General features: G+C 44.6%; 1 pseudogene across 1 annotated transcript; it reads left to right on the forward strand.

Annotated features, from left to right (window-relative positions):
- Positions 1-28,967: 28,967 nt before the first annotated feature.
- LOC308258626 (E3 ubiquitin-protein ligase RNF13-like) lies at positions 28,968-29,773 on the forward strand (annotated as a pseudogene). The gene has a single exon. The product of its transcript is annotated as an E3 ubiquitin-protein ligase RNF13-like (transcript).
- The last annotated feature ends 42,316 nt before the right edge of the window (positions 29,774-72,089 follow it).

Consider the following 72,089-nt stretch of genomic DNA (forward strand, 5'->3'; position numbering starts at 1 on the left):
TTGCTCTTCTCTTACCACAGGAAGCATCTCCAGCAGGTCCTCCTGTGACGGGAACTCCAGAATTCTTACCTTTGGGTTTGCTCCCCGCTCTTTCAGCTGATTTCTCAGGGTTTCTATTAGATTTCACTGCCCCCAAAGAACACCATTGACCAGCCTTGGCTTGAGACAAGGCCAGAAAGCCGGTGACTCTCGGTTGTCCTGGGTTATCACTGGCCCGTTATTCACATTGGCCTGACCCTCTCTGCCTTTCCCACCGAAGATTCCACCCAAGGCCTCTTCCACGCCTTCATCTTCTTTTATTTATGTAATTGGTCTAGGGATCCTACAGCAGAATTTGCATTTACTAGATTTATTAGTAGCCTATTGTATGGTGTTCAACTTGACGTATAGTCCCAGTTTGCTGAGTTATTTTCAGATTTTAATTCTATTTTCCAAGGCATAGGTTATGACTTCCAGAATGACCCTGTCTGTGAATATGGCAAATGTATGTTCTTTGTTAACTTCACATAGCTCCTCAGTAAGGTTTTTTTTTTTTTTACAGTACTGGGGATGGAATGTAGGGGCATTCTACCTCTGAGCTATACCCCCCCCCAACCCTACTTTTTATTCTTGATTTTGAAACAAGGTCTCGTTAAGTCGGGGAGGGCCTCATTAAGTAGCTGAGGCTGCATGTGATCCCCCTGCCTCAGTTTCCCAAGTACTGGGATTACAAAGTGCTAGGATTACAAGTATGTGCCAAAACACCGGTTTAAGTTTGTTAGTTTTTTTTTGTTTTTTTTTTTTTTCCCAGCCAGAAAGTTAGGATTGATCCTTTCAGTCTGTCCCTGGTGACAGCTTTTTAAAGTGAAGCCAAGGGCTGGGGATGGGGGTGCAGGCCTGTAATCCCAGTACATGGAAGGCTGAGACGGGAGGATTTGCAGATTCAAGGACAGCCTCAGCAATGTAGTGAGCCTCTGTGCAACCTAGCAAAATCCTGTGTCTCGATTTAAAAAAAAAAAGGAAGGATAGCTTGGAGGTAGAGTATTCCTGGGTTCAATCCCCAGTACCACCAAATAAATAATTAATTAATCAAATAAAATTAAACCAAGCCGGATGTGGTGCCATGTACCTGTAATCCCAGGCTGAGATGGGAAGATTGTAGATTCAAAGCCAGTCTCAGCAGCTGACAGTGAGGTTGTCAGCAGCCTAGTGAGACGCTATTTCAAAACAAAACATACAAAAAAGGCTGGGGGTGTAGCTCAGAGGTAGAATGGCCCTGGGTTCAATGCCTAGCAACACACACACACACACACACACACACACACACACACACACACACACACATCACTTAGGGTTCCTTCAATACCTGACTGAAGCACCCCATGGTCTTTTAGCCCCCTCTTCTTCTTTTGTTCTAAGGACATTCTGACATTCTCTTCCAACGACTTCTCAAAAATTCAGATCAAGCCAGCCATGGTGCTGCACACTATAATCCTAGTACTTGGGAGGCGGAGACAGGAGGATCACAGGTTCGAAGACAGCCTCAGCAAATTATTAGGCTCTCAGCAACCTAGTGAGACCCTGTTTCCAAATGAGAAATAAAATAGGTCTGGAGGTATAGCTCAGAGGCAGAATGCCTCTGGGTTCAATTGCCAGTAAAACACACACACACACACACACACACACACACACACACACACACACTTTCAGAGCAAGAAAAGCAGCCTCCTGATCAAACGCTTTAGAAACCTAGTGAACTTTATGTGAGGATACTCCCTCCCTTTCAATGAATTCACACTAGCTCCTAGACGGCACTAATTCCCCTTCTGGGTTCTTCCAGTTAGCCCTCACATGGTCTCATCTTGGACTGCATGCAATCACGTTGCCTTTCTATTATTGGATACTGGAAATGCAGTAGAATATTTGAAGCTGAATCATAGAAACTTATGAAACTGCACATTTGCGAGGTCTTCGCACAAAAGCAAAATCCGTGTGCAGTTGAAGTGACCCTTGAAAACCCCTTAAACGACTCAAAAACCACAGTGTGCACGATGCGCTGTGTAGAATCTTACACAGTAAGCCTTCTCCATGTCAGAGCTGGTAACCACCAAGCAGGACTAAGGAAGGATAGAAAAAGAAGTAGGCCACTAAACATTTAGAACATTTTTGCTGGACGTGGCGGCGCACACTTGTAATCCCAGTTCTTGGGAGGTTGAGACAGGAGGATCAACAGCTTTGTGGTCAGTCTCAGAGACTTAGTGAGGCCCTCCACAACTTAGTAAGATCCTGTTTCAAAATAAAGAATAAAAATAGCCGGGCGTGGTGGCGCACGCTTGTAATCCCCGCGCTTGGGAGGCGGAGACAGGAGGATCGCGCAGGTCCGAAGCCAGCAGCGCTGGTGTAAGAGACCCTGTTTCCAAATAAAAATATAAAAAATAGGTCTGGGAGTGTAGCCCGGAGGTAGAAGGGCTTCCAGGAACCCCAGTACCACACACACAAAAATAAATAAATAAAAAATAAAGAATAAAAACAGGGCTAGGAGGCTCAGAGATAGAATGTCCCTGGGTTCAATTCCCAGTACTGCAAAATAATAATAATAAACAACTTTATCAAATCCATCTCTAGAAGTGAATGAGGTAAGGATGAAGAGTTCCAAAGTATTCTTGCTGTCAATAAGGTATAACTTATATTGTCTTAATATGAGCGCATTATAATCCTAATGCATACCAGGAGATTTCTTGCTGTTGTTAGTATGGAATTGAAAATTATTATCTATGAAAGTACCCAGAATAGGCTCTGATACCTAGTAGTCATCACTGGATTTGAAGTTAAATCTTTCTGGATCAAATAGATAAATATAGACATCTATACAGATACATAGATGATATCCAATTCTTTGAAAAATGGAAGAAAATATTTTTCTAAAGCAATCTCTTCTCTTTCATAACCTTGAAACTTGGTCTTATGATGATCCCTGGAATAGTCTTTGTAATTAATTCTTATAATAATGGAATTGTCATAGTGGAAAGACTCTGTGTATGTGTGTGTGTGTGTGTGTTATGTGTTGTGTGTTACAGATTGAACTCAGGGTCATTCTACCCCTGAGCTACACCTCCAGCCCTATTTTATTTATTTTGAAACAGGGTCTCATAAGTTGCGGAGGGCCTCAGTAAATAGCTGAGGCTGGCCCCAAACCTCTGATCCTCCTGTCTCAGCCTCCCAAGTACTGAGATTACAGGCCCGTGCCACCACACTCAGTTTGGACTTTGTTTTAAGATGGCAATTAGTTCTATGGCTGACCTCACTCTTTGTCAGTTATGTGAGCTGGGGCAACTTATCATACCATTTTTGAAATTATCTCTTCATCTGCAGGAAAGGATATTTGTAACTACTTCAACAATTGAAGTCACACATGTAAAGTGCCCAGCCCAAAGGAGATCGAGGTCTCCCTGTTATCCACAAAGCCACTGTTCAGGAAAAGACAATTTATCCCGAAATGAGTTATAAATGGAAATTATTTCCATAAGAATTAAGATGAAAAGTTCATCTGGATAACTGGAAACCCAACATTCTGCTCTTTTTATCCATTAATATCTCCTCAAACCACATTAAATAGCAGTTTAAAAATTACATAATAAAAATTAATTACATAATCCCAGTACCTGGGAGGCTAATAAGGAAGATCACAGGTTCTAGGACAGCCTCAGTAAGTAGTGAGATTCTCATCAATCTAGTGAGATGCTGTTTCTAAATAAAAATAAAATAGGGCTGGAGCTGAAGCTCTAAGATAGAATTCCCCTGGGTTCAATCCCCAATACCACACACATAAACAAGTGAATTACATATATGATAACAAAATGCTATACATACATATACATATATACATATATATACATGGCATATTAGTAGTCCATAAAGTAAGTGTCCTAGGGCTACTGTAACAAAGCATCAAAACTTGGGTAGCTTTAAACAACAGGAATTTGTCATCTCACCTACTGGTGGCCAGAAGTCTGAAACCAAGGTGTTGGAAGGGCCAGGATCTCTGTCTGTCTGTCTGTCTCTCTCTCTCTCTCAATCTCTGATGGCTCAGGGGTGAATCTTTCTTTGCCTCTTCTATTTTCTTACGTTTCCCTCGTCCTTCCTTGGGTTTTAGATGAGTTGCTCCAACCACAAAGCCATTATGTCTCTCTGTCTCTGTCTCTCTTTCCATCTTCCTGTATGTTGTTTTTTCAGTCTAGGGACTGAACCTATGGCCTCAGATATGTTAGGCAGGCGCTCTACCACTGAGCCACTAGCTCTGTGTGTCTTCCTATCTTTATCTTCCCGCTGTGTGTACATGCCCTTGTATTCAATTTTTTCCTTTTTATAAATATACCAGTTATATTGGATTAGGATTCAGCTCTAATGACTTCACTTTAAGTTGAGTACCTCTGCAAAGCCCCTACTTTAAAATAAGGTCACATTCTTAGGTACTGTCAACATATATTATTTTAAGGAGGGACAGACTTCAGCCAGTCACACTGAGCTTAAGAAAGGAGTTGGGGGGCCATGCTAAGCCTTTGGAGCCAAAGAATGGCCACAGAAGCCATCCTTGGCATGGGGTCAGGCTCAAGCCAAAGTGAAGGGTGGCGGGAAAGAATTTCCATGTTCTTGTCTATTAACACTAGACACGTGGAGAATGAGAAGTGACACTTGCTTAGGGCCTTAACATCTCACCGTTCTTGTTGCTGTGGTCTTGGGGCTTGAACCCAGGGGCATGCTACCTCCGAGCTACACCCCCAGGGCCCTATCTTTTTATTTTTTGTTTTGAAACAGGGTTTCCCTCATTTGCACAGAGTCTGAGTTCTAGACGCTGTCCTTGAAGTAGTCCTTTTAAGCTGGTATTTTGGGGGGTGGAACTAAGTGTGGGAAGGCGGATTCTCTCCCCCGGAAGCTGTAGTGTCACGATGTTTGGAGTCTCGAGGCACCTGGACTCGCGATATTTCCAGCTCCGGGGTTCTGCCTCCTGTCCCCACTGCAAGATCACTTGGGGGAGACAGGGACCCGACTTACCATAGAGCAGCTACACCGACCTTCGGTTCTAGTGTTTTCCTCCTCTATGTTGACTCTCAACTCTCCAAAGCTAATTCTACTATACTCGTGACAACCACAAAGAGGAAACCAACCTGACATGACTCATCATGTCTCCAAAGGAGGAGGTCAAGGAAGACCGTTTACCGGAGCAAGGGTCAGGCTTGAGTGGCAGGAGTTTGATTTTTCAATTTGGAAAACCCGTTGATAGCAGCCGGCTTTCTGACGTAACACGGAACGGCTGGTGGGCACTGCCAGCTGTTGTCTGATGGGCAGGCTCTTTTCTCAGGCCAGCAACCCACTTCCTGATAAGTGAGCTGCTTTCCCACCTGAGCAAATTTTTCTTGGAAAATTAGTTTACAGGAAGCTCCTAGAACAAATATTTATATAATTCACTGGTCTTCACATAATTCCTTGCCATCAATTTCCAGAACATCTTCAGTGTCATTTGTTTTTATCTCTCTTGTATTCTTGGACACAATCTGAAATGTTTCTATTTAAGGAATCCAAGTTCAGGTTTTTGTTTGTTTTATGTTAGAGATTGAACTCAGAGGCATTCTACCTCTGAGCTACACTCCCAGCCATTTTTTTTTGGGGGGGGTGTTTTTTGTTTTTGTTTTTGTTTTTGATTTTTGATACTGGGAAGAGAATCCAGGGGCATAGCTACACCCCCAGCTCTATGTTATTTTTTATTTGGAAATAGGTCTTGCTAAATTGTTGAGAACCTCACTAAATTGCAGAGGCTGGCTTTGAAACTTTGATCCTCCTATCTCTACCTCCCAAGTATTTGGATTACAATATTTACACCATGCCTAGCCATTTTTTATTTTTTAAGACAAGATCTAGCCGGGTATGATGGAGCACGCTTGTAATCCCAGTACTTGGGAAGCTGAGACAGAAGGATTACAGGTTTGCAGCCAGCCTCAGCTACTTAGTGACGCCCTCTGCAACTTAATGAGACCTGTTTCAAAATTAAAAAAAAAAAAATAGGGCTAGGAGTAGAGCTCAGAGGTAGAGTGCCCCTGGGTTCTATCCCCGGTAGCAAAAAAAAAAAAAAAAAAAAAAAAAAAAAAAAAAAAAAAAATTTAAAGAAAGGATTAAAAAAAATAGGGCTGGGGGTATAGCTTGGAGGTAGAATGCCCCTGGTTTCAATCCCCAGTACTGTGAATAATAATAATAAATAATAACAATAAAAACAAGGTCTCTAGGTTGCTGAGAATCTCGCTACACCGTCATTGCTGAGGCTGACCTTCAACCTGTGACCCTCCTTTTTCAGCATCCAAGTACCAGCCACCATACCCAGCTGTTATCTTTTTTTTTAAGACACTGAGAATTGTTGCCTTTTTTTTTTTTTTTGATACAGGGGAATTGAAACTAGAGGCCTTATACCTCCAAGCTACACTCCCAGCTCTTTCTAAAAATTTGTTATTTTGAAACAGGGTCTCGTTAAGTTGCTGACACCGGCCTTGAAACTTCAATCCTCCTGTTTCAGCTTCCAAAGTACTGGGATTCCAGGTGTGCAGTACCATGACCAAGTTCAGTCATCTCTAAGGAGTAAAATGATTTGTACTCTTGGGAGAACCATTTTCTTCAAATAAAGGCATCTGCCTCCTTCTGTCCTAGGAAGACCACAGGCCTACCCTGAGAGTCCCGTTATAACAGGCACCTGTGAACCTGGGTGCTAATCACACCCTGGTCACAGGTTTGGTTTCTGAAGCCAGAGAACCCGTTGCAGTTTATGAGCCTGATTATACCAATAGCTTCAATTTCCCATTATGAGTACCATCAATCACCAGAGAAGTCTCATGTGAGACACTTTGAATGGATGACTCATTGAACGAGGAAAATCTGTCTCCATAGCCATAACAGAACTCAAAGCACATAACCTTCAAGGAACGTTTCTTACAAAGCTCAGCATTTATGATCAGAAAACCCATATATTTCCCACCTCCTGTCAAGGTTTACTGTCCAGGTGTAAGTTAACTGAATTAGAAACTATGAATATGATAGCACGAAAGGAAATCTCCTCTCTCAGTGCTGGATGTCAAAACCGAAGGCTGCGGGAGGGAGGCAGGGTTCACGGACAGGTGTAAAGTTGCCAACCTAGGAGATTTCTCTCCGAATAAAATGGACGATATGAAAATAGCAACTTCGCCTGAGGGAGCAGATCAGCATCTCTTCAAATCAGGCCGTCATGTCTTCTGCGCCAGCGGTCACGGCTTTGATGATGCCAGCATCCTTTCTGGTTCCCATTTTGAGACGAGTTACATTTCGCTGGCAATTTTCAAGCACGAGGGTGTATTTTGGTCTGACATTCTGTTGCCAGTAATACCAAGAATAAAGTCCAAAGAAAACGAAAGATACTCCTGAGAGACTCCAAACAGCATTGCTTAAGGCTTTGCAAAACTCTCTTAAGAAACAGCCTAACTAGGTGAATATCATCACTGTAACCTTGATGGTTGTTAGCCAGAGACAATAAAGAATCATATGTACAACATAAGAAGCATAGGGTTGTCCTCGTACATAAAACTAAAACGGATAGTCTGAGAGTTGGTAGAAGGTTAAATAATAATAATAATAATAATAATAATAATAATAATAATAACTATTCGAGGATCACAGAATCTGTACTTACTTTTTTTTGCGGCACTGAGGATTGAACCCAGGGGCATTCGACCTCTAAACTATACCACCCCCCCCCAGTCCTATTTTTTTAATTCTTTATTTTGAAACAGGGTCTCACTAAGTTGCGGTGGGCCTCACTAAGTAGCTGAGGCTGGTCACAAACCTGCGATCCTCCTGTCTCAGCCTCCCAAGTACTGGAATTACAAGCATGTGCCACCCCGCCCGGCTTGAACTTATGTAGAGACAGGTTCCTAATTCACCAGCTGTCTCTGGTCTGCTCTCTGACCACCTGCGTGGCATCACAGTTGGCATTTCTCAGTTCACCTGGCTGATCGCACATTTGCGGCTCTTCGATGCTCTTCTGTAAGTCAGGATGTCACAGGAAGGTGGTGGAAGCCAAGTGTGGTGGCACATGCCTGCAATCCCAGTACTTGGGAGGCTGAGACAGGAGTATTGCAAGTTTGAGGCCAGCCTTAGCCCCTTAATAAGGTCATGTTTCAAAATTTTTAATAAAATAATAAAATAAAAAGGTCTGGGAGTGTTGTAGCTCAGAGGTAAAACACTCCTGGGTTCAATCTACAATACAAAAAAAATAAATAAAGAAAGAAGAAGAAGTTGATGGGGATGGACTTGAGCTTCCCTGATCCCACCTCCTATGCTGGTTTTAAGCTTTGATTCACCTGCAATGTCTCTGGCTTTTTTTCTACTACTTACACATTCATTCGTTCACTCAACAACATTTAAGAACTTTAAATATTAGCTGGGCGTGGTGGCACACGCTTGTAATTCCAGCACTTGGGAGGCTGAGACAGGAGGATAGCACAGGTTCAAAGCCAGCCTCAGCAACTTAGTGAGACCCTTGTTTCCAAATAAAATATAAAATAAGTCTGAGAGTATAATCCAGAGGTAGAAAGCCCCTGGGTTCCACCCCCAGTACCACACATACACACACAAAAAAAACTTTGAATATTCATGTATCAAAACAGAACAGCCAGACACGGTGGCACATGCCTGTGCTCCCAGGACTTGGGAGGATGAGCTTGCAGGAGGACTGCAGGTTCAAGGCCAGCCTCCGCACCTTTGCAAGAGTCCTCAACAACTTAGTGAAACCCTGTTTCAGAATGAAAAATAAAAGGAACTCAGAGGTAGGACAACTCTGGGCTCAATCTCTAGTACCCCTGCCCCCCCAAACATAAAACAGACGGAACAATTGAAATAGGTAATTTAAGGAGTGTTTAGTAAACACAATTCAAAATAAAAGGTTCAGGTAAGGTGTAGAAAAACCCAAGAAACAATGTCAGTCACGCTGTTGACAGTCCTCAGGCTGAAGGAGGAAACAGCTAGAGAACCCGGGCAGGGAGAGGCCTGTGACCTTGGCTGAAGGGCCTAGCCAGTCTGCAGCAGCCCTGCCCGGGAGGAGCCAGGGGAATAAACGCTCCTCCCTCTCTGATCCCCGCCAGCGGATTTGCCGGGAAGCACAGGACTGGCACCCTGTAACACCTCACCTTTCTACAGCCACTCTTGGCCTCGTAGCCTTCACGTGGTCATGTGATGCTTAGATTCCCCAGATCTAAGAGGTCAGAACTGCAGTTGGTTGATTCAGCTGTCTCTTCAGATGGCACTTCCCCTCCATCAACTTCTTCCGTATCCCGTGTCACTGAAAATGATCTGGGGCGAGCAAGGGCTCCAGCTGAGCGGGGCTGAGCTGGAGACGCACCTGCCCTGTGTTTAGTGAGAAGATATATGCCGTCCAGCCACCTCTGCACCCTTCCTTCCCAGCCCGGGAATTTGCAGGAATGCTCGCACCGCCCTCCTGCTGATCCACCGAGGCTTACCACAGAAGAGCTGGGCCTGCTGTGATATGGATGCGCCCTGAGGTGTGCAGGTGGGTGGTGGAGATGAGGAGATGGAGTGGGAGAAATCCCGTTTGCCAGCCATCTGTTCCTGTGGCAGAACACCCGAGGTGAGTCAACTTAAAGGAGGCAGGTTTGCTTTCAGAGGTCAGTCCATGGTCTCCGGGCCCAGGGGCTTGGGGGTGCTTCCATTACAGTGGAAACACAGGGTGGAAGGAAGAGTTCACCTCAGGGTGATGGGAAGACAAAGACCAAGTGAGATTAAGGGGCGGGGAAATATCCCCTCCAAGGACACGCCCCCAGGGGCCCACTTTCTCTACCTAGGCCCCATGTCCTAACGTTTCCACTGTCACCCTGTAGCCCACAAGACGTGAATCCCTGTGTGGGTCATATCCATGCACGGTCAGAGCCCCCATGAGCCAGCCACCCTCCAGAGGCCCCAGCTCTGAGCGCTGCCTCGCTGGGGACCAAGCCTTCAACACGTCAGCTTTGGAGACATTCAAGACCCAAACCAGACAGGCACGGTGACACATGCTTCTAATCCCAGTACTTGGAAGGCTGAGACAGGAGGATCGCAGGTCTGAGACTCGAAATTTACCGAGACCCTCAGAAACTTAGCAAGACTCTCCTTCAAAATATATATAAAAAAAAGAACTGGAGATGTAATTGAGAGGTAGAATATGCCTGGGTTCAATCCTGAGTAACACACAGAGAGAGAGAGAGAGAGAGAGAGAGAGAGAGAGAGAGAGAGAGAGAGAGAGAGAAGGGAAGGGAAGGGAAGGGAAGGGAAGGGAAGGGAAGGGAAGGGAAGGGAAGGGAAGGGAAGAGAAGGGAAGAGAAGGGAAGAGAAGGGAAGAGGGGAGAGGGGAGAGAAGGGAGAGAAGGGAGGGAGAGAGAGAGAAGAAGGAGGAGGAGGAGGAGGAGGAGGAGGAGGAGGAGGAGGAGGAGAAGGAGAAGGAGAAGGAGGAGAAGAAGAAAAAAAAAAGAAAGAAAGAAAGAAGGAAGGAAAAGAAAAAACCATAATACAACCAGGAGCTAGTTTGTGTGAAATTTCTTCAAATCTTACAGCTCATTTAAGGGAAAAACAAAACACTTCTACAATGTATTCTCCAAATTTGACAAATATACTAGAAATAAAATGTTGTTGCCAGTAATAGGTTACATATGTTTTCTGTAATGTGCTCAAGCTAGGGAGTATTGGGGATGCCAGAGGGACTCCAGATAATGGAGGGAAACCTCAGCCAAGCTGGAAAGGAAGGGGAGGGGAGGAAGAAAGCTGAGGTTGATTAATGGAGGAGCTGCATCCGAATATGTGTACACATGTGAATATCACATTGTTAACCTGGACACTCAGTATTGGGAAGGAGGGAAAAGGGGAATCAGGGGTGGGGAGAAACCAAGTACTGTGTGAAAAGATGCCATTGTCAACATGACCCACGTTTTGTTTTGTTTTGTTTTCTATGGTACTAGGGATGGAACCGTGGACCGCGATCCTCTGATCTCAGCCTCCCAAATGCTGGGATTACATTTGCCACCACCTTTTGATGTGAGACTATAGTGCATCAATAAAAAAGTTTTTAAATAAAATGCATGTGCAAACGCTTTAAAAATTAATTTCAAGCCCCAACAAGACCTCCTGCACCCCTCAGCCAAATTCACCTAGAAGCCTGTGGAGAGGCCCTGTGGTCCAGCTCCCTGGCTTTGGAGCGGAGGGGAGCAGGGGGCAGGTGCACACAGCTCTCCCAACACCAGGCACCGCCTCAGGCTCTGAGTTCAGAATGGTAAACAAGGTGGCCATGGCTCCTGCCCTGGAGAAGCACATGGTGTGGTGAGAGAGAAGCTGTCCTGCAGGAATTACGATGCAGAGTGGCCCGAACTGGGCTATGGACCACAGGGTGCTGTGGGAGGCAGGCTCAAGGCTGCCTAGCAGAAGCCACTGGTCTGGAAGATTGGGGTGTGTGAGTTATTGGAACAAGAGAGGTCCCAGAGGGAAGGTAACTGAGGGAGGGGTGGGATGGAATAGAGTGAACTTTTCAAAAGGGCTGGGCCATGAAGGATGCTCGCAGGTGTATCGTAAAACTACACTGTCACTGCGGTGAGCTCATTATAGATAGCAGACCTGGGATACCCAGTCTTTTCATCTACTGGTTATCAGATCTAAACACATGTAGCAATTTCTGATGTCCCTTTTATCCTTGAGTATTTTTTAAAATATTTTTTCAGAACTGAGGATTGAAACCAGGGGCATTCCACCTTTGAGCTACACCCCCAGCCCTATTTTTATTTTATTCTTTATTTTGAAACAGGGTCTCACTAAGTTGCAGAGGACCTCACTAAACAGTTGAGGCTGGCCTCGAACCTGCGATCCTCCTGTCTCAGCCTTTCAGATTCTGGGATGACAAGCGTGCGCTACCATGCGTGGCTTAAAAATTTTAATAACATTTCCCTTTTAGTCAAAGCAATGCATATAGGAATTGTAGACTATTTAAAAAACACAGATGACATAATTTTGTTCTCCCCTTATGTACATGATGTACATTCACAGACATATTAAAGTCAATCACTAGACCAAACGGGAAAGAGAAGAACGGGGGAGGAAATGGGGTGGAAACTGGAGTATAATATACCCCAATATAATCTCCAAGAATGAGCCCCCAGGGATCACCTTCTGTAGCCACTCTCTGCTGGCCTCATAGGTACCACCCAGCTAAATCTATTACAGTACTTACCCGCTTCTGAGATTACAACTCTCACATCTCAACTATACCAACCTTGACTATAAATATTCCTTAAAGGATATTTTATATCTAACCACAGCAGTGGAAGAGGAGGAGCTGTGTGCCAGAGATCGGGGTGAGTGGAGGGGTGCGATTTATAGCTGTGTCTACTGGGGCTCTCTGCTGTGATAGCATGGACAAAACAGGACAGAAGTTTTCCATGTGAGAGCTGAGAGGAAATGGCTTCAAGCCTACAGAAAGACTCTGTCTAATCAGCATCTAAAGGACTCCATCAGGCCTGAAATCTAAATGTGACCCAGTAGAGTCCAGATCCCATGTGGCTCCTCTCACAGCAGGGCTGCCTTGAAAGCAGCCCATACCAGCTACCAATGTCATTTCAAAAACCTCAAGCTCCGGGTCTTTGTCAAGTGTATTACTCAAGGGACGTATATAGCGCGGAGTGGATCTTCTTTAAAACGTTCTCTCCTCTCCCAAAAAGCTCATTTAAACAAGGCAGATATCTCTGCGTCATTCCTCAAATATCTGGGGAAAAACACACACACCCCCAAAGGAAAAAAACCAGCACAAAATACACTCAGCCCCGCCTTTGTGCTTCCTCGGCTCTTTTCTCTACTTCTTCCAAATCTACACCCCCCAAATACCAAAGGGGGCCAGTCCTACAAGGAAGGGCCCTCATTGTGGGGCTGGGGGAGAAAAGATGGGCAAGCAAAGCCAGGCTTCTGTGCAGCCTGAGGGGAGGGGGGTTCAGTCTTTTTTTTTCCAAGGCCATAACTGAAAGCCACAGACTGGGTGAACTGTGAAGAGGAGAGGTTTATTTAGTCCCTGATTCTGGAGGCTGGGAATCCTAAGGGCGAGGTGCCAACATGTGGTGAGGGTCTCCTTGCTGCATCATAATAAGACGGAGCCCACAGGTGCCTGCACCTGCTCAGGGCTCCCTGCCTCTGTGTGTGTGTGTGTGTGTGTGTGTGTGTGTGTGTGTGTGTGCGTGTGTGTGTATGTTAATGGAAATTGAAACCAGGGCCATTCTACCTCCAAGCTTCACCTCCCACCCTCAGCCTTTTTCATTTTTTTTGTTTTGAAACAGTCTTGCTAGGTTGCTGGGAATCTTGCTAAGGCTGAACCTATAATCCTATTATACATGGTTCCTCCCCGCCCCCGTGCTCTCTCTCTTGCTCCCAGCCTCCATGATGTGAGGAGTGCAGCCCATGTGTTTCCCTCTCTCTGCCTCTTGCCACCATGTTCTGAGATCCTTATTCCCGGTCCTCGCATGGACTGAATCCTAAACTGTAAGAAAATAAATCTTCCTTTAACTCACACAGTCAAGTCTTTATATTATGGCTGTGAGAATGCTGACAAGAACATGGGGTAAGATGTTCTGGGGGAAGGGGGGTCTCAAAAAGGAATGTCAGAGAAGCCAGGCTCCATCGGAGCCTGGTCTGCATAGCAGGCAGCAGATCCAGACCTCTTTATGATCCCCTCGCCTCTCTCCCCTCACATATATTCACTGCATCCAGCCCTTCTGCCCTCACCTTTGCTCTCAGGTCTCCTCCAGACTCTCTGCCACGACCTGGTCCTGCCCGTCACCTCCACTCAGCTAGACCATCCCTCTCATCCTCACTGGGAATTCCTCTGCTCTTGCCCTGCTCAGTCCAGTCTGCATGGACAGGCTCTGGTGGAGAGGGAGGCCGGCATCTTGACCAGTGACTGTGGTATGACAAAGCCAAGCAGACTCGTCCCAGAACAAGCCACACAGCGGCACGTCCAAAATGAGTCACTAAAACTAGAAGCACCCAAGCTAAGAGTCGAGGAGGAAGAAGACTCAGAGCTAAGCAGAGGCCAGAGGCCAGGAGAAGGTATCTTAGATGTGCTGGGTTAGAAAGTAAGAACTTGCCCGTGGTCTGAATACTTTCCTATCCCTTGGGACAGCACCCAAGATGAAGTTGTACATATCTCTGGGGACTGTTTATATAGAGATGTGCCAGTTAAGAATTTCCTCAGACCCATACTTATGGTTATCTGAGTGACTTCCTGGAGTCCACGTCTGTGTACTTGAGGTCTGCTTTAAGTGAAGTGTTAATCTTTTAGATGCTCTTTATTCTCCATAGGATAATGTTCAGATTATTTTTCATGACAGGTGAGACCCCCCATCCCTCCCCATCCACCTCTTTCTCCCCTTACCTTGTGGGTAGACATACAGGAAAACTGATCACAAATGCCCTTGCTGACCTTGATGCCTTCACATACACTATTCTCTGCCTGGAATCCTGCTTGTGTGCTGGGCCACTGCTATTCCTCCTCCTCCTCAGTGCAGCTTTGCCTTACACCTTTGTTTCCTTCTTCTACAGGAGGAGGAGGAGGAGGGGGAGGAGGAGGAGGAGGTTTTCCTCCCAAAGTTTCATGTCCTGGAGGCTTACCCCAATGCCAGGGTGTGGAGAGGAGGTGGGCCCTTAAGAGGTGGGGTCTGCTTGGAGGTGATGGAGTCACTAGTCACTGTCCTCACAAATGTCGCAAGGTGAATCTCGATTCCACCAGACTAAATTAGCATTTTTCAAGGGTGGGCTGCTATAAGTGAGCCTGACACCTCCCCTGAATCCTGAATCCCTCTTCAACAGGCTCTACTGGATATTTGCCCATGATGCCTCTAGGACACCATCTTCCCTACTCTGATACAGCCAGAAGCTGAGCAGATAGCATCACCTGATCTTACATTTCTTCCCTCCAAAGCTAAGCAGAATAAACTTCTTTTCTTTATAAAATCCCTAGTCTCAGGTACTTTGTTACAGCAACACAAAACAGACGAAGATACCTTCCAAAGCCCAATCCACTCAAAGCTAATCACTCTCTTCTCTCTTAACCATTTATTTTTCCACATTCTCTCATCCTGTCACATCTCACACCACATTAAGATAATAGCTCTTTTATGCCCAGGTCTTGTATGGCCATGCCCAGGTCAGTTAGGTAACAGAGCTTGGACTGTTTATTGGTTTAAGGCTGTTTGAAACAGATATGAAGATGGAGTTAAAGTCTACTGTAGCATGCACAGGTTGCCATAACAGAATTCCACAGGCTGGGATATTTAAACAACAGGAACTTGTTTTCTCTTAGCTGTAGCAGCTGGAAGTTCAACCTGGAGTGTAGCAACCTGGGGTGTTGGCAGGGCTGTCTTCTCCTGAGAGCCTCTCCCACCTTGCAGGCAGCTGCCTTGGTCCTCACTGGGCCTTCACTCCTTGTGCTTGTGTCCCTTGTGTCCCTTCTCAGATCGCCCAGGGTGGAGGAGCCCCACCCTACTGACCTCCTTCAGGCTTAAATACTTCTTTAAACATCTTATCTTCAAACACTGGGACATCCTTAGATACTCAGAACCTCAACCTATAAAGTTAGAAGGGACACAGTTTAGCCCATAACAGAGGCCAAGACAAGATGCTATCACAGGAAGCCAACTCACACATTAAACCTGGGAAAAGAGTAAAAGCCCAAACTGAGGCGGGGCATTAAGGCTGGTGGCTCGAAGAACTGAAGAGGCTCGAGCAAGGTCTAGGGCAGGAAGAGGCAGCGGAATTCTTAGTCTGGCTGCTCACAGAGAGCGAGCGCCAGGATTGGATTTAGAGATCAGGCCTAAAATGTGCACTCAAGGCGACCTTGGGGCCTGGGGAACTGCATCCACCAAGAAGTTCTCATGTCCGTCTCTCTCTGGAACCAAGGACTAATCCATCCATCTTGGCCTCTCCAGCCTCCAGAGGCCTGGACCTGTGAAAGGACACAACAAGGTTTGCGAATGGAATTAATGAGGCTACTGTTGAGACTAGGAATGAATGAATGCCGTGTTTCCTTTCTTTCTTTCTTTCTTTCTTTCTTTCTTTCTTTCTTTCTTTCTTTCTTTCCTTCTTTTTTGTGGTACTGGGGTTCCTGGAAGCCCTTCTACCTCTGGGATACACTCCCAGACCTATTTTTACATTTTTATTTGGAAACAGGGTCTCCTAAGCCAGCGCGCGCGACTGGCTTCGAACCTGCGCGATCCTCCTGTCTCGGCCTCCCAAGCGCGGGGATTACAAGCGTGCGCCACCACGCCCAACTGAATGCCGTGTTTTCAAGCCACCTGTGAGCTGGGTCAGGGTGGATGTGGGCGATCTCATTGGTCTATGTTCAGTGTGTGTGTGTGTGTGTGTGTGTGTGTGTGTGTGTGTGTGTCACTGGATTGAGCCCAGGGGCATTCTACCTCCAAGCTACACCTCCAGCCCTATTTTATTTTTATTTGGAAACAGAGTCTCGCTAGGTTGATGAGAATCTCACTACTTGCTAATGCTGTCTTTGACCCTGTGATCCTCCTACCCAGCCTCCCAAGCACTAGGATTACAAGCGTGTACCCCCATCCTATGTTCATTTTTAGCTTGTCCTCAAACTCTTGATTCCTGTCCCCTGCCTCCCAGCACATCCATACCACACACACACACACACACACACACACACACACACACACACACATCCTCTAAATGGGACATCAGAGGATGGTGGAATTTCTACAAAGGAAGTACACACCTGTGTTGTCCAAAGGTATGTTAAATCAAATCTTCACTGGCTTGCGGGTTGCTTGTTAGAGGCATTAGTCCCAGTGGGTTAGACTTCAGCCCAAACAACAGAGTGCTTATTCTGCTCTTCCCTCCAACCTCCCTTAGCTGCGCCTTCCACCGCAACCTTCATCAGAGTGGAAAGGTGACAGGAAGTGGCCGTCTCAGTTACGCTCAGATCTGATCTGTGCGTATGTCATTGCTGAGCTATCCTGGCACCGCTCCCAGCCTCGCTGCTTAGCTATGCTAATGACACAGCTGAAGTTTTCAACCCAGCAGAGTCCCTTCCATGACCCCAGGTGAATAAACGGTGCAGCCAAAACACTGTCAAAAGCCCTTGGCTAGAATACAAAGACAATTTTTTTTGGATGCGTGTGTGGTGCTGGAGATTGGACCCAGGGGCATTCTACCTCTGAACTACTCTCCCGGCCCTTTTATTTTGAAACAGGGTCTCACTAAGTTGCGGAGGATCTTGCTACATTGTTGAGACTGGACTCGACCCTGTGATCCTCCTGTCTCAGCCTCCCAAGGACTGGGATTATAAGCATGTGCCACATGCCTGGCTAGAGACAAACTTTTATTTTTATTTATTTATTTATTTGGTACTAAGGATGGAACACAGGGGTATTCTACTCCAAGCTACACACTCAGCCCTATTTTTTATTCTTTATTTTGAAACAGGGTCTCACTGAGTTGCAAAGGGCCTCACCAAGTAGCTGAGGCTGTCCACCAACCCTGATCCTCTGGTCTCAGCCTCCCAAATGTACGGAGTACAAGCATGCGCCACCATGCCCGGCAGAGACAGACTTTCAAATCCTCCTTTCTGGGGTAATAAAGTGACCTGGGAGAAACTGCTATGACCAAATGATGTACGCACAAGGCAGAAAAGCTGTATGGTTGTGTGTACTGGGCCATGGGTTCCCTTTCAGGTCTGCAAAAGGCAGGCTGACACCTCACGTAGATACAATGGAAGCAAATTATTGCTTATAAAGGCCTCTCATTACAAAGGAAAGGTAGACGGTATTTCCCAATGAAGTATAATAATCTCTGCCGAGGCTGGGGATGTAGCTCAGTGTCTAGCATAGCCTTCCTATGCATTTATAACTCCTGTGCCCACAAACATATCCCTCTTGCTTTCCCTTCCCCGCCAGGCCAGCCACCTAATGGCCTTGCTGAGGTCTTCTCGCTCATGTTACATTAAGTAAGGAGGAGGCCATTGAGGCTGTCTCTGAATTTTGAGTTCCCAGGTAACAAAAACCACAACCTAATTTAAGACTACAGTTTTGTAACCAGCAGCTGAGCTCCAGCCAACGCAGGTAGCCAAATCATCACACCTTGCCCCGCGTTCCAGAAAAAAACCACAGAGAACAGTGCAAGGAGTTTGAGAACTGCCCGCTGGAGGCAGAAGGTGCCGTGAGATCAAAGTAAGAAGCCGAAGTTGCACAAGAAGTGTCTCTCGGGTTGCAACAAAACGGGAAAATCCTTGCGCCACAAGGGAAACAAAGGTGGGTCTCAGCCAATTTCTCAAAAACAATTTACGCGTCCAGCTTCAGTTAAGAAGCAATCTGAGCGTCAGTGGCCAGCGAGACACGCTCAGCTGACTATCCTAATGACTTTGCCCCTCGGGGTTTGGGCTGCACAACAGGGTCTCCGGGAGACAACGGCAGTTATGACCAAGATGTCAAGGTCGATCTCTACACCCACGTGAGGCCAGTGTGTAACTGCAATCAGGTGATTTCTCTTCATTTCTCTGTGTTGGGCCTAGAAAGCTGGTCCGGTGGGGCTCTCAGAATCTCCCCTGTTTCTGAGTGCTGCCTGATTCATGGATTGCTCTTTGCTCAAATAACCTCTACTCAATTTATTTTTTTTTATCGTAACAGCTGGCACAGCTGCAGCCTCCCTTCAGCCAACTTCCCCAGCTGCTGTTCCCATGGTCTGGACTTAGGGAGGTCGCAGCATCTTCTGTTGTGTGAGTTTTCTCCAAGCCATCACTCGACCTTCCCTCATTCCCCAAACACACTGAGATCTTTGAACAGAAAGGGTAAAAGGGAAAGAACGCAGAGAATCGCTTAGAACCCTTGCTCACGCTCAGATCTACCTGGAGTCCTTCAGAATTGTCAGCTTCAAGGGATTTGGACTGGACAACAGGCACTGGGACCTTGGTAGGAGGCGAGGGACAGCACACGGGATCACAAATGAAATGGGAATGGCATCTGTGTGATCACCAGTGTCTTCCTGTAATTTAGATTTTATTCAAATACGAATGTGGGCGGCAACCCAAAGCAGGATTGGGGATGCCAGTAACTTTGTCGCTAACAGAAATCATAGATATTTTCATCACATTAAAGTTGTTGCAACCAGGGCATGGTGGTGCTTGGGAGGCTGAGACAGGAGGATTACAGGTTTGAGGCCAGTCCCAGCAACTTAGCAAAACCTTATTTCAAAAACATAATTATATATATATATATATATATATGTATATATATATATGTATATATACGCGCACAGTATTATATTATATATTATATATAATTGTATATTATATTTTATATATTTTGTTATATAATTATACATTACATCATATTTAATATTATATATATAATTATACACACATATATGGCTGGGAGTATAGCCCAGAGGTAGTATGCCCCTGAGTTTGCCTTAGCACTAAAATAAAAGTTATTGAAGATACCACTAAATATTTACCCTCATCACTTTGAAATTAAAGAATCTATTAGTTGCCTGGTAAAGTCTTATTTAATGCATAAGATTTTGTGTGTGTGTGTGTGTGTGTGTGTGTGTGTGTGTGTGTGTGTGTGTTGCTGGGGATTGAAACCAGAGGGGTTTGCCTCTGAGCTACAACTATAGGCCTATTTCTATTTTTTATTTTGAAACAGAGTCACACTAAGGTGCTTGAGAGCCTCCCTAAGTTGCTGAGGTTGGCCACAAACCTGCAATCCTCCTGTCTCAGCCTCCCAAGTACTGGAATTTCAAGTGTGTGCCACCATGCCTGACACCAATTTGTTTTTAAAATAAGTTAATAATTGTTTGTTAATTAATAGCCACCCCGCTGGGCATGGTGGCGCACACTTGTAATCCCCGTGCTTGGGAGGCGGAGACAGGAGGATTGTGCAAGTTAAAAGCCAGCCTCTCTGGCTTAAAAGACCCTGCTTCCAAATTAAAAAAAAAAAAAAATGTCTGGGAGTATAGCCCAGAGGCAGAAGGGTTTCCAGGAACCCATCCCAGTACCACCAAAAATAAATAAATAAATAAATAAATAAATAAATAAATAAATAAATTGCCACCTGGTGTGAAACTGGGCATTTTTATTCTATGCATTAAAAAATATTCTTCTGAGAAATTGTCCATAGGCTTAACCCAACTGCCAAAGGGTCCCAGTGCAAAGAAAGCCTACGTCCCCCTTCAAAAAGTGAAGGGGCAGCTTCCCTTATTTCTATGGGGTGAACGCACACATCGCCCCACAGGTCACTGCTGGTAGAGAAGGCGCTGAGGTCCGGGTACAGAGCTGGCAAGGACGATGGGACAAGGCCCGGCTCTGACTCTGCTTCTCTCAGTCTCTGGCCCAAGGCTGAGCCCTTCTGTGAGAGACATGAGAATCAGAAACAAATGCACTAGGACTTCCGGGAAGATGGCGACGGAGGAAAGCGGCACTTACAAGTCCTGCTAACAATCCAACTCTACTACCACAAAACCAGCGCCTTTCAGAGCCAGAAAACACCACCAGCAAAGAAATAAAAACGGTAATACAAGGTACAGAGAAAAAGGGCTGGAAAAACAAGACACCGGAAAAAAAACCAGCCCAAAGTGCTGCGCCTGCGTGGCACGGAGTGGCCTGAGCAGCCGAGCGAAGTGGCCAGAACAGCCAGAGCAGCCAGAGCAGCGTCGCAGAACAGTCGGAGCGGCCGGAGTGGCCAGACCCACGGTGCAGAGTAGCCGGAGCCGCGGTTCAGAGCAGCCGAGCAGAGCGGCCAGAGCAGCCGAGCGGAGCAGCCAGAACAGCCGGAGCAGCCAGAGCCGCAGCGCGGATTGGCTGGAGTGGCGGCGTGGAGTGACCGGAGCCGCGGAGCGGTGCCACTGGAGCAGCCGGAGTGGAGCGGCCAGAACAGCTGAGCAGAGCGGCCAGAGCAGCCGAGCAGAGCGGCCAGAGCAGCCGGAGCAGCCAGAGCCGCGTCACGGAACGGCCGGAGTGGCCAGAGTGGCCAGACCGACGGTGCAGAGCAGCCAGAGCCGCGGTGCAGAGCAGCCAGAGCCGCGGTGCAGAGCGGCCGGAGCAGCCGGAGCGGCCAGAGCCATGGTGAGGAGCAGCCAGAGCCGCGGCACAGAGCGGCTGGAGCAGCGCGGCCTACATCTCCCCTAGCAGCACCAGGCTCCAGAGAGGAGGGAGACTCAAAACAGAGCTCAAATCCAGAGAGGAGGTACTCTGGCCTCGCGGCCTAGGATGCAGAAGCAGCGTCTTACTGCTGGCGGAAGCGGCAAGTTCATCGGACGGCCCTAGACCAACCCACTCAACCAGCCACCAGGCGCCTGAGAGGAGGGGTGGACAGAGAGCCGAGGTGAGCAGGTGCTGAACAGCCAGGCGGCAGTCAGCAGTTTTGTTGGTGCAGGGAACATCTAAAGGGCCGGGCACAGCACAACTGGCAAGGACTCAGAGCGGAGTTCAAAACCAGAGAAGAAATACGCCGCATCACGGCCGAGGGCGTGGCAGTGGTGCCATATTGCCAGTGGCGGCAGCAGCGAATCCACCGAGTTCACTACAGCTCCATCAGCGCACTCAACAACCGTGAGTCAAATTGAGGCCCCTAGGGGAGAAATCCCAGTACTGCACTCCCAGGGACTTGCGCAGATAGTCTCCCTGGGTCGGAGATTTTAGCAATGCAGCCCAGTGGGGGAGTGGCAGTGGCAGAGATATCATACCATAGTCACAACTCCCCGCTGAAGAACACCCAACTTGGCACCCCCCATGGTCTAAGCAGCCTTGATTGACTCCCTGGGTCTGAGACTTTGTGATACAACCCAGTAAAGGAGTAGTGGTGACTGAGATACCACAGACTCGAAATCCAGAGCATCTTAAGTGAACTTGTAGTGACTCAGGGAAGAACCCAGAGAAGGCACAAACTTCCAAAATCATGGGAAAGAGAAATAACAATGGAGCAGTGGATGCCAACAAACCCACAACATCAGAATCTGATAACACAGAAATCCAAAGATCTCTAGAAGATCAAATTAGGAAAATAACTTTAGAAATAATAGAGGACTTTCAAAAAGAATTTAGAGAGAGTCAAAAAGAGATAAAGGATGCAAGTAATGAAGTAAAGTCCTCAATTCAAAGTATAAACAACAGATTAGACCACATGGAGAATAGAATCTCGCTTCTTGAAGATGATCATTCTAAAAATGAACGCATAGTTTCTAATTTAGAAAAAAAAAACCCGACAGCAGGAATCTGATATTGAAGAAATATGGGCCTATTTCAAGAGAGCTAACCTAAGAATAATTGGAATAGAGGAGAGAAAAGAAGGTGAAACCAAAGGGATCAACAATCTCTTCAAGGAAGTAATAGCAGAAAATTTTCCAAACATAGAGCAAGAGGTCGATACACAGGTCCAGGAAACTTATAGAACTCCCCTTAGACAGGATCAGAGAAGAGTATCCCCACACCACATAATTGTCAAAATGACTAATGTGGAAGCCAAGGAGAGAATCTTAAAGGCAACAAAAACAAAAGGCCATGTGACATACAGAGGCAAACCAATTAGAATCACTCCAGACTTCCCAAACCAAGTTATGAGAGCCAGAGGGCTTGGAGTAACATATTCCAAACTCTGAAAGAAAACAACTTCCAGCCAAAAATTTCCTACCCAGCAAAACTATCCATCAAATTAGATGGGGAAATAAGAAGCTTCCATGACAAACAGCAACTGAAGGAATTTATGTCTTCAAAACCAGCGCTAGAGAAAATACTCAAGGAGATTAACTGCAAAGAGGAAATGGGTAATACACGCCAGAACCAAAGAAACAAGAATTCCCATCCAGCAGACAACTAAGCAAAGAAGAATAAACAGTATCTCAAATAGAAATAAGATCTTAACATGTTGGGAATTAAAAATTATCTCTCTATAATCACACTGAATGTAAATGGCCTCAACTCCCCAATAAAAAGACATAAAGTGGCAAAATGGATTAAAAGCCAGAATCCATCCATCTGCTGCTTACAAGAAACACACCTTACAAGTAAAGATAGGAACAAACTCAAGGTAAAGGGCTGGAGCAAGGTAATCCATGCTAATGGTACTCGAAGACAAGCAGGAGTAGCAACTATGATATCAGACAAGTTAGACTTCAAACCCAAATTTATTAGAAGAGACAAAGAAGGTCACATTTTACTGGTAAAAGGCATAATCCAGCAAGAGGAAATAACAATAATCAACATCTATGCCCCAAACATAGGGGCAGCTACTTTCATAAATCAAACTCTTTGTGACATGAAGTCACACATAAATCCCAACACAATAATACTGGGAGACTTCAACACACCTCTCACAATACTAGACCGATCTTCCAGACAAAGGGTCAGTAAAGATGTCTCAGAACTAAAGAACACCATTAACCAAATGGACCTGTTGGACACATATAGAATATTTCACTCAACTAAAGCGGAGTTTACATTTTTCTCAGCTGCTCATGGAACCTTCTCCAAAATAGATTATATCCTGGGACACAAAATGAGCACTAGCAAATTTAAAAAATGTTACATACTTCCCTGTGTCATTTCAGACCATAATGGAATGAAACTAGAAATCAACAATAAGAAGACCCAGAGAAACAACTTAAACATGTGGAGACTGAACACCACACTTCTGAATGAAGAATGTGTCATAGAAGATGTAAGAGGTGAAATTAAGAAATTTCTAGAAACAAATGAAAATAAAGATACACCATATCAAAACCTCTGGGACACTTTGAAGGCAGTATTAAGAGGAAAATTTATAGCACTGAGTGCTCACATAAGAAAAACAGAAAATCTTCAAATAAATAGCCTTATGACACACCTCAAAGCCCTTGAAAATCAGGAACAATTGAACCCCAAAGCCAGCAGAAGACGGGAAATTATTAAAATTAGAGCAGAAATTAACAAAATAGAGAATAAAAAAAAAACAATACAGAAAATCAACAAAACCAAAAGCTGGTTTCTTGAAAAAATTAACAAGATTGATAAACCGCTAGCCAACTTAACTTAAAAAAAGGGAGAATCAACACAAATTATGAAGGGATGAAAAAGGAGACATTACTACTGACAGAGTAGAAATCCAGAGGATTATCAGAAACTACTCTGAAAAACCATACTCCAACAAAATGGAAAATCTGGAGGAAATCGACAACTTCCTAGATACATACAACCTTCCTAAACTGAGTCAAGAAGATATAGAACACTTAAACCAAACAATAACAATCAAAGAGATTGAAACAGCAATAAAGAGCTTACCATCAAAGAAAAACCCAGGACCAGATGGTTTCCCAAGTGAAGTCTATAAAACCTTTATAGAAGAGCTAACTCCAATACTACTCAAACTATTTCAGGAAATAGAAAAAACCGGGACTCTCCCAAATACATTCTATGAAGCCAACATCAGACTAATACCCAAACCGAATGACAGTTCAAGGAAGGAAAACTACAGGCCTGTATCTCTGATTAACGTGGATGCAAAACTATTAAACAAAATACTAGCAACATGCATTCAGAACCACATCAAGAAAATCATTCACCATGACCAGGTAAGGTTCATCCCAGGGATGCAAGGCTGGTTCAATATACGAAAATCAATCCATGTGTTTCATCATATAAACAGAATCAAAGACAAAAACCACATGATCATCTCAATAGACGCTGAAAAAGCATTTGATAAAATTCAACATCCATTTATGATAAAAACACTGCAGAGAATTGGAATAGAAGGAACATATCTCAACATTATTAAGGCAATCTACAATAAGCCCACTGCCAACATCATATTAAATGGGGAAAAACTTCAAGAATTCCCCCTAAAAACTGGAACGAGAAAAGGATGTCCACTATCACCACTTCTCTTCAACATAGTACTAGAGACTCTAGCCAGAGCAATAAGGCAAGAAAAGGAAATCAAAGGAGTACAAATAGGAAAAGAAGAACTTAAGCTTTCACTATTTGCAGATGACATGATACTATATTTAGAAAACCCAACAAACTCAACCAAAAGGCTTATAGAACTGATCAACAAATTCAGCAAGGTATCTGGATACAAAATCAATCTTAAAAAATCAGAAGCTTTCCTGTACACCAACCATAAATCCACTGAAAAAGAAATTCAGAAAACACTTCCACTCAGGATCTCCCACAAAAAAATAAAATACCTAGGAATAAACTTGACCAAGGAGGTAAAAGATCTCTACAAAGAAAATTATAGAACACTGGAAAAAGAAATTGAAGAAGATCTTAGAAGATGTAAAGACCTTCCATGTTCATGGATTGGCAGAATAAATATCATTAAAATGGCCATCCTCCCAAAAGTGATCTACAGATTTCATGCAATGCCCATTAAACTACCAAGATCATTCCTCACAGACATAGAAAAATCAGTCCTTAAATTTATCTGGAATAACAAAAAGCCCAGAATAGCCAAGGTAGTTCTCAGCAACAAAAACCACGCAGGAGGAATCACAATACCTGACTTTAAACTATACTACAAAGCCAATGTAATAAAAACAGCATGGTACTGGCAAAAGAACAGATATATAGACCAATGGAGCAGAATAGAAGACCCAGGAACAAGTCCACACACTTTCAGCCAATTGATTTTTGACAAAGAGGCCAAAAACATACACTGGAAAAAAGATAGCCTCTTCAACAAATGGTGTTGGCAAAACTGGTTAACCATATGCAGAAAATTGGATGTTAATCCCACTTTTTCACCCTGTACAAAAGTCAACTTGCGATGGATCAAAGACTTGGAAATTAAACCAGAGACTTTGAAGCTCCTTGAAGAGGGCATAGGTCCAACACTATGACACATAGGCACAGACAAACATTTCCTCAACAAGACCCCAAAGGCACAACAAATTAAAAGGAGAATCAATACATGGGATTGCATGAAACTGAAGAGCTTCTGTTCAGCAAAGGAAACTATCAAGAATCTCAATCGAGAGCCAACAGAATGGGAGAAGATTTTTGCCACCTACACCACTGATAGAGGACTAATATCTAGAATATACAGAGAACTCAAGAAACTCAACACTAAGAAAACAAAGCATCCAATAACAAAATGGGCAAATGAACTAAATAGACACTTCACAAAAGAAGAAATTCAAATGGCCAATAAATGCATGAAAAAATGCTCAACATCACTGGCAATCAGAGAGATGCAAATCAAAACTACCCTGAGATTTCACCTAACTCCAACTAGAATGGCCATCATTCAAAACACAAACAACAACAGATGCTGGCGAGGATGTGGAGAAGTGGGAACTCTAAGGCATTGTTGGTGGGATTGCAAATTAGTGTAACCACTTTGGAAAACAGTATGGAGAATCCTCAGAAGAATGGGAACAAATCTACCATTTGATCCAGCAATACCACTGTTGGGTATCTACCCAAAAGAAAAGAAACCAAACTACCAAACTAATGCATGTGTATCTATGTTCATAGCTGCACAATTCACCATAGCCAAACTATGGAACCAGCCAAGATGTCCATCAACAGATGAATGGATTACAAAACTATGGGATAGGTACACAATGGAATTTTACTCAGCCATCAAAAAAAACTCAATTACATCATTTTCAGGGAAATGGATGGAACTGGAGGACATTATGCTAAGTGAGATTAGTCAGGCACAAAAAATAAGAAATCAGATGCTTTCCCTAATATGTGAGAGTTAGGGAGAAAAGAGGAGCAAACAAGACAACCTAAAGGAGAAGAAATGAGGGGGGAAGAGGAAAATCTCTAAAGCTCATAATGTACTTAAACATATCGAAGTCAATCACTAAGCCAAGCAAGGGAGGGAGGGACGGGGAGGGAATGGGGTGGGATTTGGGTAGGGGTTAAATCAGCGATGAGTACATGTTTGTACATACAAGTTTTTTACCCCAATAAGTTGTATGAATATAATGCACCAATAAAAAAAATTAAAAATAAAATTAAAAATAAAATTAAAAAAAACAAATTAACCCTTTTCCTTAAACTCTGTAAATATGCCAAAATGATTTTGGTGTTTTCTTCATGTCAGATAGTTTAGCCTTTTGTATTTAAGCTTCTTTATATCCAGAATTGATTTTTATAAAAAAAAAAAAAAGAGAGAGAAAGAAATGCACTAGCTCTGGGAGAGACCTTTGCAAGGGTTGGCTGCTGGGCACCTGCACCCAGGTGGCAGTGAGTGGCAGACGGGGGAGGGGCTGCTCTCGCACACCAGCATGGCCGGGGGAGGGGCTGCTCTCGCACACCAGCATGGCCAGGGCAGGGCCGGGACCTCCGGAGGGGCCAGGTCAGAGCAGCGGCCAGGCTCATTCTCCGTCCTTCTCAGGCAGTGGGCCTTGAGAGGCAGAGATGAGGGACACAGGTAACTGCCGAGGAGGGTGTGGCTTGGGGGCCTATACTGAGGCGCCCGAGTCAGGGACTCCTAGCAATTACTGTGCTGCAATGGAATTCAAGTTCTTGCAGGAGCCAGTGCTGCACTTATGCACAGAGCTTTTGTGTGTAAAAGCATCAAGTCATAGCTCGTTCATCTCCTGGGTTAGGAAAGACTGGGAAACCTCAGGAGGCCGGGGGCAGGGAGAGGGTGTTTGAACACTCACCTTCCCATATCAGGCATGTCTTGTCTTCCAGAGTTTTGTTTAGAGGAAGGGAAAAGCTCAGAGAAGAGGGTGTGTTGGTTGATTGCAGGATTGCTCTTAGGTCTTAGAATAAAGTGGGCAGGTGAAGAGAAAGAGAAGGGGACATAAAAGCGCAGATTCTTCCCGTTCATAACATCTGGCTATGGAAATAGCTGTCTTAATCAAGAAGAGGCAGCTGGTGGTGGCCTAAAGGACATTGTCTCCCTTGCTAGAATAAAGAGTGCCTTAGTCAGTTTGGGGTGCTCTGCCAAATTACCATAGGCTGAACAGAAATGTACTTTTCACGGGTCTGTGGGCTGGAAGTCTGAGATCAGATGCTGTTGTAGTTAAATATAAACTGTCCCCTACAGAGCTCATTTATAAATATTCAAGGTTGATATAATTGAGTCAAGAGGGTTGTAATCCCACAAGTGGATGGATCCATTGTAATGGGTTTACCTGGGTGGTGCCTGCAGGCTGGTAGGGTGTGGCTGGAGGTAGGTCCCTGGGGCTGTGGCCTTGGGGCTTATATAAATGGTTCCTTCTCCCCAGCTCTCTCTCTGGCCTCCGGCCTCCATGACGGGAAGAGTGCAGCTCCTGTGCTCTCCCTCTCTCCACCTCCCGTCGTCGCCATGCCCTGGGATCTGTGGTCCCTGGCCTCACATGGACCAAAACCATAAAACAATACATCTTCTGTTTTCTAAGCTATATGATCCATCTTCAGTTTATAGCTGTAAGAATAATGTCGGCTTCTTCTTGTATTCTCACCCACAACAAGAAGCTCTCACTTTCTGATACGGACACTAATCCCACTTGCTGAGGGCTCCATCCTCTTCTCCCGATGACCTGGCAAAAGCCATATCTCCAAATACCGTAGATAGGGGATTAGTTGTCAGCATGAATTTGCAGGGGCGGGGGGTGTCCTGCAGTCCTCACAGGGAAGATGCCTGCTCGCTTAAGAACTTGGCTTGCAGGGACACCTTGTCTTGCTTCTTTGTTCCTCTGAAATTCTCCTGCTTGGAAGAGAGAGGGTGAGGGTAGCTGGGAGGAAGCAAACTCCACCTACAGAATGAATGGGTAGAAGTTGGGACTGTCGGGTCTCTGTGCAACCTGGAGCGAGGTGCTGACCGCTTACGATGCTGAAGCTTTGCAGCTGCTTACTTCACATAAGGTCGATGTGGTCTCTAGAGGCCACGGTGCTAGCAGTTCTGGTGTGGAATGGACCAGTAAGATGCTGTGGCCAGCCACTGCCAACGGCATGCCTCAGGGGCCACATGACCTCAGTTCCAGAACTTAGTCTTCCTCTAGAATGCTATCTAATCCTCTTCCTCAGCATAGCGGGCATCTGTCTTGATAGTCATTTTCACGATCACCAAATTTGTTCAAGACAGACAAAGAGCTAGAAAAAACAGACTTCATAAAGCTCCCTGTCCATAAATTCAAGAAAGGCGATGAGTATGATGTGTGTGCTATTCGTTTGGATGAATATGAAGATGGAGACAAACTCAGAATTCTTCCCTGTTCCCGTGCTTATCATTGGAAATGTGTAGACCCTTGGCTAACCAAAATTAAAAAAAAAAAAAACTGTCCAGTCTGCAAGCAGAATGTTGTTCCTTCTCAAGGCAATTCAGACTGTGACACGGACAGTGGTCAAGAAGAAAACGAATGATCAGAACACACCCCTTTACTCAGACCCTTGGCCTCCCAGACATTTAGGGCTTTGTTGGTCCCACTCACACCAGAACACAACGGAATCTTCAGACTCCCAGGAGGATGACAAGAAAGATACCCACAGCAGAGATGCAGACAGTGCCGCCAATGAACAGTGTCGTAGTTCAGTGGCAGCCTGGCGGTGAACGGGATTACAACATAGCAAATACTGTTGGACTTCGGAGGGTGACGGATTTGTTACTTCTCTTTCAAATGTTTATTCAGGTATATAATTTGATTTTTTTTTTTTTTGCTTCCTTGAGAGGATTTTGTAGAATTATCTTACTTTTTTTAGAACTTAGTTTAGTCAGATTACTGATACAGGCTTTTTGATCGGGTAATTATTTGTAGGAGTGTACTTCTTTTCACTAATAACTAATAACTGGTGCTGTGACTCAGGCATCAAGCTACGTCTTTGAAGATGACATGTAGCCAAAGCAATTTTTTAAGTCCTCAATATGGCTTGCAATTAAGACCTGGATCACAGCATGCAAATATTGTGTTTTACACATGAAGTCAGTGCTGCCCCATCTAGCATGAGCTGAACTGATTCTCACCTCCATAATGTTGAGTTGGAAAACATCTGTCCTGGTATTTCCCAAAATCACCATCACTAGTGAGAGGCAGCAAGGTAATTAAGCATTTCTTCTGTCCGCACCACCAAGAAACTCAAAGCTATCTTTTTCTATCCTGTCCCCAACTAGTAGTATCTGAAAAGAAAGTCTGTAACTAGTAAAGATTTTAAGGTCTTTTTTTTAAAGGTTTTTAACACTATAGGGTTATATATGAATTTAATTCAAAACTTAAAGTTGAATATCTCTGGACTTTCCTTACTGGATATTTCAGTATTTTAAGGATTCTGTGTTGTGATCAAAGCAAAAGGAAAACGCAGCACAGAAATACCAATCATCGCCTGTGCCATTGAAATTATATCCAAGAAATCACTGCCAATTTCAATGTTGTGAGGTTTTATGACCCAGATTTTCTTCTAAAAGTTTATAGTATTAAGATTTATATTTAGGTCTTTTATCTGAGTTAATATTTGTATATGTGTTAGGTAAGGGTCCAATTTTATTCTTTTTCATGTAATTATTATTTTTCAACAATATTTAGTTAAAAGATTAGTATTTCCTCCACCAAATGTTCATGGAAACCTTGTCAAAAATAACTTGACAATATATGGAAGAATTTATCTCTAGGCTTTTATTTAACTCTAATGGTTTGTATATCTGCCTTTAGAACAGTACTACACTGTTTCAATTATTGTAGTTTTATATGGTTTGAAATCAGAAAATAAATATCTTCTAGCTTTGTTCTTCTTTGAGATTGTTTTGGGTATCTAGAGTCCATATTCCATATCAGGATAGATTTTTTCTGAAAAATAAATAAATAAATGTAAAAAAAAAAAAGAAATACCAATCGTCAGCAACTGTCAATACTCAGATCACACGTCTCTTCCTGAAGAGCATCTTAATGCTAATCAGCCCTGCTAAACTATGCGTAGAGAAAATTGTATTGAATTTGAAAATAAGTGCATATGTTTAACAGAACTAATGTATTGAAACAATGTATTATAAAAAGGTAAATTATAGCCGGGCGTGGTGGCTCACGCTTGTAATCCCTGCACCTGGGAGGCTGAGACAGGAGGATCGCGCAGGTTCAGAGCCAGCCTCAGCTACTTAGTGAGGCTCTCAGCAACTTAGTGAAACCCTGTTTCCAAATAAAATATAAAATAAGTCTGGGAATATAGCCTGGAAGTAGAAAAGCCCCTAGGTTCCACCCCCAGTACCACCAAAAATAATAGTAATAATAATAATAATAATAATAATAAATAGGTAAATTATATCATACATCCTTCTAACTATGTAGAAAATACAGACTTATGTATAATCAAATGCTAAGAATTTTTATATGACCTTGTATGAAGGGAATTTGAATGTTAATAAAGTTTCCACTTTAAAAAAAAAAGTGAAGTGCCTTATTCAAGGTCCTTACTTAAGAAGTACCTTACTTACCAAGGAGTCTGACTGACTCCAAAGTAATGCTTCTAGAAAGTTCTAAAACCACCATTATTCCTGGGCCCAGCAAAATAACTAAATCAGTTCCAACCACAGGCAGGCATCAACCTCACGGCATCCCTGGAAGCATCATGAGAAAGAAGCAAACAGCAAAGTCCCAATTTTTTGTTGAAATGCAGTTGAAATGGCTCATTGTTTTCTTAATCCCGGTCCCTTATGAGCCAACAAGTCATCGGCACAACTAAAAGCAAATCCCGCAGAGCGTCTGTGATAATGGACGCAGGGAAGCAGGCAGACAGGAGTCAGTGGCCAGCCTCGCTGCCTTCATTGTCCATGATGGTACTGAGTTCAGGTGAGGACATCTCCTGCCTCAGGATTCGGCATTTGTTTTTTTTCTTCTTCTGCTCTGCACTACCTCTGATATTTCCCTGGTATTTTAACATTTGCCTTTTAGGTGGATTAAACATTTTACTTCAAAGAGTCAACATCAGCCAGGTGTGGTGGTGCATGCTTGTAATCCCGGTACTTGGGAGGCTGAGACCAGGAGGATCACAGGTTCATAGATAGCCTCAGCAACTTAGCGAGACCCTATTTCTTTTTTTTTTCTTTCTTTTTTTTTTTTTTTTTTTTGGTGGTGGTACTGGGGATGGAACCCTTTTACCTCCAGGCTACACTCCCAGACCTATTATATATATATTTTTTTTTTGGGGGGGGGAAGGGTCTCTTAAGCCAGCACGGCTGGCTTCGAACCTGCGTGATACTCCTATCTCCGCCTCCGAAGCTCGGGATTACAAGTGTGCGCCACTATCCCTGGCACGAGACCCTATTTCAAAATTAAAAAACAATCATGGTGGTGCACACTTGTAATCCCAGCATTTGGGAGGCTGAGAGAAGAGGATCATGGTTTGAGGACAGCCTCAGCTACTTAGTGAGGTCCTTTTCAACTCAGTGAGACCCTGTTTCAAAATAAAGAATAAAAAATAGGGCTGGGGGTGTAGATCAGAGGTAGGATACCCCTGGGTTCCATCCCCAGTACGGAAAAAAAAAATTTTTTTTCAAAAAAATTTTAAAAACAAAATAGGGCTAGGAGTGTAGCTCAGGGATAAATGCCCTTGGGTTCAAATCCCTAATACAAAAAAAAAAAAAAAAAAGAACTTTTTATTCATTCAGGAGCAAAGAACAGTGAACAGTGTTAAGTATATAAAAGAATAAAGACAAAGAAAGAAAGAAAATCAGTAATTACAGAAACAGGACCCTTCTGCATGGCTTCACCAAGGAGTTTATCTTATTCTTTAATTTGATCATAAAAACAAATTCAACAAATCAAAAGATGGTTCCTAAATCCATCTTTTATCCAGGTACTGACTGTGTTATGCATCAGAGAATAAACTACAAACAAAACTTATGCCTAAGAAGAAGTTCTCACTCCCCACCCTCAAGAGTCCTCACAGTTTTGCAGAGGAAATGAGCATCAGAATGAAGGTGTGCGAGCGTGCGGCACACGCCTGTAATCCCAGTACCTAGGGGAGCTGAGGCAGGAGGATCGCAGGTTCAAGGCCAGCCTCACCTGGTAGTGAGACCCTGTTTCAAAAAATAAAAAGAGAAGAAGGGCTGGCAGTGTAGCTCAATGGTAGAATACCCCTATCATTTGACTGAACAAAAATCCCCACTACCACACGCACACAAGAATAGAAGTGTCCACCTGGTGATAGAAGGATGCAGACATGGGAGAAGACATTCCCTTTTGCCTGGGTTCGATCAGGAAAATATGTTGTGAAATAAAGGCTCCTACCTGTGTGGGTGCTCCTGCCAGGAGCTGGCTAACAGAAGTGGGGTGTTCTCTGGGGAGGAAAGTCTATAGAAATGGAGGCACACATGCAGGGCAGGGCACAACTCTGTGTATGACCATGCCTAGGACGATACTGGCAGGAAATAGCACCATGGTTGACTCTGGGCCTGAGATTAGAGGTGGACCAGTTTCATATCCATCATTTCTCATTTCTTCCAAAATTTATTTATTTTTAATATTTATTTATTTATTTATTTGGTGGTACTGGGGTTCCTGGAAGCCCTTCTACCTCCGAGCTACACTCCCAGACCTATTTTATATATTTTTATTAGGAAACAGGGTCTCTTAAGCCAGCCAGGCTGGCTCCGAACCAGCGCGATCCTCCTGTCTCCGCCTCCCAAGCGTGGGGATTACAAGCGTGCGCCACCACGCCCGGCTTCTTCCAAAATTTAAACAGATAACTGATTTTTTTATGGTACTGAGGACTGAACCCAGGGATGTTGGATGTTCTACCTCTGAGCTATATCCTAGCCCTATTTTATTTTTTACTTTGAAACAGGGTCTCACTAAGTTGCCAACGCTGTCCTCAAACCTGTGATCCTCCCAAGTACTGGAATTACAGGCGTGCGGCACCAGGCCCAGCTGATATTTATTTATTTATTTATTTATTTATTTATTTATTTATTTATTTAGTGTGTGCATGTGGTACTAGGGATGGAACCCGGAGACCTTCCACTTCCAGGATACACTCTTGGACCTACTTTATATTTTATTTGGAAACGGGGTCTCACTAAGTAGCTGAGGCTGGCTTCAAAACTGTGATCCTCCTACCTTAGCTTCCCAAATGCTGGGATTATAAACTTGTTCCAACATGCACAGTTGATACTTTTTTTTCCTATTTTTTATTTTTTATTTATTTAGTTTTATGATTGAATTTTATTGGTGCACTATCGTCTCACATCATAATGTGGGTCAGGTTGACAAGGGCATATATATATATATATATATATATATATATATATATATATATATATATATATATATATATATGCAGTACTTGGTGACCCCCCCAGCTTCCTTTTTTCCCTCCCTCCCAATACTGAGTGTCCACGTTAACAATGCTATATTCACATGTATACACGTATTTGAATATAGCTTTTTCATTGATTAACCTCAGCCTTCTTTCTCCTCTACCCTTCCTTTCTGGGTTCGCTGAGGTTTCCCCTCCATTATCTGGAGTCCCTCTGGTGTCCCCAATGCTCCCTAGTTTGGGCATAATAGAGAAAACATATATGTCCCTTCTCTTCCTCTGCTTGGCTGATCTCACTTAACATAATGTTCTCCAGGCCTTTTTATCTTCTTACAAATGACATGATTTTGTTCTTCTTTATTGCTGAGTAGAATTCCATTGTGTGTTTGCCCGTAATTTTTTCATCTGTTGATGGAGACCTAGTTTGGTTCCATATTCTGTCTATTGCAAATTATGCTGCTATGAACATGGGTATGCATATGTTTTAATAAGGGAAAGAGATGCCCTTTTGTTTTTGTTGAGTTTTGTTTTGGGTGGGTTTTGTTGAGTAGGTGACCTGGGGATGTGGCTGAGAATGGAGAGGTCAGGCATGGTGACACATGCCTGTAATCCCAGTGTTTGAAGACAGAAGGCCAGATTCAGCAATTTAGCAAGGCCCTCTGCAGCAATGACTCTGGAGAGGAGGCTGTGGTCACAGTAGCCCAGAGCCGCCTGGGGGGGAAGAGACGAAGCCCTGGTCCAGACACTCAGAAACACCCTGGCCCAGGCTCTGAGAGCAGAGTGGCCATCCCCAAACAGGACCCTGAGTTTGCTGATTCCTGTGAACTGGGACCCAGTGGGAACAGACAGGGGCTTTTTCTTTTCTTTCTATTCATTCATTCATTCATTCATTCATTTGTACTGGGGATTGAACCCAAGGGCCTTCTACCTCTGAACTATACCCCCAACCCATTTTATTTTGAAACAGGGCCTCACTACGTTGCAGAGGACCTTGCTAAATTGCTGGATCTGGCCTTCTGTCTTCAAGTACTGGGATTACAGGCATGTGCCACCATGCCCAGCGGCAAGGGCTTTTCTGAGCTCCCCTGTTAGAAACAGATTTTAGGGGAGTATTAAGTAAAGACTCAAGAACTCAAAAGGAACATGGTGAGGTTTTTTTTCCTTTATGCAGAAAGGTGTGCACACATCATAAATTGGGGCGAGCATGCTACCCAGGCAGTCCAGGCCTCCTTTTATCCTCCTAACGAGTAGTCCACGGTGCCATCCCCCATTGGCTGGGGTGAGACCTCACAATTTAATCCAGTTGGCTAGTTAACCACTGGGAAATTTTTTTCTTTAAAACAAAAGATAAATAGGAAACCTATGCTTCCAATAGCAGAACTATAGACCCATGTGCCAACACATTACAAAATGGATTCCTAAGCCACTGTTACAAATTGGATGCTGGTCAGTTTTTATATGGCCTTATAACTTCAACAGAAAAGATTGTTTTAGCTGGGTGTGGTGGCACACACTTGTAATTCCAGTACTTGGGAGTCCGAGACAGAAGGATTGCACAAGGCCAGCCTCAGCTACTGAGTGAGGTCCTTTTCAACTCAGTGAGACCCTGTTTCAAAATAAAGAATAAAAAATAGGGCTGGGGGTGTAGCTTGGAGGTGGAATGCCCCTGGGTTCAATCCCCAGTAACACACACACACAGAGATTATTTTTCTTTCTTATACTTTCATCTGCCTAAAACAGATCCTCAAAAAACTCAACTCAACTGTCATGACTCCCCTCCCTGGGAATTTCTCTAACCAGGGAAGATCAACTCATCACAGGATAGGAGCCTGGAGGTTGATCCACACCCAGACTGTCACTATTATGTGTGACCACCCCCAACCACTGCCAGAACCAAGCCCCGATCCCTTCCTGCCATAAAAACCTTCATCATCAGCCCTCCTTCTGGGTCGTCATGTTTTAGAGGCTTCTGTGCATGCATAGGTAGTTAAGTATGGGTTTTCTCCTGTTATCCTGTTCTGTGTCATTTTAATTGATATCCCAGTCAAAGAGCCTAAAGGGTAAGGGAAGGCATTTTTCATTTCCTCGCAGCGGGATTCAGTCTCAGCCATTTCCCCCTGGGGTGGGGGGCTCCTGAGCAAAGGGACAGACAGGAACACACGAGTGTTCAGAGTGGGGAGAAGCTGGGGGGAGGCGTGAGGCCGCGAGGGAGGGGGAAAGTGCCAAGAGGATAGCAGCTGGTGATATTTTGGGGTGAAGAGAAGTAGATGGAGAGAGGGCAAAGGTTTACGTGAGGCAGCAGAAACTCCACACAGAGCCCTGGAGGAAGCAGGAAGCCATCTGTGTCTGGGGCGAGGCACAGATTTGACCAGAGGAGATGAATATTTCAGGTTAGTGACAGAGACTTTAATTTAAAACTATTTTTACAAGCCGGGTGTGGTGGCACACATCTGTAATCCCAGTACTTGGGAGGCTGAGACTGGAAAATTGCAGGATCAAAGCCAGCCTCAGCTACTCTGTGAGGTCCTTTGCAACTCAGTGAGACCCTGTTTCAAAATAAAGAATAGGGCCGGGCGTGGTGGCGCACGCTTGTAATCCCCGCGCTTGGGAGGCGGAGACAGGAGGATCGCGCAGGTTCAAAGCCAGCCACGTGCGCTGGCTTAGGAGACCCTGTTTCCAAATAAAAATGTAAAAATAGGTCTGGGAGTGTAGCCCGGAGGTAGAAGGGCTTCCAGGAACCCCAGTACCACCAAAAAAATAAAGAATAGAAAATAGGGCTGAGGGATGTAGGTCGGAGGTAGAATTCCCCTGGGTTCCATCCCCAGTAGCACACACGCAAAAATGGACTCTGAATTGTTCCTAATGAAAGGATAAACGCAGGCTCCTTTCTTTCTTTGTTTTTTTTTCCTTGAGCTTTCTGGCCTCCTGCCTGCCTTCCACCGCAGGAAGACACAGTAAGAAAGTCTTCAGCAGGGACCAGCGCTCTGCTAAGGGACTTCCCAGAAGAAGGTCCTTTTCTTTATAAATTATCTGGTCTGTGGTATGCCGTCATCGCGGCAGAAAACAGATGAAGACACCAATTCTTCTGAAACTGTGTGTGCACACAAACTCCTAAATATCCTGTTAAGGTGCAGGGTCTGGCTCCATGTGGTCTGGGAGGGGGCAGAGCCTGAGGGTCCGCCCTTGAATCAGCTTCAAGGTGATACAGCTGCTGCTCTAGAAATACTTGGACAGCCAGGCTCCAAACTGCACACAGAGTTAGCATCAATACAGGGACAGGGTCATGTTCATTGCAGGTTTCCATTTGTGCAACCTCAGAGGATTTGCAGGATGACAGTGCACTGTGCATGAAATTCACGAATATGGGCCCACAAGCACAGGAGCTCTGTGCTCTTTAAGCCTGCAGCCTGCATTAACTCACGTCTGTAATATTATCCACCTGGATAGATTTTTTTTTAAAAATTACCAAATTGTAAGTCCTTTCAACTAAAAGAAGAGCATATTTAATTGATCTTCACTGGCAGCAAATATTTCTATGTGGCCATGGCATACTTTCTTATTATAATCATACCCCATCATCTAATCAAAGCCCATTTTTGGATTGTGGCAAAGAGTTGTCCCTTTATATAGTCTAGGAGTCTGTTTTACGGCTGATGCAAATTCAACTTGTCCGCCCCAGATGAGCTTCACATGATACAACAGATGTGATTTGGAAGAGATGAACTGGAAAATATATTTCTCAAAATTGAGTAATGTTTTCTCTTACGTAATTGGAAGAATATAGTCACCCTTGATATCTGTGGGGGTTTGGGCTCAGGACTGCAGATACCAAAAGTCTGTGGATACTCAAGCCCCTTATAAAATGGTGTAATATTTGCATGTAACTTATGCACATTCTTTTGTATACTTTAAATCATCTCTAGTTTATTAATTTTCAGTTTGGTTTGGGTTTTTGGTACTGGGGATTGCGCCAAGGGGCATTTTACTTCCAAACCATGCCCCAGCCATTATTACTATTATTATTATTATTATTATTATTATTATTATTATTATAGTGCTAGAAATTGAACTCAGGGACATTCCACCTTTAGGCTACATCCCCAGCCCTATTTTTTAATCTTTATTTTGAAACGGGGTCTCACTAGGTTGGTGAGAGTCTTGCTAAGTTGCTGAGGCCAGTCTTGAACCTGTGATCCTCCGTCTCAGCCTCCTAAGTACTGGGATTACAGGAGTGCTCCACCACGCTTGGCTCCTAGATTATTTACAATACCTAATATAATGGAAATGGTATACAAATCATTGTTATACTGTATTACTTAGGGAATAAAAACAATACAAAATCTGTATGTCAGTACTTGGGCGGCTGAGACAGAAGGATCCAGGTTCGTGGACAGCCTCGGTTACTTAGTGAGGCTCTCAGCAACTTAGTGCAACCCTGTTTCCAAATGAATTATAAAATAGGGCTGGGGTGTAGCCTGGAGGTAGAAAGCCCCTGGGTTTCACCCTCAGTACCACAAATAAATAAATAAATAAATAAATAAATAAATAAATAAATAAATTTGAGCTGGAGGTGTCGCTCAGAGGTAGACTGGCCCTAGAACCACACAAAAATAATCTGCATGTGTTCAATACAGTTACAACTATTTTTCAAAATATTTTCAAGCCAGGGTTGGTGGAATCTCTGGCTGTAGTACCTACCTGTGGATACACAGAGAAGACCCTATTTCCCCTGAGATGTCACCCTCACAAGACACTATTCAGAAGACTACCACTGTCAGGAAGGGGAATCAATTCACTCCATCCACAAATACATAGAGACGGCCCCCACAGGAGAGCAGCTGCCCTGAGGAGGAGATGTGGCTCGGTGCGGGCCGCTGAATGTGGAATGATTTAGGCAGTGAGATGGGCCCACAGGAAGGACAGTGGGACGCTGGTGGCAAAGGAGTCACTGTGGGTGGACAGGGCAGGCCTCTCGAGACGTGTTGCATAGAAGCAGAGCCCCACATGAGGAGACAGGCCTGCGGGTGTGCAAGAAGGCCCTCTCACAGGCAAAGGGCAAAGCAAAGGCGGGGAAGGGCAGTAGGGTGAGCAGGGAAGCAGGCAGCGCAAGTTGCAAAACCAAGAGCCAGTGAGGGAGGAAGGGCCTTGACCCAGCCTGGGCACTAGCTAGCTCGAGGAACTTGACCAGTATCCCTTCATTTTTTCTGGGTTCCCGTGTCTGCAAAAACAAGGGGTGACCTAGATTAGTGGTTCTCAAACTTGACTGCATGTAGGCAATATCTGGGAAAGTTTCCAAACACTGATAACCTCGTTAGTCTGGGGTACAGCTTCAAACAGGGGGGACTGGTGAGCGTCCCAGGTGATTCTAATGCACGCTGCCCTTGGGGAGCCCTGACCTGGGTTATCTGCGAGTTCTGCCCCTCCCACCACCTGCTGATATAGGCCTGACCCTGGAGAGGGTCAGCGACCTCAAGCAGCCCCGTCTCCCTGCGCCTCTGAATATCCCACTGGTCCCTGTGGGGAGTTGACCTGGATTTATCTATCCCCTTTCATACCATTATCATTCTATGGCGCGGGTAGACTGCTTATTTAACCACGGGGCTGAAACCTCATCTCGGGCTAGCAGTCTTTTTCCCAGCTGGAGGAGGTAATGTGATATTCCCTGCAGGGTTTCTTTCTCTCTCTCAGCCTCTCCAAAGAAAATGTTCTTTTCCATCCCTTTCAACTGGAGCATAAAAAGAGAAGCGTACAGTCATCGGCACTTCTTTTAAAAACGAGGGCAAACAATGAAATAGCTCTCCGCTTAACATCCAGGTAAACTCAAGACAAATTTAGAAACCTGGAACTTGAGTCATCGTTTGATAAACCTGGTGAGAATGTGTTTTCTTCTTCCAATTTCATTTACCCTGTCCTTTTTGAGATTCCCTAAGATCTAATCCCAAAGACAGGTCGTGTTTTCAAAGGCCCTTAGCTCTGTAAATGACCGAGGCCACCAAATTCCAGCTCAAGCAGATTAGCCCGGTTAAGTCCCCGGCATTAGGGTCTAGTCTAACAGCCAGGCCTGCTGAGAAGCCGCCGGCCTTCCTGCCTATAAAGCCGCTATCAACTCCCAATAATAGCAACTTAATCTATGGAAGAAGCAACAGAGGAGATGTGCTAAGTATAGGCCAGGCCCCGGAGCAGAGCATCCTTCAGAATAGAATGCTAACTACACGTTCCGGTAGTCCTGGTAAGCAAGAGAAAAGAAACTCCTGACATTAATTTCAGTTAATATGTTATTCTATCCCAGACAGCCAGACTGTTATCGCCTCGACACATAACGGACACAAAACTTTTGTTTTTTAGTTTTTTAATTTTTGGCGGGTCTGGGAATGGAACCCAGGGGCATTCTACCTCCGAGCTACAATCCCTGCCCTAATTTTTATTCTTTATTTTGAAACAGGGTCTCACTAAGTAGCTGAGGCTGTCTGTGCACCGCGACCCTCCGGTCTCAGCCTCCCAAATGCTGGGATTATAAGCATGTGCCACCACGCCCAACCAAAACTTTTATTAATGAGATATTTTATATCCTCTTTTCCTTAACAATGCTTGGAGATCCCACAAGTATTTTACAGCACTCCTCAACTTGAACAAGATACATTTCGAAGGTTCGAGAGGCCCCAAGCTGCTGCCGCGGGGCCTCAGAGGAGCCGATCTGCTCCTGTGGTGCTGGTGGCAGAGGAAGAAACTGAGGGCCACGGGATAGAGCCCAGGCATATTTCCTTAAAACAGATACAGTGTGATGTTGTGTGGTGAGCAATCCATTTGGGCTGCTATAGCAAAATACCATGAACCAAGAGGCTTAAAAACAACAAAGTTAGAAGTAACATAGTCTAACGACTGTGCCATCCAAGATCGAGGCAGATTCAGGGTTGGTGAGGGCCCCTGCCTGGCTCCAGGATGGCAGGCAGTCCTAGCTGGATCCCCACGTGGGCAGCCAGCTCTCTGGGGAATCCATTTATAAAGGAGCTGACCCCCCTATTCCTGAGGGAAGAGTCCTTACCTCACAAAGGTTCTGCCTCCCCCTTGGGGACTGGATCTTAATGTGTGATTATTTATTTATTTATTTATTTTGGTACTGGGAATTGAACCCAGGGGCCTTCTGCCTCCAAGATACACTCCCAGGCCTATTTGTTTTTTTGTTTTGAAACAGGATCTCTCTAGGTTGCGGAGAGTCTCACTATTTGCTAAGGATGTCCTCAAACCTGCAGTCCTCCTGTTTCAGCCTCCTAAGTACTGGGATTCCAGGCATACGCCATCACTCCCAGAAAATGCGTGGGAAGACACAAACATTTAGACCATGGCCAAGGCTTTGGGTTCAAAGAGATGTCGGTGCACGTTCTGCCTGAGTCAATGTCCTTAGACAAGCCACACCTTTCTGAGCCTCGCTATCCTCCACTGTACAAGGGGGGAGAATTCCTCCTCATCAGATGCTTATTGTACCAGTATTGGGAATGGCATAGGAAGATTTGAGAAAGCTCTGATTATTAATAGATATATTTCAAAAATAATTGTGTAAAATGTCAGACCTGGGGGGAAAGACTTGGTCTTGGCTTCGGTCAGGAAGCAAACAGCTATTGAAACTTAAATTGACTTAGCTAAAAGTAATTAGCAAGGCGATAGGAGAGGGGAGCTCGGACTTCCTCTTTTTTTTTTTTTTTTGGTGGTACTGGGGTTCCTGGAAGCCCTTCTACCTCCGGGCTGCACTCCCAGACCTATTTTATACTTTTTTATTTAGAAACAGGGTCTCTTAAGCCAGCGCGGCTGGCTTCTAACCTGCGCCGATCCTCCTGTCTCCACCTTCCAAGCGCGGGGATTACAAGCATGCGCCACCACGCCCTGCAGGACTTCCTCTTTCTAAAGACAGATCTATATAATAATTGGATAATCTAGCTAGGATGGGAGGAGGGGTTCTACCTTGGAGAAAGGAGAAAAATGGGCATAAAACAGTTCAGCGGGAGAAGTACAGGGGCTGTTTATTACGTCAGAATTACTTGAAACAAGATGGAGGACATCATGTATAAAGTCTGTTCTGTGCTCTGTATTACGGTGATTTTGTTCGAAGCACCCCTGTAACTATCTTCTGTATTTCTATCTTTTTAATAAACTTCTTTAAATCTTCAGCAAGAGTCCGGGCTATTGCATATCTATCCTTAGCTCAGGACAAGAACCCGCGCTTCTTTTTTGTGGTTTTTGTGGGTTTTGGGGGGAAATTATTCCCAGGGGTCTAACAAAGGTCCCTGGGGACAGTTTCCCAAACCATAACATCTTCTTCCAAACCGTAACACTTATGATGACCAGCCCCTGCAACCACCATAATTAACTAGAACTAAGAAAACCAGGCCTAAAGCATGGGTAAGAAAATACACAAAACTAAACCTTAGCTAGGCCATAGTTGCTACACTGAAGTGCGCTGTCGAAATTGGAAGCATTTTTTAGTAAACTTAGGTTCAACGTACTAAGTACTGAGTCTAGAACTACACGAGAAGACAGCCCACCCAGCCCTGAACACTAAGGATGTGAGGCCGCAGGGCCTGGTGCACAGCAGGTCATCAGGACAGGCTGCGCTCACTGTAAAATCATGACGTCGACAAAAACAGCGGCGTGGACCTAATTCCTATTCAAAGGGCATATCGGGGAGACCAGAGTGACCCCAGATAATGGAGGGGAAACCTCAGCAAAGCTAGAATGGAAGGGTAGGAGAGGAAGAAGGCTGAGGTTGATTAATGGAGGAGCTACACTCGATTATGTGTATAAGTGTGAATGTAGCGTGGTCTACCTGCACACTCATTGTGGGGAGGGGGGAAGGGGAAGTGGTGGGGAGGAAGAGGACACCAAGCATTGTCTGAATGTATGCCATTTTCAATATGATCAACATGAAAATTTAAAAAATAGATGATTAAGTAAAAAAAAAAAACAAAGAACCTCACGCCATATGTATTGGGATAAACCCAAATGCTATTACGTATTTATTTATTTATTTGTTTGTTTGTTTATTTATTTATTTATTTATAATACTGGGGATTGAACCCAGGGGAATTCTTCCTCTGAGCTATACTCTTTTTTTTTTTTTTTAAACAGGGTCTCACTAGGTTGCTGAGAGTCTAAGTTTCTGAAACTGGCTTTGAACCTGCTATCTTCCTGTCTCAGTCTCCAAAGTACTGAGATTACAGGCATATACTACCACCACTGGAAAGTGCTACTATTTTTATCTGTTTTCCTTGAACTTCTCTGACTTTAACAGAGAAACTGCTATTTAAAGCAAGCTATGACATCAGCTATTAACATGGCTTTAAAATTCAGTTTTAGCTTTTTCTTTTAAAGGACTCTTCTTTACTGTAACAGAAAGCTATGATTTTCTTCTCAGACTCCCACTGTTTGATGGAAATTAGGCTCCCTCCATTGTCTGCTTCATAAAAGGCTCTAGTAATGACAAGCCCCAGTGCATTCAGTCCTAGGAATCTGTCTGCCTGACTTTGTAAAAGTGTAAGGGCTTTCCATCCAATTCCTATCAAAACACCAATGACATTTCCCATAATAAAACAATCCTAAAATAAATGGAGAGCCTCAAAAGTCCCTGAATATCTAAAATAGTTTTTTGGAAAGAAGGATAAAGCTGGATGCATCGCACTCCCTATCGAATGGTATTATAAAGCTATAGTAATCAAAACGGTAGGGTCATGGCAAGTAAACAGACACATAAACCAACAGCACAAAATAGAAAGCCCGGAAATAAACCCTTGTATCTGTGGTCGACTCATCTTTGACAAGGATACCATGGAAATGGTGAAAGGAGAGACTCTTCAATAAGTAATGTTGGAAAGCCGGGCATGGTGGTGCACACTTGTAATCCCAGCATTTGAGAGGCTGAGACAGGAGGATCCCGGTTCATGGACAGCATGAGCTACTTAGTGAGGCCCTTTGCAACTCAGTGAGACCCTGTTTCAAAATAAAGAATAAAAAATAGGGTTGGGTGTGTAGCTCGGAAACAGAAGGTCCCTGGGTTCCATTCCTAGTACCGCAAAAATAGGGGGTCAAAGGAACTTAATAAATAATTTTCCAAGGAAGACATACAAATGACCGAGAGGTCTACAAAAAGACACTCGGCCTCAGTGACCACCAGAGGAACGCAAGTTAAAACCACCGTGAGCCACCAGTTCACACGTGTTGGGTTGGATGCTACCAAAAAGATGAGAAAACAAGTGTGGTGGAGGGTCTGGAGACAACGGGGCCCTCGAGGAGCGCTGGTGGGCATGTGAATTGATTCAGTCATTTTGCAAAGCAGTATGGAGGTTACACTAAGAAGAAAACACGGGCCAGCAATTCCACCTCTGCGTACAGGTGATTGAAATCAGCACGTTGAATGGACATTTACACTGTTGTGTTCACTGCAGTACTAGTCACGAGAGCTGAGGTGTGAAACAACCCAAGTGTCCATTTGCAGATAAAAGATAAAGAAATAGTGGTACGTCTACGTAGCGGAATAGTATTCAGCCACAAAAAGGAAGGAAATTGTGCCATTGGTAACAAGATAGATGCAACTGGAGAATATTACGTTAAGTGAAATAAACTAGACACAGACAACAAATATTGCCTGATTTCACTTATATATATATGGAATCTTTTTTTTTTTTTTCAGTACTGGGGATGGAACCCAGGGGCATTCTACTCCCAAGCTATACCCCAAGCCCTAGTTTTTATTTTTATTTTTTATTTTTATTTCTGGTGGTACTGGGGATGGATCCCATGGGGCTTTTCTACCTCTGGGCTGTACTTCCAGACCTATTTCATTTTTTATTTGAAACAGGATCTTGCTAAGTTGCAGAGGGCCTCACTAGCAGCTGAGGCTGGCCACAAACCTGCGATCCTCCTGTCTCAGCCTCCCAAGTACTGGGATTACATACGTGGCCACCATGCCTGGCTCTATGTGGAATCTAAAAAGATCAAAATCACAAAAACAGAGAGGAGAATGGTGGTTGCCAGGGGCCGAATGTGGGGAAAATGGAGAAAAGCTGGTCAACGGGGACAAATTGTTAGTGAACTGATAAAAAATCCTGGCAATCTGAAGCCCAAGTGAGGTAGTGACAGATATGTTATTTAGATTGTGATAATAATCATTGCAAAAAATGTATATATCTATCAAACCATCACAACGTATGCCTTGAATCTAAAATTAAATAAGAAGGAAAGATGAGGGCTCAGAACAGGAAAGAAGATCAAAGTTAGAGTGGGCAGCCTTAGGAAATCACCTTGTTGCTAGTTTCAGAAATATGTGCTATTTTAAAATGACCAAAAAGTTTTTAAGAGACCAAAAATATCTTTTAAAAGTTCAGTGTTAGCCGGGTATGGTGGCACCACCTTGTAATCCCTGTACCTGGGAGGCTGAGACAGGAGGATCGCACAGGTTCGAAGCCAGCCTCAGCTACTTAGTGAGGCTCTCAGCAACTTAGTGAGACCCTGTTTCCAATGAAAGTATTAAAAAAAAAAAAAAAAAAAGGTCTGGGAGTATAGCCCGGAGGTAGAAAAGCCCCTGGGTTCCACACTAGTACCACAGAGGAGGAGGAGAAGGATTGGCTGAGGTGCTCTGGGGCAGAGTCCACGTGAGGTCTTGCCTGGGGGAGGCCATCCCAGAAGGAGCAGGGGGGGGGGGGGTTTGAGCAGGAGAGGCGGAAAGCCAGGCAGCTCCAGCTCTCCCCAGGCACCCTGTGGGCCCAGGCAGCGGGCCCGCGGCCCGCGGAGAGAGGGATGCGGTCCAGCCCCTGGCGGATGCAGGGCGGTCCCGAGGGTATTGAGTTCACGGGGCTCCCACGCTTCCCTAAGCACGCGACAGAACAGACACCCAAATCCTTTTGAGCTGCGGAGAGCGCTCCAGCGAACCGCAGGGCGCCAGGCGGTGGGCGGTGGTCCCGGGCGGGCGTGGTATCCAGCCTCCAGCGGAGGAGGCAGCGTAGGCGGGGCGGGAGGGGAGAGGGAAGAAACTTGACCCCAGTAGCTCTTCTTCTTCTTCTTCTTCTTCTTATTATTATTATTATTATTATTATTATTATTATTATACTTATCAATAGGCGCACTTTATTCACTCGTAATGAGGTCCTGGCATTGTTTGACGTCGTTTTCTTTGGCTTTCTCTTTTTCTTGGTCTTTTTAAGTTAAAAACAAAACCACGCATTTTCAGGCCTCTAGGGGAAGAGCGCCACGGCCTCCGACTGGCGCACTGCCACCTGGTGGCAGCGCTTGGGATTGCAGGCAAAGAGCTTTGGTGACTGGGGTTGGAGAATGTCCCTCCACTCAGGCTGGGGGGCTCTTCTGCCGCTGAAAAGAATCCAGGACAGGTCAAAAGCAAGCAAAGCTTCATCAGGACAGCAAAGGTGTGCACAGCCTGTGGGCAAGGCGCGGGTACCCTCGCCTCTTGAGAAGAGGAGAGGAGAGGAGGAGGAGGAGGAGGAGGGGGAGGAGGAGGAGGAGGAGGAGGAGGAGGAGGAGAGGAGGAGAGAGGAGGGGAAAAGAGTAGAGGAGTAGAGTAGAAGAGAAGAGAGGAGAGCGTCACACCCAGGTTTAGTTCTCTGATCACGTGCATGATTTTCCTGGAAAGAAGCATGCAGGTTCCCAGCAGGGGTCTTTGTAAATCAAGTCCATGACAGTCATGTGATATGTTCAGAATGTTTCCTCTGGGTTAAGCGGTCTAGCTGTGAGTCAGTTGTGGGTGCGTTTGGTAAATCCTTGTATCTGGTGACGTTTATATTGGTTATGTCTTTGGTTGACCTGTTATAAGCACACACTGGAGGCTTTGTTCATCTCACTAAAAGGACAAGCATGACTGGATATGCGCATAGACCTGGTCTCTGTCTCTTCCCCCTCCCTGAGAGCCCTCCTATCTCCTTTTACATAATCTACCTACTCATATTGGATTTTATAGGGGGAATAAAAACACTGGAGCTCTGTTTCTGAAAAGCAATTCAACATGTACTTTGACATGTCCTCGCCTCTCTATTTCAGAAGCTCTTTATAGGGAAAGATTCGGGAAATTTGGTTTCTGGTGGCAGAGGCCGGGTCTCCTTTTATGTATATGGAAATAAACCTAAATTTGCCATGGTTCTCTCTCCTCATCAATTCGTTTTCTTAGTAAAATAATAGCTTTTTAAAGTTAGTCATTGAACCAAGCATGAAGGCACACACTTGTAATCCTAGTACTTGGAAGGCTGAGACAGGTGGATCACAGGTTCAAAGCCAGCCTCTGCGACCTACCAAGGCCCTCAGCCATTTAGTAAGACCCAGTTTCAAAATGACAAGTAAAATAGGGCTGGGGGTGTAGCTCCGAGGTAGAATGCTCCTGAGTTCAATCCCCAGTAAAACACACACACACACACACACACACACACACACACACACGCGCGCGCGCGCGCGCGCGCACAACTTATACTTAAAAATTTATACTTAAAAATTATTAAAATGGTTATTTTTATATGATGTCTACTTGGGGAAGCAGACTGAGGATTGAACCCAGGGGCATTCTACCTTCATGTGACACCCTCTTTTTATTTGTTATTTTGAAACAGGGTCTCAATAAGTGGCTGAGGCTGACCTCTAACCTGTGATCCTCCTGTCTCAGCCTCCAAAGGACTGGCCTTGCCGGCCAGTGCCACCATGCACAGGGACAGCAGGCATTTTAAAACATTTAATAAGTCACCAGAAACATCAAGATACATCAAACTTCATTTTTCATACTGATATTATAATTACTAACATGTTATAGTGGGTTTTTCTTATTCATCTTGCTTCTGAAAAGGATGGTCTCACAATCTGTTATGCCAAATCAGAGAGATTGCCAAATTACTACACTCATGAGAGACAAGTGGCTTAGAAGCATGCTGACTGATTCAGTATCGCAATCCATCGATCACACTTTGAGTAGTCACTTTCAAAATGTCAAATGAGAATGAATCAACCTGTCAGTTACCATCAAAGGAGAAAGAAGCTTGGCTTTTATGTCTGTTTCTAAAAACAGGCTCTCTGATAGAGTAAAAACTTAATTTAATGTCCCAAACCCATGGACATGGGATGGCCTGACTTATCACTTTGGCTGGAAAGGACAAACATCTTGTCTCAGGACCTATCCAGCCAGGCCCCACATCCCTGTGGCTTGGAAGAGTAAACTAGTCTCATGCTTTGAGAATGAGAAGACAAGGCCTGGAAGATTCCCTCGAGAATGGGAATTTTCCAAGAGAATGGGCCAACCTGATTACAATAGATGGCCTACACCTAACACCATTAAGACATCTTTAGTGATCAGAGGAAGGACTGAGTTGAGGGTCAGACTAAATTCTAGAAGGCCTTTTTCCTCCTTCAGTCAGATCGCCCCATGATTGTCTACATGATATTTTTTATTGTTAATCATTGCTTTAAAAACTTCCCAGGAAGCTGGGTGTGGTGGTGCACACTTGTAATCCCAGCACTTGGAAGGCTGAGACAGGCAGCATGCATGCCCAAGACAAGCTTCGGCAATTTAGGGAGACTCTGTCAATATAAAACATAAAATAGATGTTGACCACATAAATAGGACTAAGATCAAAAATCATATGATCAGGGGGCACGCCAGAACCCCGAAACAGCCGGGGCCTGGGTCGCGGGACTCTGGGCCCCGGGCCAGACCGCGCATAGCACGCCAGACCCCTGAAGAAACTGGGCCCAGTAAGACCCTGGGTCCCGGGCAGGGGTTGGGCGGGGCATTCCGGACCCCGGAACAGCTGGGGCCCAGGTTGCAGGACTCTGGGCCCCAGGCGAAGTAGTGCAGAGCACGCTGGACCCACGGGGAAACCGGGCCGGGTCACAGTGCTACTGAGTGCCTGATCCCACTACCTCCTCAAACCACACAAAAAAATATCGGAGAGGGGTTAAGAAAGCCATAGAGGATGCCAGGATACTGGAGATGCAGACAAAACTTATCCAAATGCACTGGAACTTATAGAAAATTTCCCCGTGAAGGAGGACTGCTGTTTCTCTATATTGTTAAGAATCTTGGACATCATCTGTAAGGAGAGAGTTTAGCAGAGACCAAGGAGAAAGGCAATGTTGAAAGCGGTCTCTGCGATGGCAGTGGAGACTTGTATTCAGGAGAAGCAGAAATCGGATCCTACCAACCTTATTTTTTTTTTGAGAAATTACACCAAATGTCGAATGCTACCGTCACGCATGCTTAGGAACACTGGACAACATTCAGAGTGGAAAAAGAGCTTGGGAAAGATTTGAAATGGTGGAGGCAGTGGCAATGGCAGTGGCCAGTACTCAGGGGAAGCAGAGATCTGATGAATTACACCTCAAACCTTTGGAATAATAACCCCAGAGGCAGAATGCTACCACCACACACCCTCGAGAACATGGGACAATTGGTTGGGTGAAGAGGGTGCCGAGGAGTGAGGCCGGCGATGGACACAGCAAAGCTGGGATTGGAGCCTGCCGTGAGGCAAGGCCAGTGCTGGAGACTCTGAGGCCGGGATCAGAGCCTGCCAAGGGGTTAGGCTGGTGCCGGGGCCAACAAGGCCGGGATCGGAGCTCACCGTGAGGCAAGGCCAGTGCTGGGGCCTCCGAGGCCAGGATCGGAGTCTGCTGAGGGGTTAGGCCAGTGCTGGGGCCAGCAAGGCTGGCATCAGAGTCTTCTGTGAGGCAAGGCCACTACTGAGGCCTCCGAGGCTGGGATCGGAGCCTGCCGAGGGGTTAGGCTGATGCCAGGGACAGCATGGCTGGGATCAGAGCCTGCTGTGAGGCAAGGCTGGTGCTGTGGCCTCCGAGGCCGGGATCGGAGCCTGCCAAGGGGTTAGGCCGGTGCTGGGGCCAATGGCTGGCATCAGAACCTTCCGTGAGGCAAGGCCGCTACTGAGGCCTCCGAGGCCGTGATTGGAGCCTGCCAAGGGGTTAGGTTGGTGCTGGGGCCAGCAAGGCCTCTGAGGCCAGGATAAGAGCCTGCCAAGGAGATAAGCCGGTGCTGGGGCCAATGGCCGGCATCAGAGCCTGCCGTGAGGCAAGGCTGCTACTGGGGCCTCTGAGGCTGGGGCTGGAGCCTGCCAAGGGGTTAGGCCGATGCCGGGGCCAGTGGCCAGCATCGGAGCCTGCCGTGAGGCAAGGATGGTGCTGGGGCCTCCGAGGCCGGGATAAGAGCCTGCCGAAGGGTTAGGCCGGTTCTGGGGCCCGCGGCCAGCATCGGAGCCTTCCGTGAGGCAAGGCCGCTACTGAGGCCTCCGAGGCCAGCATCGGAGCCTGCCAAGGGGTTAGGCCAGTGCTGGGGCCAGCGAGGCCGTCATCGGAGCCTGCTGTGAGGCAAGGCGGGTGCTGGGGCCTCCGAGGCCGGGATTGGAGCCTGCCGAGGGGTTAGGCCGGTGCCAGGGCTAGCGTGGCCGGGATCGGAGCCTGCTGTGAGGCAAGGCCAGTGCTGCGGCCTCCAGGGCTGGGACTGGAGCCTGCCGAGGGGTTAGGCCAGTGCCAGGGTCAGCGTGGCCGGGATCGGAGCTCACCGTGAGGCAAGGCCAGTGCTGGGGCCTCTGAGGCCAGGATCAGAGCTTGCCAAGGGGTTAGGCCGGTGCCGGGGCCAATGGCCGGCATCGGAACTTTCCGTGAGGCAAGGCCACTACTGAGGCCTCCGAGGCCGGGATTGGAGCCTGCCAAGGGGTTAGACAGGTGCTGGGGCCAGCAAGGCCGGCATCGGAGCCTGCTGTGAGGCAAGGCCAGTGCTGGGGCCTCTGAGGCCAGGATCGGAGCCTGCCAAGGGGATAAGCCGGTGCCGGGGCCAATGGCCAGCATCAGAGCCTGCTGTGAGGCAAGGCTGCTACTGGGGCCTCCGAGGCTGGGATCGGAGCCAGCTGAGGGGTTAGGCTGGTGTCAGGGCCAGCAAGACTAGAATCGGGGCCTCCCATGAGGCAAGGCCGCTGCTTGAGCCAGCGAAGTCTGGATCAGTCCACCGGGTAGCCAGGCCACTACTGGGGCCGTCAAGAGTGGGATCGGTACTTGCAACGCGGCATGCACAGAGAAATATCACAGAAAATAAAAATCAGATGCTTCCCCTAATCAGCAATAACTAGGAGGAAAGGGGCAACAGGAAGAGGTCAAGTTATAGAAAGGGCCCTATAGTGAAGCAACTAAGGTGACCAATCAGAGGGTATAGAATAGGGGAGGATGGAGCCTCTTTAAAATGCAGGAGGTACATAAACAAATGTATCAAAGTGAATCACCAAACAAGCATGGAGGGAGGGGGAGGGAATGGGATGGGGCTGGATGAGAGCTAATTGCATGATGTGTGCTTGTATATCCTCTCAAGTCTTATTTTCCAATGTGATATATGATTACAATGCACCAATAAAATAAAAAATCATATGATCATATCAATAGATGCTGAAAAGCATTTGACAAAATCCAACTTCCATTCATGTTAAAAAAAAACATTGCAGAAAATTGGAACTGAAGGAACGTATCTCAACATCATTAAGGCAACATACAATAAACCCAAAGTTAACATCATATTGAATGGGGGAAAGCTGCAGGAATTCCCTCTAAAATTAGGAATAAGACAAGGATGCCCACTATCTGTACTTCTCTTTTTTGTGTGATGGCCCAGTGTCATGACCAATTGCAAAGAGGAATTTATAGTCCACCCCCAAAGCCATTAGACTTACTTTTTGTTGTTGTTGTTGTACTGGGTATTGAACCCAGGGCATTCTACCTCCGAGCCCCCTTTAAGTTTTCTACTTTGAAACAAGCTCCTGCTAAGTTTCTGAGGCTCTTGCTAAGTTGCTAAGGCTGATCTTAAACCTGTGATCTTCCTATCTTAGCCTCCCCAGTGCTAGGATAACAGATGTGCACGAGGCCTGATTGCAGGTACTTTCTTTTTGTCATATATCAGACCCTTTCCATTTCTGTTCAGAAAGACTTGCTGATTTTGCACTAGATGATGCAACTCTTCCTTGTCAGGCAAATAGATTTCCTTTTGTTTTAAAATGCTATATGATAGCTGGGCGTGGTGGTGCACGCTTGTAATCCCAGCATTCAGGAGGCTGAGACTGGAGGATCTTGTTTCGTGGACAGCCTCAGCTAATTAGTGAGGCCCTCTGCAACTTAGTGAGACCCTATTTCAAAATAAAGAATAAAAAATAGGGCAGGGGGTGTGGCTCGGAGTTTGAATGCCCCTGGGCTCCATCCCCAGACCTGCAAAAATAATTTAAAAATAAATAAATAATATGGTATATGATGATCTTTCATTCTATACCATACGTAAGGATACTTAATGCAGAATCAAAAGCAATTATTGTAAACCTTTAAGGATCACTTATAATAGGGACTGGAAATTTATGTGCCTTTGGGGGCCAGGCAGTTGACCCAAACAGAGAGAACTGGGGACAACATGGAGACAATGGGGAGACTTGCAACCCGGAAAGTACCCTCCTTTTCCAAAGAGAAGCTGATTCTTGGCTCCAGGAGAGGGCCCATGTGGCTGCGCTAGTCAGCTGGCGAAACATCTTCTAAGAATTCACTTAGAAAAGCCAGAGATCTGTATCTTAATGTGAACATCCTCAAGGGTTCAGGGGCTAAGTGAAACACACTGCAGACTCAGAGCATTTTAGACATAGCTGGGCATTAGAGGACCGGCCAGCCCGCAGGCTAAGGAGGAGACAGATAGATGCAGGTGTTAAGGTATAAAGCCAAGTGCTATTAATGAAGGAGACTCAAGGTCGATAAAGGGCACGAAGAAATTAGGAACCCCCCGAAGGAGCTACCTCTTGGCTCCTCCTACCAATGCAGTGTGTGTCAGATATTTCTTAGAAACATGAAAGTGTGTGGACTCTTGTCCGCAGCATTCATAGAGAAGCAAAGTGGCCCAGACAGTATGCCCATGGTGGCTTCCTGTTTCCTGTCAGAAGATCGTTCCTACATACAGCTTAAGACTTTCTGATAATCAACAGTGTGCATTTTTAAGCTTTTTTTTTTTAAAAAAAAATAAAGAAGAACTAATAAATATGACTCTCTCCCAGAGTGGAAACATTTGGCTGTTTAAACCCAGAGGTGGGCATGTAAAATGGAATCACCATAATGGAAAAGTTTGTGGTTCCTTAAAAAACTGAATTTAGAAATACATACACACACACAAAAAGAAATACAGTCGAATTTGGCAATTCCATTCCTGGTGTGTGTGCGTGTGTGTGTGTGTGTGTGTGTGTGTGTGTGTGCGTGTGTGTGTGTGTTGCTGGGTATTGAACCCAGGGGAGTTCTACCTCTGAGCCACACCCCAGCCTTATTTTATTTTATTTATTTATCTTTAGTTCTGAAACAGGGTTTCACTAAGTTGCTGAAAGTCTCACTACATTGCCAAAGCTATCCTCGAATCTGCAATCCTTCTGTCTCAGCCCCCCAAGTACTGGGATCGCAAGCATATGTCACCATGTCTCGCTAGTTTTTAGTTTTAAAGCAGGGAGGGGTTCTCAGACTGCGCCCCAGGGCGGATACTCGTCAGATTGCTTCCCGCTTCTGCCTGGAGGCGCACTAAATGAAACTTTAATCACTTACTGGTAGACACTTAGAATGAAAGATACAGGCGGAAAGGAGATGCGTAAATGGAAGGAACCATACCCACGGAGCGCCTCTAGGTGCCAGGCATCCTTAGAGATTCCACAGATGCTTCTCTTCCAGACTAAACTATTCTTAAATAATCATAACAATAGAAAATAAATGCTTTTTCTTTGGTATTGGGGATTGAAGCCGGGGGTCATCTACGCTCTGAGTTATACTTCCAGCCCCTTCCCCTGTTTTTTGTAAAAGAGTCTCACTAAGTTGCTGAGGCTACCCATGAACCTGCAATCCCCCGTCTCAGCCTCCCAAGTACTGCGATGGCAAGCTGGCGCCATCATGCGCAACTTGCAAATAATTATGACGAAGGGCAGATCTTTATGGCACTATTAGAGTGTCAGCATTTTCAGAAGGTGCCAGAGCAGCCAGGTCATGTCTGCGTGAGAGGAAGGAGGAAGGAATGCTCGAAAATATATTCATACTTCACAAAGCTCCTGAAAAATCATGTCTGGAGCTAATGAAAACTTAAAGTTTGGGGGCAACAAAAGGCATATAAAATATATGGGAAAATCAGCAATTTCCTTTAAAGCACTCAAGCAAACCAGGTTGGTTTTTACCACAGGGGACTTTTTTTTTTTTTAATTGGTCACTGAGATAGTTAGAATCCTTATCTAATACTCTGGGAAAATATCTATAACTGTCTCCAAGTTGACTTCAGCTATTTCTACACTCAGAATGAAGTTAACTTAAAAAAAAAAAAGTTCAGCTGGCCATGGCGGTGCATGCCTGTAACTTAGCAAGATTCTCTTTGAAAATAAAATAAAAAGGATGGGTGTGTGACTCAGAGGTAGAATGCCTTTGCGTCCATCCTGAGTAAAAGAAAAATAATTCAGTTCTAAAAAAATAGGTATTTAATTCTACGAGTTTTGACCGGTGGAAGGTTTTTTATTGTGATTTCTGAAGTTAGCTACTAGCACACCAAAGAGATACAGGAGTGATTGGAGGAACGGGGCCAGGAGTGGGTAAGAACATAGAGCAACCGGCAAGGTAAGAACATAGAGCAACCGGCAAGGTAAGAACATAGAGCAACCGGCAATCATACACAGCAATGCTTCACCACATCTGTGTGCCCTGGGAGTAGAGTTCACCCTTTACACATATAATCTCAACTACACCTCCCATTTCTATAGGAAAAGTGCTTTTGTAATCCCCACTTTACAGATGGGAAACGTTGGCTTGGAAAGATGAGTTCTCTGAGAAATGGCAGGCTCCCAGTCTGAACTCTTCCCAGACAGACTCCGCTGCCCGGGGAGAACTTCGTCCCTTTCCTGTCTCTATCACTAACTAGTTCTGTATTTGGGAAAATCCATTTGGCATGTACTTTGTTTTTCTTATGTGGGTAAAGAGAAAGGTAGACCAACTCTTGGCTCAAATTATCTACCAGAATCCTCCTATCCTGGTCGACAAGTAGATAAAACCTACTGACTAGCAGTCGCCCCAGGGCTGAGACTCAGAATAGCAGTTCCAGAAGTTAAAAAGGAAAAAAAAAAAAATAGAAATGCCACACTCTTGCACACAGCCCAGCCTGCCACGGGCAAACTCTCCCTCCACTCTGGACCCACCAGGAGCAGCTGGCCCCGGGGACACCGGGGACACCGGGGACAGCGCCATCTACTGGAGTTCAGGAGGCTAAAGAAACACATGGCGGTCGTCCTTGGCCCAGTAGAACAATGTGGCCACTGTCTTCTCCCTGGCGGCTTCTCTAGTCTTGCCACATCCTCACAGACCACGCAAAAAAGAGACTTGGGTTTCCTGAGCCACGCTCCTCCTTCCAGGCTTCAACTCTGATGGCCGGACCAGCCTTACATCATATCACCCCACTGGCTCCCTCTGCCCTCCACCCTCCTGGGCAGTGAAAGTCCACTATTGTCAGCTAGACAGAGGGGAGGGGAAGACGAGGACAATCAGCATGCCTGTACTCCATGCAGCCGCGGACAGAGCTGGAGACCCAGCACCAAGACTCGCTGCCACAGAGCTGTGTGCATTGGGGTGCTCTGTCTTTGAAGCCTCTGTTCCTGAATTGTAGTATGAGCTGAACGATGACTTCAGGATGCTTCCCCATGGCCCAAGAAAGATAGGTGCATAAGTACTGTGAATGGATCCCAGAGCATGGCTGCTTGGTATTATTATTATTATTATTATTATTATTATTAATTATTTTCAGTGCTAGGAATGGAACCTAGGGGATTCTACCTCCGAGCTACACACCCAGCCCTATTTTTTTAATTCTTTATTTTGAAATAGGGTCTCATTGAGTTGCAAAGGGCCTCACTAAGTAGCTGAGGCTGTCCACAAACTGCGATTCTCCTGTCTCAGCTGTCTCTAAAATGTTGGGATTACAGGCGTGTGCCACCATGCCTGGCCGCACTTGGTATATTTTACCGGGTGGCAATCAAGGGAGAGAGAGAGAAAAAAACTTCTCAGAAGGCCCTGAATAGTCTCCTTTACACAAATCTTTGTCCAGAACTGGGATGCATGGGCATTCTAAGCTGAGGGGAAGATGGAGAAATCCTATTTATTAGGAAGCCAGCCAGGGAGAAGATGTAATCGAAAAGCCCATTAGCAGTGCCTGGCTTAAAGCTCTGCAAAACATTTCTGGTTGTTCCTTAAAATGAGAGCAAGTCTTCATTTTTCAATATTATCCAAACAAACTGACTTCCCATTACTAAAATATAAACAAAAAATTTAATACAAAGCACATGCAATTTCTACAATACCTGCCAACCTACTGTAGACATTTGGCAGCTTGGTCTATAATAATTTCCTCCAATTTCTTAAATTAGAAAATTTCATATTGTCTCCTGAAAGTATGAGGAATTTTTTTTTTTTTTCAAATGCCTTCACATTTTTAGTCCACAAGTTTCCTGGTGAGCTTCTCCAGGAAGCTTTAGGGCTGTTCTTCTCACAAATTACTTCACACAGAGACTTCTACTACGTTTTTATTTCCAAATCTCATTAGGAAGCCATTTTTTGAGACATGAGATATCGATATTTCATAAAGTATATGCAAATATTTTAAAATCTTAAAATCAATAAAGATATTAAAATATATTTTAATGTAACCACAGGTATGGAATACGTTAAATAGCACTGGCGTATCATGAAAAGTATCAGTCTCCCAGTTCCCCCTTTAACTCCCACTTCCAGAGTGAATAATTTTCAGTGCATTTAACTTTTTGTTTAGTATTTATATTACTAAATGTCATGATTAAACTGCCTCTCCTTGGCCTTCTTACTCTAGACCTCATGGCTGGCTTTCTCCTAACGCAGCATGTGGATGTGGCTCCCTCCCACCCCCCTCGCCTCTTTCTCTCCTGCCTGTCATCTTCATAGAATTTGTCACTTTGTTTTTAACAAGCGCAGCTTTTTACATTGCATTCTGTTCTTGTTTGACTATTACAAAATTCCTCTTCTCTCTCCAGAAATACAAATGATCATTCTCCGAGTGTTCTGCTGCTGTCTCTGTCTCTGTTAGGCTCCTCGTTTGGCACATCCCCTCCTGTTGAAGCCTTTCTTGAAATGTCTATGGTTTTTGTTGCTTTTGTTTTGGTATCAGGGATTGAACTCGGGGGCATTCTACCTCCAGGCTATACTCCCAGACCATCTCCCTTTTTTAAAAAACATGTTTTCATAATTTCTGAGGCTGGCCTCCAACCTGAGATCCTCTTGTTTCAGGCTCCCAAGTAATGGGGTTACAGGCATATGCCACCACTTCCCGGTTTAAATGTCTGGTATTCTTAGATGCTCTTTGCTGTCCCCGAAAGGCTGATTGATGTGCAGCTCCTTGTGAATGATGTGTCTGGTGGGCCTCACTGAAGTGTGACAGATGTGGACCCACAGGATCAAACTCTGGCGTGCCTTTTCTTTTGAACTGATTCATTTCCCCAGACAGGAATTTTCCACTCTTCCACTGTAGGTGTATAAAACTAATGGCTCAGGATTTGCGGAGCCTGATGTGGGGAGGAAGCTGTGGAACTTACCATCCAAGATTTTCACTCAACGTGCTTCAAAGGTACCTTGCCCCTTGACAAGGCCTTTGTCTCACAGCTCAGAGGTTCTCTAGGATTTCTAGGAATAAGACTTCTGTGATCTGACAAATCCTGGATCCAGCGCAGGAAATCCAGGAGTCTGATCGATCCCTGAAGAGACTTCCCAACCCTCCCTCGGCCTTGAGCCCCTCCACAGCCACCGCCAGCCCTCACTGAGAGGCCGGTGCCTTCCCTGATTCAGCCCTTCTGAGATTCTGCAGGGAATCAGCTTACCTCTACCTGGACTTTCCCTCTCAACTCCCCGGGCGTTAGGCTGCTGCTTTCTCTGCTTTGCCAAGTCAGTTTCCACTTTCCCATCTGTTTTCTGTTTTGCAAAATTGTGTCGACATCACTTTCTCCTCCTACTCTCCTGTTCGCTTTGACTTCTTGCTATTTTAGTGCCTTTGTTCTCATTTCAGTGGAGTTTCATGAGGGAATAAATGTTAATATGACCATTCAATTTATGATGCTTAACTGAAAGTAATGAGTGTTTAATATTTAGGTACCAGTTTTGTCTTGGCATCAGCCTACTTGGCTGTGTGTGTGTGTGTGTGTGTGTGTGTGTGTGTGTGTGTAGAGACAAGATAAAAATGTATTTATATCTTAGGTGAGAAAAAGACTATTCTTTCCAATCTCTCTTACAGCTTGCTCTAGTAGTCCATTTTCTATTGTTTTAACAAAAAACCGGAGGCTAGGCACTTATAAAGGAAAGAGGCAGCAGGGCGTGATGATGCGCGACAGTAATCCCAGTACTTGGGGGGCTGAGACAGGAAGATCACAGGTTCAAGGACAGCCTCAGCAATGTAATGAGACTCTACGCAAACTAGTGAGACTCTGTTTCAAACAAAAACTAAAAAGAACTGGAGGTGTAGTTCAGAGGTAAAATGCTTCTGGGTTTAAATCCCAGTACCACAAGAAAAAGGAGGAGGGGGGAGGAGGAGGAGGAGGAGGAGGAGGAGGAGGAGGAGGAGGAGGAAAAAGCAAGCAGGCAGGCTTATTTAGCGCACAGATGTGGAGGTTCAAAGGCAAACAGCAATGGCATCAGCCCTAGTGAGGCCCCACGACTAAATCATCTCATGGCAGGAGCTCCTGTGTAGGGAGGATCACATTGCCAGACAGGAAGTCAAACAGACCGTGTGTGTGTGTGTGTGTGTGTGTGTGTGTGTGTGTGTGTGTTTCACTGAGGATTGAATCCAGAGGTGTTCTACCTCTGAGCTACATCCTCAGCCCTATTTTATTTTTTATTTTGAAACAGGATCTCACTAAACTGCTGAGGCTAGCTCCAAACCTGCAATTGTTCTGTCTCAGCCTCCAAAGTACCGGAATTGTAGGTGTGTGCCACCACGCTTGGCTCGGTTTGCTTTTTTATAGCATCCCTCTCCTGAGAACTAACTCAGGGATCTCCCAGAACTACTTTAACCCGCTCAGAGGCCACGCCCTGAGTGACCTGAACACCTCCCACTAAGCCCCTCCTCTTAAAGGTCCCCCTACCTCCTAACACTGCCACTCTGAGGATCGAGCGTCCAACACACTCAAACTATATTCCAACCACAGCCCCCCACCATGTGACAAAGTCCAGCAAAACAACAAAAGTAAAATTGATGTGTGCCACTTCTGAGCCTTAACATAAAGCCCTGCGCCTTTCTGGTCTCCACTTCCTGTCTCCCCCATGGATTGGAGTGTGGGCGGTAGAGTCCACTTCAACTACAAAGACAGGACAGAGCCCTCAGGATGGCAGAGTGACAAGATAGAAGAAATTTTATTATTTGAATGAACTCAGATCAAAGACACCTACCATTCTGGGCATTCACTCCAAGATATATTGTGAGAAAGAAATCAACTTCTTGGCTGGGCTTCTGTGGGTTGATGTCTCTTTGTGGCTTGCCCTGCACTTTAATGCCATCCCATTCAAATGTGAGTTTGTGGATAAGCTGTATTTGTATTGCCTACAATGATTCAAAAATGCACAGTATCCCACACCATATTCTCAGAGATCTTGAAGCAGCAGAAATCTCTCTCTCTCTCTCTCTCTCTCTCTCTCTCTCTCTCTCTCTCTCTGTCTCTCTCTCTCCTACCTAGGTTTTTCTGATACATTGGCAAGAGTGTGAACCACTGACCATGCCCACTTTCCTTCAAAATATTTTCTTAGCGGGTGTAGTGGTACACACTTGTAATTTCAGTACTTGGGAGGCTGAGACAGGAGAATTGCAGGTTCAAGGCCAGCCTCAACAAATAGTGAGATTCTCATTAACCTAGAAAGATTCTGTTTTAAAATAAAAATAAAAATTTAGTCTGGGAGTGTAGATTAGAAATAGAATTTCTCTGGGTTCAATCCCCAATGCCACACACACACAAAAGAAAAAGAATAAAAATAGGGTTAGGGAGCCGGGTGTGGTGGCACACGCTTGTAATCCCTGTGCTTGGGAGGCGGAGACAGAAGGATCACGCAGGTTCGAAACCAGCCTTGCTGGTTTAAGAGACCTTGTTTCCAATAAAAATATAAAAATAGGTCTGGGAGTGTAGCCCGGAGGTAGAAGGGCTTCCAGGAACCCCAGTACCACCACACACAAAAAAAATGGGGCTAGGGGTGTAGCTTGGAGGCAGATATAATGCCTTTGGGTTCAATCCCCAGTACTTAAAAAAAAAATTCCCCTGGGTTTGATTTCCAATACACACACACACACACACACACACACACACGCACACGCACACGCACGCACGCACGCGCACGCACACATATACACACACACTTTCTTGACATTCTAATTATTTTCTTTCCTCAATCATTTTCTTTCATTTTCCATATTCTTTTTCTAATTTCTTTGCTAATATCAAATGTACTATATTATTGTAGAGGATGACTGTTTTTTGTCTTTCCAAAGCCCATCCACCCAGATGTTCCTTTGGGAGACTACCTAGCCTTTCTTCCCAGTATATATGGTTCAGACAAATCAGCAAGCCTTCTACCCCCACCGCCAGCTCTCAGGGGTGACTCCGCCACCAGCCCAGCCCAGGTAAGTCACCGTGTTCTGACCTTTGAGCCACACTGAGGGCGGGGTGCACACATGATTCATGTCAGTTCAGTAAGACCAAAGCAAAAAACAATACAAGGGAGAACCAGCTGTTCCTCCTCCACGCCTCCCTGGTGAGACATGAGCTAGCAGCTGCTAGTGACTGTCTTCCCACCGCGAAGGAAGGCTGAGAGCGAGTTCTCACAGTGGAGAGCGGGGAGGAGGGATGGAGTGAGGCTGCATTCCAGTGACGTCAGGGAGATCTGTGTCCAAGCCTGATTCCCTGGACTTCAGCCATGCGACTTGGTCACTTTTCTGTTTTTTCTTTTCTATTGATTTATCTTTTTTTTTTATTTTTAATTGGTGCACTGTATTCATACATCATAGTGGGATACAAACTTTGTAGACATACATGCACACATCGCCCAGTCAGCCCCTACCCGATCCCCACCCCATTCTCTCCCTATCCCTCCCTCCCTTGCTTGGCTTAGTGATTGACATCTAGTATTATAGCAATTTATCAAAAATTAAAAATGATAATCTCACATAACAGTTTCATTTGTCTGATACCAAGCTTTTGATGACTTAAAGATAACATTTCAATATTTCTTTTTACTTTCTTTCTTACCAGAGAATCTATTTTTTCTATTTTTTAGGTGAAACTATCATATATTTATATATTTATTTTTCAGAAAAAAAATCTATCCTAATATGGAATATGGACTCTAGGTACCCACAATGATCTTGAAAAAGAACAAAGCTAGAAGATGTATATTTTCTGATTTCAAACCCTATAAAGCTACAATAATTGAAACAGTGTAGTACTATTCTAAAGGCAGATATATAAACCATTGGAGTTAAATAAAAGCCTAGAGCTAAATTCTTCCCTATATTGTCAAGTTATTTTTGACAAGGTTTCCACGAACATTTGGTGGCGGAAAAAATAATCTTTTAACTAAATATTGTTGAAAAATAATAATTACATGGAAAAGAATAAAGTTGGACCCTTACCTAATCCCATATACAAATATTAACTCAAAATAGATAAAAGACCTAAATATAAATCTTAAGACTATAAACTTTTAGGAGAAAATCTGGGTCATAAAACCTCACAACATTGAAATTGGCAGTGATTTCTTGGTTATGATTTCAATGGCACAGGCAACAGAAGAGTATACAAACTCCCTAAAAAATAAAAAACATATTGTATATCCAAAGACAATGTAAACAGAGTTAACAGTTACTAATAGAATGGGATAAAATATTTCAAAATGCTATATCTGAAGGTATATTAATGTTCCAACTAGAAATCCTAAAAATTAACAACAATAAAGGCAAACAATACCCTTTAGAGATAGGTAAAAGACTAACATAAATAATGAATCTCCACAGATAACCAATCTTAGTTGTCTGTTGGATGGAAAATCTTGTTTCTCTAGTTCTGATGTGTGTTACCTATTTCTTCTTTGTAGTTAATCTCTTTGAGTATTTTCACTAGTGCTGGTTTTGAAGACATAAATACCTTCAGTTTCTGTTTGTCATGGAAGCTTCTTATTTCTCCATCTAATTTGATAGAAAGTTTTGCTGGGTAGGAAATTTTTGGCTGGAAGTTGTTTTCTTTCAGAGTTTGGAATATGTTACTCCAAGCCCTCCTGGCTCTCATAACTTGGTTTGGGAAGTCTGGAGTGATTCTAATTGGTTTGCCTCTGAATGTCACTTGGCCCTTTGTTTTTGTTGCCTTTAAGATTCTTTGCTTGGCTTCCACATTGGTCATTTTGACAATTATGTGGCGTGGGGATCCTCTTCTCCGATCCTGTCTAAAGGGAGTTCTATACGTTTCCTGGACCTGCGTATCGACCTCTTGCTCTATGTCTGGAAAATTTTCTGCTATTACTTCCTTGAAGAGATTGTTGATCCCTTTGGTTTCACTTTCTTTTCCCTCCTCTATTCCAATTATTCTTAGGTTAGCTCTCTTAAAATGGGCCCATATTTCTTCAATATCAGATTCCTGCTGTCGGATATTTTTTCCTAGATTAGAAACTATGCGTTCATTTTTGGAATGATCATCTTCTAAGAGCGAGATTCTGTTCTCCATGTGTTCTAATCGGTTGTTTGTGCTTTGAATTGAGGCCTTTACTTCATTAATTGCATCCTTTATCTCTTTTTGGCTCTCTCTGAGTTCTTTTCGAAGCACCTCTATTATTTCTACAGTTATTTTCCTGATTTGATCTTCTATAAATCTCTGATTTTCTGTTTTATCGGGTTCTGATGTTGTGGGGTTGTGAGCATTCATTGCTCCAGTATTATTCCTCTTTCCCATGATTTTGGAAGTTTGTGCCTTCTCTGGGTTCTTCCCTTGGGTCACTATGACTTCACTTAAGGTGCTCTGGATCTCGAGTCAGTAGTATCTCAGACCCCACTACTCCTTTACTGGGTTGTATCACAGAGTCTCCGACCCAGAGAGTCGATAGAGGCTGCTTTAGACTGTGGGGGGGTGCCAAGTTGCACGTTCTCCTATGGTGTGATATCTCTGCCACCGCCACTCCCCCACTGGGTCAAGTCCCAGTGAGTACAGTACTGGGATTTCTCCGCTGTGGCCCGCAATTTGACTCACTGTTCTTGAGTATGCAGATATAGCTGTACTGAATTCGGTGAATTCGGTGCTGTTGCCGCCGGTGGCAATATGGCGCCACTGCTACGCCCTCGGCTATGGGGCTGGCGTTTTTTTTTCTTGGTTTTGATTTCCACTCTGAATCCCTGCAGCGTGTGCTGAGCTCAGCCACTGGGAGCTTTAGATGCCCTCTGCGCCGAGAAATCCAGCCTGGCTGTTCCGCAGCGGCTCCCCTCGGCTTGCTGTGGCCGTCCCGTGAATTCGCCGGTGCCACCGGCAGTATGGTGCTGCTGCCGCTGCCGCGTCCTCGGGCGTGAGGATCTCCTCTGTGGCTCTGTTCTCAGTCCGCTTTCTCTCTGGAGCCTGGTGATTTTTTTTGTTTCTCTGGTGATGTTGTTTTCTGGCTTTGAAAGGCGCTGATTTTGTGGTAATGGAGATTTGTTGTTAGCGGGGCTCTTAAGCCCCGCTTTTCTCGGTCGCCATCTTCCCGGAAGTCTGATTTATCTGTTTACTTATATACTTGTGATTCTGGGAATAGAATCCAGGGGTCTCCTACCTCTAGGCTCCACCCCCAGCTCTATTTTATTTTTTATTTGGAAACAGGGTCTTACTAAGTTGCTGAGGCTGACTTCATACCCGCCATCCTCCTGTCTCAGCCTTCCTTACGGGTATGAGTCCACACACCTGGCTCAATAAATTTCTTTTAAAAAGAAGCTTCTAAATATTCTGTGTATGTAATACTAGGTAGATGCATATATTATATGTAAGTGTATATTTTATACTTATAATGTAATTACATAATTATGCTATAAGCTATAAGTATATTTATATACACAATATAATTATAAAATTAACTGTCAAGCTCAAAAGAGAATAAAAAGGTTTTAAGGGAATGAATAGGTAACATAATTTTCAAAAAGAGTAATCATTGAATCAATATGTCCAATATATCATTCTCTTGTTTTTATTTGTTTGCGTGTGTGTGTGTGTGTGTGTGTGTGTGTGTGTGTGTGTGAGATAATGGGGATTAAATCTAGGGACATTCTACCTTTGAGCCAACTCCCCAGTTCTATTTTTTTTATTTGTGGGGCGGGTGCGTGGTCCTGGAGACTGAGCTTCAGGTCATTCTATCTCTGAGTTATACTCTCAGTTCTATTTTATTTTATTTGCTTATTTTGTGTGTGTGGTACTGGAGACTGCGCTCCAGGGCATTCTATCTCTGAGCTATCCCCCCAGTTCTATTGTTATTCTTTATTTTGAAACAGGGTCTAAGTTGCTGAGGCTGGCTTTGAACTTACAATCCTTCTGTCTCAGCCTCCCAAGTACTGGAATTACAAGCATGGGCCACCATGCCTGGCATTTATTTTATTTTATTTATTTATTTTTTGTGTGTGGTACTGGGGTTCCTGGAAGCCCTTCTACCTCCGGCTAAACTCCCATGGGCTACACTCCCAGATCTATTTTTATACTTTTTTTTTAATGTGGAAACAGGGTCTCTTAAGCCCGCGCGGCTGGCTTCGAACCTGCACGATCCTCCTGTCTCTGCCTCCCAAACACGGGGATTACAAGCATGCACCACCACGCCCGGTTTTTGTTATTTTGAAACAGGGTCTCACTAAGTTGTTGTGTGCTGGCCTCGAACCTGCAATCCTCCTATCTCTTCCTACAGGAACTGGGCTTACTGGTGTGCAACACCATACCCAACTTCATTTTGTTTTAAGTGACATCATCGGGGTTTATCTCTGCAGTTTCATGAAGCTTATACAAAGAGGTCTTTGAGCAATCATGCAAATATCTGTGCCATAGTTTCAACTAATTTTCTGTCGATGGTTCTAGATACTATTCTAGAGTGTCCTTGGGATTCAGTTTTGCAAGTACAGTAGAATGACTTGAAATGAAATATGTAAAATACTGAAGATCACTTGGCCCAGAAGATCAGCAATACAGATTTTCTGGGTTAAAGATATTTGGAAATGTTTAATTTGTTCATGACAAAGAACACAATTTAGAAATGGGCTTTTCTTATTGATCTCAAGAAAATTAAATCAGTCCCCTAGACTGAGCTTTCTATCAATTTCCAATATTCTATATTCAAGGCACAAAGCCTACTTGTGGCAACACTGTAAATGGGTCTCCCAAAGCCATCCTTACCCCCCCTCACATATGAGACCACGTTGACAAATTCCAGACCAAATCCAGCAAATGGCTTGTTTTTGAATAGCCTGTGAGCTAAGAATGGTTTTCATATTTTTAAATGGCTAAAGAAAGAACAAAAGGAAAAGAAAATCTCATGAGAATTATATGAAATTCAAAATTTATTATCCATAAATAAAACTTTATTGGACTATAGCCACCCTCATTCATTTATATACTTCTTATCCATGGCTGCTCTTGCAATATAAGGGCAGAGTCGGGTGGTTGTAAGAGAGACTGATTGATCCATTACAGAAAAGATTTGCAATACAGAATAGAAAGCCAAATACTTTGTCAGCCATAGCTGTAGCTGGGAGTGACTGGAGTGGCCCAGTTTCCATCAATGGAATAAAAAGAAAAGTTTGCAAGAGAAATCTGGGAAAAAAGAATGGTTACTCCCCCCACCACTTTTTTCCCCAGTTCTTGGGCTAGAAACCCGGGTCTTTGTTTTATTTTGTTTTTGTGGTGCTGGGGATTGGATGTAGGGCCATTCTACTTCTGAGCTACCCACTACCACCACCCCAGCCATATTTTATATTTTATTTGGAAACATGGTCTCTTTAGGTCGATGAGAGTCTCACTACTTGCTGAGACTGTCCTCAAACCTGTGATCCTCCTGCCTCAGCCTCCCAAAAATGCTTGTAAAGCATGTACTGCCATGTCTGGGAGAGTGTTCCTAAATAAAGCAAAAGGGGAGAGTGAACTCCGTTCTCCTCCCTCCAACCTTAAATGCTTGCGCGGTATCTGGGGCTGGGTGACATTTAACGCCACAAAGAAACACACCTGAGGTTACGCCACAAAGAAACACACCTGAGGTTACGGTGTTCCTATCTGATACTCACTGGCTATGCTGTTCAAACACCCAGTGCCTTCTTGTCTCTGGAGCTGGAACTGATTTGAAGCAATCGATGAGTTTTCTAAACCCAGTCTCAGCAGCGGCCACTGGGAAGAGAATGAGTCGGAGACGCTTCTCATGAGACACTCTCTGTTTCTTAGGAATTTGATTGTGGTCACACGTAACCACAGACTGAATTCGAGGGAGTTCAACCTCAGCCCACACGAAATCTGCCAGCGTCCTCAGATTCAAGGAGCTGCATCGGAAGATGAACTGTCTTCATTTGCTGTGGCAAAGAGGAAAAGTGTCCAGTGGATCTTTTGCAGAGGAGAGATCATTTTTATTATTGCATTGAGTTAATACTCAGTTGTAATTTGACATTCTTATATTCAAATCTCATTTTTATTAATGTTGATAACTGGCAATCATCTCTGATCCTTTAAAAATCAAAATATAAATAAATACAATTTACATATATATTTTGCAACAAGTAAAAGGCAGAACAAACCAAAATAAATCTTAGAGTAAAGCCTATGTAAAGATAAGAGAATTTCCTAGCATTATAGATCTGTAGGTATGTCTTTTATTATCTTTATTTTTATTTTTTTGGTAGTGAGGATTGAACCCAGCCTTTTTTATTTATTTATTTATTTTTATGTTGAAACAGGATCTAAGTTGCTGGACTTGAATCTGTGATTCTCTAATCTCAAGCCTTCCAAATACTGGGACATAAGGATCATGCTGCCAAAGTTATATCTTTTCTTTTTTGTATCTTAATACAAAGCCGGGGCATTCTATCTCCCATACCTAGGGCTACACCTCCAGCCCTTTTTATATTTTATATTTATTTTATTTTTATATTTTTATATATTTTTTGTGATACTGGGGTTCCTGGAAGCCCTTCTACCTCCGGGCTACACTCCCAGACCTATTTTTACATTTTTTTTAAAATTTGGAAACAGGTTCTCCTAAGCCAGCGCGCACAGCTGGCTTCGAACCTGCGCAATTCTCCTGTCTCTGCCTCTCAAGCGTGGGGATTACAAGTGTGCGCCACCACGCCCAGCTATATTTTTATATTTTGTTGTGAAATAGGGTCTCAGTAAGCTGCTGAGGCTGTCCTTTAACCTGAGGTCCTCTTAGCTCAGCCTCTCAAGTGCTGGGATTAAGGCAGGCACCACCAGGTCTGGAGTAAGTATATCTTAAATTTCAAAAGTCACAACGTCCAGGGGCCCTGTCATTAAAAACATATTAGGAAATCCATAATAGGAGAAATGTTCTCCTTATAGGAAGAAACTGAAGACCAGAAAAGATGGTCACAATCAGAAAAACCCTCTGTGGAGTCTAGAACTTGGACCCTCATTATTGTTAAGGCTACTCAGACTGTACAGGAAGAGAAACCCAACAAAACCTGATGGCAGATGTATGAAGCCATAAGTCTAGCCTTCACACTCCCGGTAATTAGGAAATTTCAGGGTATCGTGGAATGGGTGGCTATGTTAAAATTACTAATTTTTCCAAAAATTAGTTTCAAAGCTGCTCTTTGCCTCCTTACCAGCCCTCCCAAATGTCAGGAGAGCTGCTAGCTGGTCAGCAGAGACCAGCCTTCTCTAGCAAAGACCCACGCCTTGTAGCCCCAGCCTAGCAACCTCCACAAGGTTCTCTGAATTGCTTGAAGATGCAGGAAATTCCAATTGAATCTGGTAACCACAAATAAAGCTGAAAGTAATTCTTCGATGGATTCCTGCCAAAGAAATCTGGCAGAGAAATAGTCCTGATGGAACTCGGGGAATTATCAGAAAACACATTCTATACCTCAGATAGAGGATCAGAGTGAAGTCACCGTGTCCCCATATTTCACAGAAACGAGCGTCCACAGCAAAGAGAAATCACAGGCTGGACAGAAAAGCAATATGGAAATAGTGGCCCTGGGGCAGTTTCGAAGCCTATCAAGATGTGGAAAGGAAAAAAACCTTTCAATGAAGACAGGCCAGAAGGAAATGGGAATCACTTCAGAGAGATTCCAAAGCTCGGTATCAACAGCTCCTTGTGAACTGTTTTCTCTGGCCACAAATAACCATTGGGACACACTGCTTCGCGTAAGCTCCGTCATCTAAACATCTGAACTCTGTAATTATAGCCGTATAGTCCAATCACCCTGGTGGCTGGCTTCGTAGAACTCTTTCAGTAATAACAGTGGAAATACATAGTCCTAAAGGTCACCTTGCCCGTGCAGATCTGAACAAAGACAATTTTACTATCCCGTTTTCACTTGGCTATTTGATCTTTGGGCAGGTTGCTACAATGTCACCTGCCAACTTGGCATGATATTGGGGGGAGATGGACCTTGAGGGTCTTCCATAATTCCTGGCTAATATTTTCAGTTGCATAGGCGAGGGCAGATTCGTCACGGTAACTGGTTGCTGTGGTTTAAATGTGGTTTGTCCCCCAAGGTTTCTGTGTTGAGAGCTTCTTCCCAGGGATGCTATCGGGAGGTTGCGGAACTTTTAAATGGTGGTGCCTCGCGGGAGATCTTTAGGTAATTGAGGGTTGTGCCCTCAAAAGGGATTAAGGTATTTTTCATGCAACTCTGGTTGGGTCTCATGAGAATTTTTATAAAAGCCGGAGCCTGGCTTCACCCAACCTTTCTGACTTTATGTTCCTGGATGTGATCATCTCCTCCCAGACACACTCCTGCCGTATGCCATGGATGGGTAAACCCTCACCAGAGCTGGGCTCCTGCTGCAGCATGCCCTTGAGTCCCCAGAACTGTGAGCTACAAGTTCCTAAGCCCCTTATTTCTTTAGACAGTTAGCCTGAATCCAGTATTTTATTATAGTAATGAAAAGAAGACTAAGACATCAGAAAAAAGCAATGTTTATTATCGCAGTGGCCTGGTAGAATCAAGAGTTTCCCTTTCTTTCTTTCTTTCTTTCTTTCTTTCTTTCTTTCTTTCTTTCTTTCTTCTCTTCTTTTTGCGGTACTGAGGATGGAACCCAGGGGCATTCTACCTCCAAGCTACATCCCTAGCCCTGTTTTTTATTCTTTGTTTTGTAACAGGGTCTCACTGAGTTGCAAAGGGCCTCACAAAGTAGCAGAGGCTGGCCTTGAACCATGATACTCCTGTCTCAGCCTCCCAAATGCTGGGCTTACAAGTATCCGCCACTACACCCAGCTTCCATTTCTAACATGGGGGGGGGGTCACTCCTTCAGACAGCCAGGGAAGGAGAGCAAGAGCTTACACCTTCAGTGGAGAAACCATGTATCATTTAAATTTTTAAATTTGTATTTATTATATATCTATTTATCTGATATCTATCATCTATCTACTTACTGGTACTGGGGATGAGACCCAGGGGTGTTTTACCTCTGAGCTACATCCCCAGCCTTATTTTATTGTTATTTTTTAAAATTTGAAACAGGGTCTCACTAAATTGCTGAGGCTGGTCACCAACCTGCGGTCCTCCTGTCTCAGCCTCTCCAGTACTGGGATTACAGGACCTGTGTGTGAATGAAGGTGCTCTGGGACAAGGACACGTCCCAGAGACTGGGACTTGAAAGGGCGCTGACGACAAGAGACCTTCCTTCTCTTGTCTCCTGACCTCTTTATCTCCCTCCTCTCTCCCTTTTCAACTGCTTCCTACTTTTATATCCTCAACCTTACTTCTGACAGAAAATAGGGGCATCTCAGTTCCTCCTTGCAACCCACCCCTCCTCTTCATTTTATTTCTCTTTATCCTAGATTGTAGATAGAACAGAAGGCGATGTGAAGAGAAACGAAAATCATGGAGAAGATAGAAAAGGAGCGAGTGTGGGTGGGTGTTTTGTGCAAGCCTTCCCTGGCTGGGACGCTGACCCCCTGCCGCAGAGCTGAGGTGCTGAGGCACAGGGGGCTGAGTCCTCAGCTGAAAAAACAGAATGTGTCGCTGGCCCTAGAATCGCTGCAGACCATCACTCGGCCCTGCCTTCTGTGTCCTCTTGTAAGAACAAGCACTGCATTTGATTGGCCATGTTTGCTTAAGATAGGAGTCAAATTTATGTACGAAAGTAGAGTTAGTAGCTAAATGAATCACATTTGCTTTCATTCCCAGTGACTTAAGATTTCCTTTTGGTATTTGTTTAGCTCTTCTGAAGCTATGGCCAAAATACCTGACAAGACCAACTTAGAAGAGGAAAGATTTATTGGTGGTCAGAGTTTCCGAGGTTCAGTCCACAGTTGGCTGGCTCCAAGGCATGGTGGAGGTGCACTGCTCTCACATCAAGGCAGCCAGAAGCAGAGTGAGAGGAGGGGACTGGGAATATATATGTCTCCAAGACCGCACTCCTAGTGGCCCACCTCTAGCCGTGCCCACTCTGAACCTTCCTGCACTGGGGACCATGCTTTCAACATAGGAGTTTTGGGGTACATCCTAATCTCAAGCCATAGCAGTATTATTTCAATAACAGTAATGAACATATATTTCTGTATCTATATCCATACTTGTCTCCATCAATATCTAAATTATGTCTTATTACATGTAGTGTATACTAGTACAGAGAGCATGCAAAATATATAAATCTATAACTCTTAGGTATATAGTACGCAATGTTTCATGTAAAACCCCTTGTGCAAATCCTGCTAAGATTCTGATATGATTAAAAATTCTATACTTATGGATTCATTGTTAAGGTTAAGGCCACTTAAAATGACAGATTCTATAATTCTGCTGATATCACCAACCAAGCTAAGATAACCTACAGCATTCCTTTATTTCAGCATCATAAAAAGTGCCAATATCAGGTCAAAATGAAGACTGAATTTCCTTTCCATCTAGAATTGTGTGCGTGGAGGGGTACTGGGACTCACCCGGGGGCGCTCTACCACTGAGCTAGATCCACAGGTTCTTTTTTTTTTTATTATTCTTACTTCAGAAAAGGATCTTGATAAATTGCTCAGGCTGCCTTGAACTTGTGACCCTCCTGCCTCGGCCTCTCTCCCAAGTCACTGGGATTACAGGAGTGCACCACCACACCCTGCTGTTGTTGAGATGGAGAAGGCAGGAAGAACACAGCAAACAGGAGACATTTCTTTTTAAATGTGGGACATGTGGCAGTTTTCATTTGGAGAAGAATGTTAGAAGGTCCTTCGCACGCTTGTCATCCCCGCGCTTGGGAGGCAGAGACAGGACGATCGCGCTGGTTCGGAGCCAGCTGCGCGCGCTGGCTTAGGAGACCCTGTTTCCAAATAAAAAGGTCTGGGAGTGTAGCCCAGAGGTAGAAAGGCTTCCAGGAACCCCAGTACCACCAAAATAAATAAATAAATAAATAATTAGTCCTTCAAAACACACACACACACACACACACACGTACTTACATACATACATACATACAAATGTGTGAAATAAAATGAACGTTAAAATAGTTTTGAAAGATCACCTTTCTCCAGCTCACACTCTGTCTAGTAATAGATACAAACATATCAAGACTTTTAACCAAATAGGTGTCTTTTTTAAATGCTTAGCTTTGACAACATGCTAATTATCCCAGTTGT

The sequence above is a fragment of the Muscardinus avellanarius genome (assembly GCF_963383645.1).
Source record: "Muscardinus avellanarius genome assembly, chromosome: 2".
NCBI lineage: Eukaryota > Metazoa > Chordata > Mammalia > Rodentia > Gliridae > Muscardinus > Muscardinus avellanarius.